A 71771-nucleotide genomic window follows, 5' to 3' on the forward strand; every position below is an offset into this window, starting at 1 on the left:
ACAATCTCCGCCTAGAAAATAAAATAATGAAATAAATACCTTGAACTAAAAATTTACAACAACTTTAAAAACGACCCAAACCCCTTAAACGTGTTTTAAGATCGTTTTTACGTATCAAACTTTCGTTATTTTTAATCACTAGTATAGTACAATTATTCTAGTGATTAAAAATCATTTAAAACCCTTAAAATACATATTTTCGAAATTACAGCACTTATAAAAATTTATAAATCTTCTGAAAAATTTTTAATACATATAAAATTATATGCTAACCAAATCTCATGATTTATATTTTATAAATATATTTCTAGTGATTAAAAACCCTAAAAACTATATCTTTCATAATAAAAACTAAAATAACTTAATATAATAAATCTGAAATTTATTATTTTAATATATGACAACCGAAATATATATTGCATATAAAACCATAATTTAAATCATAAACATGCTAATAAATAATAAAATAATATAAAAACTAATACTTTAATGGAATCTTAGAGAAGAATAAAAGAAAAACAACACAACAAGGAGGAAAGGAAGGGCGCGGGACGGCTGGCAGCACAAAAGAGGACGGCGGCAACACTTCTTTGGTTCTTGAAAAGATTTGTGACATTTCTTGTTAAACAAGAAACGTCACTTAGCGAAGAAGAAACAAGCTTTTGAGAGAAAATATGGAAAACACGCTCAAAGAGAAGAGAACAAGGGGCGCCGGGTAGAGAGAGAAAATATGAAAGTCACGTGGAAGGAGGAGAGAAAAATAAAGTGTGTAGGGTAAAATTTGGGTTTTTAGGATATTTAAATAGAGGCTTCTCCTTTTAGGCTTAGGAAAAGAGATTTTAATAATTAAAACTTTGATGACTAATAAGATGGGCTCATTAGGACTTTAGTCATCAAATAATCCTTTTCCTTTTTATCACTTTTGGGCTTTCGATTCCATTAAGCTTTCTTTTCAAACATGCTTTTAATAATTAAAACTCCTATTAAAACTTGCTTAATTAAAACATTACAAATTTTATTAAGCTATGAAATATATTTTTAGTTGACTTTTAAAATAGTCAACCCTTTTTAAAAGTCAAATCATTTTCCAAACTCATTTGGATTTAAATATAACTACATAAATACTTTAATAGATTTATGAAAATTCTTTAAAATTGTGGGGGATTACATGGCCTCTGCTGGGAGGATTCCATCTCTTAAATATCCGACCACTTCGTCCATCCAGGTGGATGTCCGATCCAGGACCAGCTATTCCTTTGCATTTATGCTGGGTTGGCGAAGTACCTCCCACATGATAGTCCGAGGAGTCGACCCTTCTGCTGAGCTGGCCATGCGAGCTAGGGCGTCGGCTTGTTGGTTTTCCGATCTCGGTATATGGCTGATGTGGAAATGAGAGAGCTTTGTGACGAATTCATGAGTTTTGGCTAAGTACATCCTCACGTTGTCTTCCTTGGCCTCGTACTCTCCTAAGACCTGACCCACTATGAGTTGGGAATCCGATCGGGCCTCAACGGCCGTAGCCCCTGCCATAATGCAGACTGGAAGCCCCAGGACGAGAGCCTCATACTCTGCTTCGTTGTTAGACCCCAGGAACTCGAACTTGATGGCGTGCTGCATCTTTTCTCCGACCGGGGGTTTGAGCACTAACCCTGCTCCGCACCCCGACTTGGTAGAGGAACCATCTACGAACAATTCCCATTCCTCTTTTTGGCCGACCGGGGGCCGAGTAGTGCACTCCGTTATGAAGTCAGCCAAGGCCTGGGCTTTTATGGCCCTCCTGGGCTCATATTCCAAACCGAAGTCAGCCAGCTGGTCAGCCCAATATGTCATCCGACTGGAGTGGTTTATGCTTTCGATTACCTTGCGAAGGGGTTGTCCGGTGAGGACTTTGATCTGGTGGGCCTGAAAGTAGGGCTTCAGTTTTCGACTAGCCATGACGAGGGCGAAGACCATCTTCTCCACCTCGCTATATTTTGCTTCTGCCCCTCGGAAGGCATGGCTAATGAAGTAGACCGGGTGTTGCGCCCCCTTCCCATTCGACTACCAGCACAATGCTTAGGACGTATTCTGATATTGCCAGCTAAATGAACAATGTTTCCCCCGGCAAGGGGGACATGAGCTTCGGAAGTGTGGAAAGATGTTGTTTGAGGGAAGTGAAGGCCTGCTCAGCCTCCTCATCCCATGTGAATTCTTTTCTTTTAAGGGCCTTGAAGAAGAACATGCTCTTGTCAGCCGACCGGGATAAGAATCTCCCAGGTGCAGCTAGGCAGCCGGTGAGGCGCTGCACTTCTCTGACATTTCGAGGGGATTTCATTTCGAGAACTGCATTAATCTTATCGGGGTTGGCCTCAATGCCCCTTTCATCCACTAGGAATCCGAGGCATTTACCCCCTTTGATCCCGAAGACGCATTTCTTAGGGTTGAGCATCATGCGATGCTTCCTTAATGTGCTCAGCGTCTCCCTCAGGTCGGCTGGGTGATCAGAGTGAGCTTTGCTTTTGACTATCATGTCGTCAACATACACCTTTATGTTCCAACCCAACTGATCACTAAAAATTTTGTTAACTGTCCGCTGATAAGTAGCCCCAACATTTTTCAGACCGAAGGGCATCATTTTGTAACAGTATACCCCTTGAGGAATGGTGAAGGCGGTATGTACTCGATCGTGCTCTGCCATCGGAATCTGATGATAGCCTGCATTGGCGTCCATGAAGCTTAAGAGGGCATGACCAGCCGTAGAATCGACCAGCCTATCAATTTTGGGTAGAGGGTGGTTATCTTTTGGACAGGCCTTGTTCAGGTCTGTGAAATCCACACACATGCGCCAAGCCCCGCTCGGCTTCTTGACCAGTACTACATTGGCTAGCCATTTTGAGTACTGGCATTCTTCTATGAACCCTGCTTCGAGTAGTTTTTTGACCTCGACCGCAGCGAATTTGCATCTTTCCGGGCCCTGATGTCTTAGTTTTTTCTTGACCGACTTGTACCCTTCCTTAATGTTGAGTTCATGGCACATAAATTTGGGGTCAAGACCAGGCATTTCTGAGGCCTCATAGGCGAACACATCTTGATATTCTCAGAGCACCTCCACCACTTGCGCTCTCGTTTCTGGGTTTAGGGCCTTGCCCACCCTGAGAGTCCGATCGGGTTCTATCCCGATCACTACTTCTTCATCCTCCTCAGTCGGCTGAGGTCGCTCGTACTGCTTGGTGTTCTCTGTGATGTATACCCCAAGATTTTTTGGTGAACCTTCTTCTCTTTTCCTCTTCTTCGAGTCCTCTTGGACGTCGATTTCAGCTCTGTTCTTCAAGCTGTTAACATAACATTCTCTTCCGGCTTGCTGATCCCCTTGTATTTTTCCAACTTTCCCTTCATCTGTTTCGAACTGCATAAGGAGTTGGCAGGTCGAAATAGCAGCCTTTGTTTTGTTTAGAGTGGGTCGCCCCATTATTATGTTGTATGGTAGGGGGATGTCGACCACTAGGAAGTCAATCGGTAGGCTTCTTCCTTTGCCTTTCTCACCCATCCGGGTGGGGAGCTTTATCAATCCGATAGGATGCACAGAGTTACCCCCGAAGCCTATGAGTGGCTGGTCGAGGGGTGTGACATCCTTCTCACTGTACTTCAGCTTCTTCAAGCATTCCAGAGTGATGATATCTGTTGATGACCCACTATCAACCAACACGTGCGTCACGCGGGAATTGACCACTTTGAGCTCGATGACCAGGGGGTCATCATGGGGTACGCTTACCGACCGATTGGACTCCCCGAATGTTATTATGGGGCAGTCCGACCGGCTCGACTTGACTTCCAACACTTGGTGTTTGAGGTTTTGGAGGTGGGCTTTCCTAGTTCGGCCGGTTAGGCCTCCTGAGGCGAAGCCACCTGCTATGACTCCAATGAAACCCTCCTTATCCCCACTATTAGTCTGACCGACCTTCTGCTTGCCCCTTTTCTTCGCTAGTGTGCTTGAGGTTGCGGTTCAGCTTCCCCTGGTCAGCCAGGTTATCCAGTCCTTTCTTCAGCTCTCTGCAATTTTTTGTGGTATGACCACATTCTCGGTGGTATTCGCACCACTGGCTCTTGTCCCGCCGATAGGCCGAGGTCCGGATGGGTGGGGGATTTGGCAGCATGGACTTATGCTTGATGTCCAAGTAGATTTCTCTTCGATTCTTGTTAAAATGAGGGTCATTTCCATGGTCCATAAATCTGTCTGACCTACCACCCGTTTTCTGTTGCTTGGGTTGATCTCTGTTGCTGCCATCTTCTTTTCTTTTCTTACTTCCTTCTTCCGAGTGACGACAGATGTCCGCCGCTTGGATAAATCTCTGAGCCTTTGCCATTGCCTCGTAAAAGGTTTTGACTTCGCTTTAAGCCAATGTCCATCTGAGCCGGCCAGGCTGCAACCCGGACATGAGGGCAGCGAATGCAACTGCATCCTGCAGGTCGGACACTTTAAGAGATTCTTCATTGAATCTTTTAATGTAGTCGTCTAGACTCTCATTCTTTTCTTGTTTGACCCCCATGAGGTGCAAGCTTGTCTTCTTTTGCCTCTTTTGGGCCACGAATTGATGGGTAAACATATCTTCAAGTACCGCGAAATCAGTGATGATTCCGGCCGGCAGCTCTTGAAACCAATTTAGCGCGAGCCCCTTTAGTGTGATGGGGAAGAACCGGCACCACGTAGCCTCACAGCTGGTCTGCACACTCATCTGGGCCTTGTAAGTGGCCATATGATCTTCCGGGTCGGTTAGACCCGCAAATTGCTCGATCAGGGGTGTTTTAACTTTTCCTTGGGTAGGGGTGTCAATGATCTCTCGACTGAACGGGGTCATGAACTTTAAGCTCCCATTGCCCAGTCTTGGAGACTTAGACTGCGCCGAGCCGCCTTGTCCTTCTCGCTGAGCTGCTTTGCGATCTAGAAACTGACGGGCGTCATACCCCTGACTACGGCGCTTCTCATTAAGAATGTGGCTAGCATACTCTAGATTGCGACCAGGATTTCCCCTCGGTGACTTGGAGACGTGAGTGTCTTCTCGTCGGAGGGCAGTTTCCCGATGAGCCGACCTCTCCCCGGGTGGAGGGCGCTCGTCTTGTCGGGAGGGTGCCCTTTGAGACCGACCGGGTTCCCTGGTTGCTGACCTTTGCCGGTTAGGCTGGCCATGGTTGGAGTGGGGATTTTGTTCTTCCCTATGAGATTGTCTCAGGACATTATCATCGCGTTGTTGAAGTTGAGTTGATTATGACTTGTCCCTGCTGGAGGGTAGTCAACATTTGCATGATGCTTTGTTGTAGGGTTTGTTGCAGCCGAGCTTCTATGAGTGATATATCAGTTGTGAACAAGGGTTGGGGGTCAACATGCTGTATTTCCCAAGAGGGGGATGGTTGCTGCTCCTGAGAGAGTTCCAGGTTAGGGTCCAGCGTATGAACTGAGGGGGAACGGGTTCGTGCTGATCTTCTATGTTGTGGTGAGGGTTCCCTCTCGGACCTTTGGGGTTGAGTAGATTGCTTGTTACGGGAGTTTTTGGATGGTGCCATAGCAGAATATCACTGGGGTCAAGTCCTGCTGAGTAGCAAATGAACTTTGCTGAGTGGTGGCGAAGTAACTTTCTGTACTATCCCCACAGACGGCGCCAAACTGTTTCTGTCTAGAAATTAAGGTTAATGATCTCTGCTGAGCAAGTCCTTTTGTCCGAGCGGAGCTGGTTATCTGTTCACCGGAATCCTGCAAAACACGTAAAACTACCCCGGGGGTTGTTCCGGGATCGCCCCTCCGACGCTCAAGTCAGTTGATGATTGAGGTAGAGAGAGAGTTTAGAGTGAGAAAATCAGGTTGGTTAGGTGAGAACTCGAGGAAGTTCAGAGGCCTTGCTCGAGGTTACCCGGGGGCTGGTGGGCCTTGGATAGCTCGAGGAAGTTCTTAGACCTCGCCCGAGGTTACTTGGGAGCCGATAAGTCCCAGGTAACTTGGGGAAACGGCCTCGCTCGAGGTTAACTAGGGGCCCCTGGTTCACTCGAGGGGTATGACACCGTAGCGCTTGACGGGTGTCGATCTCAGCGGCGGCGGTGGCCGAGATATCCCTCACCCGATCTGGGTGAGGTGCCTAGAAGTAGGTCTTCGGCCTCCATCTGGGCGTGGATTGACCGGCGAGTTAGAGCTCCGGTGAGGAGAGGTTTTCATAATGGTGCAGCCGCGCTCCGACACTGGATTCAGCTAGGTTCCTGTCAAGCCTTGTGGGAGCTAGGGGAGACTGGACCAAGAAGCTGGCGTTTATTGGGGTTTTTAATAGGCCCAATGATATGGCACCCAGAGGTGTCCCTGAGCCCGTCGGAATACCAACCGTCCTTTTCAGGCAATCTATATAAACGAGGGTAAGTACTTTATTTTGTCTCATTTGTCTCTGATCCTTTTGAGATGTCGCCTTTCTCTTTTGTAGGATCTCGAGAGCCCTAAAGGTGGGTTGCTTTTCTTCGAGTCGGGGACATATCTCGAGAGTACTTCTTTAAGGTACGATCTTCATTCTTTTGCTTCTTTTTACTTTCTTATGGACCTTTCGGGATGGAGCTCCTTGTTGGAGGATACTGGGAGCACCCCATCTAGCTCAGGGACTCCACCCCCCCATTAAATCCCCTATTTGATGGGTTTTTGATTGGATGGGTCCCCGTGGTATCCGCGACCTTCGAGTGCTCGGATCCTACTCAGGTCTTCGAGTGACGGTGCGTCCGTAGTTCCCGATGGAGTGAAGGAGCTAAAATTTGTTACCATTGCTCGACCCCGGGCCGTTAGGAGTTACTTAGATGACCTTCTCGATAACCAGGTTGTTCGAGTGATTGAGGGAACCAGTGAGGGAAACTCTCTCACCGCGAGCACGAGCGGCCGAGAAGAGGAGGCGGTGGACCTTCCTAGGGGCATAGCTCATTTCCACCTTCGAGGGCCGTTTATGGACTTTATATTGGAAAACCTCCGGTTCCTCGAGAGCTCTTTCTTCATCAAACATCCCTACGCCCTTTATATACCGAAACCCACTGAAACGGTTTGTACCCCGTCGACGGGTTGTATTGCGCTGTATAAGGCGCATCTCGAGCTAGGGCTGAGATTTCCCTTGGACCCTTTCATAGTCGAGGTGCTATCCTCCTATGGTCTGTCCCTTTGCCAGCTTATGCCCAACAGCGTGGGCTCGATGGTAGGGTTCCTGGCTATTTGCAATATGATGGACGTCAGGCCCTCCTTAACTCTCTAGAGGAACATGATGAAGCTTGTCGTCATGTCTGCTACCTCGAATGGGGAAGTTTGGTGGAGCTTCCAGGTTCCATATCCCTACAAGGTTGTTGGTGCTATGCCCACGAACCAACAGTTCTTTCGTACTGAGTTTATGTACGTATATCAAGCTGAACAATGGGACTTTCTTGTGGTCCCTTTACTCGAAAGCCCTAACTAATGGCTGAACAGATCTGTGCCTCGAATGACTGAGGACGAGGCCAGGGTAGCTATTTACTGTCAGTGCGTTACCGTAGTCGAGAGAGGTGACCGGAAGCAAGTTCCTCAGTTCTGGAATCCCGCTGCGGACGATCTGAGCAACGAGCATTTCCTGTCAGCGATGGGACTGAGCCTGACCTATCCCTAAGGTAGGGACTTTGCATGCTTAAGGCACTCGACCACTATTCTTAATCCTGGGTCAATGTAAGTCATCTTCCTGGCTTTTCTTATTTATGCGCTTGTTGATTTTAATACTAACTTTTTCTATCTTTCATCACTCGATTCGCATGGCGGTGATGAGCCATCGCCACACTGCTGGCTTTCGCAAGATTCGAGCGAGATTGAAGCAACAAACTGAGCTGACCGTCGAACAGGGTAAAGAAATCGAGGGGCTCAACAAAGGCTTCAAGAAGGAGAGGGAGCTTTGGGCCAAGGATAAGGCGGTTGTGGAGCAGAGGATCCGGGACCTGGCGAGCCAACGGGACAATGTCCTGTGCAATCGAGACCAGATCATCGAGGAGTGGAAGACCTCGAAGGCCGGTCTGGAATTTGCAGCGGACATGGGCTTGGAGGCATCCGAGGTAGCCGCTCGAGAGGCCGTGGAGAGGCTCCAAGATGCCTTCGGAAGGGTGTACCCCCAGGCTGACTGGTCTTCGGTCGAGGCGGAATATAATGCCTCTGTTAACGCTGCCTTTCAGGAGGGTGGTGATTCTTAGCCCGCACTCGAGGTGGATGATGCCATGGACATCGGCGATATTCTTGGGGAGGAACTCCATCAGGTCGAAGAGCCCTTAGCCTCTAGGGCGCCCATTGTTCAAGGAGAGGAAGCACATGAGGAGAGCTCGAATGATTGAGCTGACTCGAGTGACAGCTCTTCTGAGAGTGGGGATGTCGAGGCGGTGTCTGAGACCTCGGAGAGTGATGCCTCGAGCGGTTCTACCTAGCCTCTTGGATTTAACAACTCTTTTACTTTTTGTTTTATTTGTACTTAGTTGTGCCCTGCGTGGTATCTAGGTTGCTATTTTTTGGTAGAAATGAAGATTCATTTTTAGCCGAGCCCTGAGTGGCTTTTAGGATGTACTTTGCACTTAATGGAAATGAAGATTCATTTTTTGCTCATCTCCTTGTGTCTTGTTTTTATGCCGTTCGATGTTTTACTCCTGTCGAGACTTGAGAGCCTTTATGGTCAAACCAGGAGACCAACGAACTGTGCGAGCGTGGAGCGCGTGAGTCCTTCTTCTGGGCCTTGCCACGAGGGAGCCCATTAGGGGTGAGCAATTAATGCCTTTTTGGGGAATTGTACTTGGTTCTACCTATAAGTACGGACAATTAACCCTGCAGATTTCATAACTCTGTCTTCTTTTCTTCTCTCTCTAAAATTGATCTCTATCTCGTAACCTCGACCAACGATGTCTCAGCTTTTGATAACTGCCGAGGCCCTTCGAGCGGCCAAACGTCGAAAGCTGGCCAAGGCCGGCTTGAGCTCGTCCTCGACCTCGGGGGCGGCCACGGGGGCCCCTTTGGTGAAACTCGAGTCTGATCCCCCCGTCGAGGAGGGGAAGCAGCTTCCTTCTTTCTTGGCTCCTAAAACTGAGCCAAAGGAGGTTAAGGCCGAGGCCCCAGATTCGGTCAAAATCGAAGATCCTCCTGCCTTCAGCACCTGTCACCTCGAGTGATGTCGCAGTTGCGACGACCTCCAAGAGGAAGCCTTGGCCTGAAGAGGCTATGAGGTTAACCTTTTCTGCCCTCTCGAGGGCCGAAATGGCTGCGAGGTTTGACAAAGCCTCGGAGTATCTGGTGACAGAGCTGGACGAAAGGGCGAGCCTGACGCCCGATGGCCAGGAGGTCGAGGCTGTTAAGGCGACCATGATCGAGGTATGGTGACTTTCTTTACTTTACATAGAATGCTTTTTAGCTTTTGATGTTTACTAACACCTTCCTTGTACCGGCTGTCGATCGATTAGGGTGCTGGCCCTGGCTCGAAGGTCAAAGCCTGGGATAACTGTTGGGGCTGTCTCGGGGGAGATGTCCTGGGATGAGAGGTAGACCCTCGTCAATCGCCTATGCCTGGCCGAGATGCGACTCTCGGAGACCGAGGACTCGATGGCCAAGTCTCTTAAGGCCTTCGAGGAGAAGAAGGGGGAGCTGGAGCAGGCCGTCGAAGTGGCCATCTCGCAGAGGGACTCTGCCAGCAGAAGGGATAGGGCGGCTGCCAAGGACTGCAATAAGGTTGATGAGCGGGTCGAGAAGGCTCGAAAGAGTGCTGAGGAGGCCATTGCCAAGGCTCGGGAGTGCTGGGAGGCCGTGGTCTAGTACTGGAAGGACTCCGATGAGGCGAGGACCTTCCTCGAGGACGTCTCTCCGCAAGCCTTTGAGATAGGTCAGGTCGAGGCTCTCCGCAAGGTGCAATTAGTCCTCGAGAGGCTTTCCCCCAGTCAATCCTGGGTCGAGGTCGAAGAAAGTGTCAAGACACATTCCCAAGAGGAAGGGGTTGCTGAGGCAGGCAAGGCTGAGGACCAAGTTCCTCCCCCTACCAATCTCGAGGGGTGAACCGTGGCTCCTCGCATTTTCTTCACGGCTTCCGCAGCTCGAGGGGTAGATTGTTGCTCTTCGCCTCTTTTTCACGGCTTTCGCAGCTCGAGGGGAGGACCGTGGCTCTTCTTCTCTTCTTCACGCCCTTCCTTTTTCCTTATCTTTTTCTAGGCTTTTCGTATGTCTCCTAATAGGGTTAACTTTGGACCCTTTAGGCTTTCTTGTTTGATCTAAGCTTTTTCTTGAACTTGTACTGTAGCGACTTCGATAGCTTGTACTATGATTAATGGAATAAAACTTCGACTATTTGTTGCTTATTTTATTTGTTTGTCCCTTCGAGCTTTTATGCCTTACATTTTGCTTCGGAATTAATGTTGTGCCTGAGTAATCTCGAGGCCTTTTTAGTTTATACTCACTGTATAATAGCTGAGTGAGCTCGAAGCACTTTATATAACAAGTAATTCACAAAAGGCAAGTTGTTAAAACTAATGTCCAAAAAGACAAAAGACGAGTGACTTGCAATGTTTACAAAGATCGACATGATTTTCAGTACCTTAAAAAATGATTACATGGGTGTCCATATGGTATATATGCCTCCAAGCTCGAGGGATAAACCATCTAAACATAAAATTTTCGAAGGTTGTCCGCGTTCCAGGGCCGAGGCAGGGCACGCCCCTCTTAGTCTTCGAGGAGGTAGGTGCCTGGGCAGACTATCGAGGTCACGCGATATGGCCCTTCCCAGTTGGGCTGCGGTTTTCCAAAGCTAGGCTGTCGCCCCGTGGATTCAAACATCCGGAGGACCTAGTCATTGACCTGAAAGGGTCGCTGCTTGTCTCGTCGGTGGAACAACCAGGTGAGCTTGAGTTTATAGGAGATCGCCTTAAGGAGGGTTGTTCCTCGAATCTCAGGAAGGAGATCGAGGTCAATCTTCTTTTCTTCGATGTTGATGTCTTGATCAAAAAACGTGATCCGGGGTGATGAATGCCCAGCTCGACCGGTAGGACAGCCTCGCTTCCATATACTAAGTTGAAAGGTGAGTGGCCTGTTGCTTCTCGAACAGTTGTCCTGGTGGACCAAAGAATTCCAGGCAGGTCGTCGATCCACGAACGTTTTGCTCCTTCGAGCATCGTTTTGAGCCCTTTTAGGACTACCTTGTTGGCTCCTTCGGCCTGCCCGTTAGTCCGAGGTCGACTAACCGCGGAAAACTTGGTTTCTATCCCAAACCTCGAACAATAGTCGCGAGTAGGGCCACTATTGAATTGTTGGCCATTGTCTGATATGAGTATTCGAGGGACCCCAAACCGGGTGATCAAGTGCTGCCAGATGAATTGTTGAACTTGCTTGTCAGTGACGGAAGCCAGAGGTGCTGCCTCGACCCACTTGGTGAAGTAATCGACAACGACCAGTAGGAACCTCCGCTGCCCCGATGCTGGAGGGAAAGGTCCTAGGAGGTCCATTCCCCACATGTCGAACGGCAAGGGAGCTTGGATAGTAATCAAGGTGCTTCCAGCTTGATGGGGTAAGTTGGCGTGCATTTGACATTCCTTGCATTTTCGAACCATAGCTGAGGCATCTTCCCTCATGGTGGGCCAGTAGTACCTTGCTCGAAGTTCCTTAGCGGCAATGGTTCGCCCTCCTTGATGGCTTTCACATGACCCTCGATGAGTCTCTCGAAGGACACAGTCCCCTTCTTGGGGGATGAGGCAACAGAGGAGGGGATGAGTGAATGATTTCTTATACAACTACCCTTCGTGATAGGCGAACCAGCGCGCTTGCCTTCGAACCCGCTCTGCCTCGAGTTCATCTTCAGGGAGGACGCCATCTCGAATGAATGTTATGATTTTGTCCATCCACGTAGGATTTCTGTCGAGAGTGGTTACTCCCCTATTCATGTTGGGCGCTTTCAGGACTTCCCACATTATGGGTCGAGGCGATAGATCCTCTGCCGAACTCGCCAATCTTGACAAAGCATCCGCTTGTTGGTTCTCTGATCGAGGGATGTGAGTTATGGATAAGAGGGATAAGCCGGAAATATCTTCTTTTACCTTCCTTAGATACATCCTCATATTGTTTTCCTTCACCTCGAACGCCCCTGTTACTTGTCCAACGATTAATTGGGAGTCAGAGTGAGCATTAAGTTCTCGAGCGCCGGCCGTTTTGCAAAGCTGGATGCCTAGGAGCAGCGCTTCGTACTCGGCCTCGTTATTTGAGGCGGCAAAGTCGAACTTAACTGCATATTCAGTTCTGTTGGCCGGCGGATCGAGGATCAGGAGCCCAGCGCCACATCCCACTTTGGATGACGACCCATCAACGAAGAGGTTCCAGGATCCCTCTTCGATAGGCTCGGGCCGGGAGGTGCACTCTGCTATGAAATCAGCAAGGGCTTGAGCTTTTATGGCGCGTCGGGGCTCGAATTCTATGCCAAAGTCCAATTTTTGGTTGGCCCAATCCGTCACCCTGCTCGACTGATTCTTCCCCTCGATCACCTTTCGTATAGGCTGGCATGTGAGAACTTTATTAGTGTGAGCCTGGAAGTAAGGCTTAAGCTTCCGAGTTGCAAGAACCAGCGCAAAGATCATTTTCTCGATTGGGGGATATTTGGACTCTGTGCCTCGGAAGGCATGACTCACGAAGTATACAGGATGCTGATTCTTCTCATGTTCGGCCACGAGGACCGCACTAATAGCGTGCTTAGATACCGCGAGGTATACGAAGAGTGTTTCTCCTGGTAAAGGTGAAACTAACTTGGGAAGACTTGCTAGATGGTTTTTGAGTTGTTGAAATGCCTCTTCTGCTGAAGCATCCCATTCAAATGTTGACTGTTTTAGAGCTCGAAAGAAATGGAGGCTCTTGTCGGCGGATCGAGAAATACAACGCCCTAAAGCCGCCATGCAGCCGGTTAGGCATTGGACTTCTTTAACAGTTCGAGGGCTCTTCTTCTCGATGAGGGCCTAAATTTTGTCGGGGTTGGCCTCGATCTCTCTTTCGTCGACAAGGAAGCCAAGGCACTTTCCTCCCCTTACACCAAAGACACACTTCTTCGGATTCAGCTTCATGTTGTGGGTGCGTAGAGTGGAAAGTGTTTCCCTTAAGTCGGAGAAGTGATCTTCTTCTTTCTTGCTTTTGACGATCATGTCGTCGACATAGACCTCGACATTCTGTCCGATCTGCTTTTCGAACATTTTGTTTAAAAAATGCTGGTAGGTGGCCTCAGCATTCTTGAGGCTGAAAGGCATTAATTTTTAGCAATATACCCCTGAGCTTGTGGTGAAGGCGGTATGGACTTGGTCTTCTACGGCCATCGGGATCTGATGATACCCTGCATTTGCATCCATGAAGCTAAACAATGCATGGTTGCTGTCGAGTCAACCAGCCTGTCGATCTTGGGTTGAGGAAAATCATCCTTTTGACAGGCCTTGTTCAGGTCTGTGAAGTCGACGCACATCCTCCAGGCTCCGGTTTGCTTTCGACCAGGACCACATTGGCTAACCACTCGGTATATTGACACTCCCGAATGAAACCGGTGGCTAGCAACTTTTGCACTTCTTCGGAGGCCGCTGCACTCCTTTCGGCCCCTTGGTGCCTCAATTTTTGCTTGATCGACTTATATCCTTCTCGAATAATGAGCCGGTGAACCATAAGCTTAGGGTCGATTCCAGGCATCTCGTCGACAGTATAAGCGAAGACGTCTTGAAATTCCTTTATGACTTCGAGGATTCGGGTCCTAATCCCTTTAGGGACCTGCTTGCCTATCCGAACGGTGCGACCTTGCTCACTGTCGATGCACACCTCTTCATCTCGATCTGCAAGACGAGGCCTCTCGTATTGCTTTGGGTTATCGGCCATGTAGAGTCCCATCACGGGAAGGGGCTCCTCTGGCTCGGGGCACTTTCTTTTCCGGGAGATACCCCCGTCACTGCTTTTCAAACTGTTGACGTAGCATTCTCGGGCAGACTTCTGGTTGCCGAACAATCGAGCGACCATCCCGTCATGCCCCTTGAACTGCAGGAGCAATTGATAGGTCGAGATGGCGGCGTTTACTTTATTGAGTGTGGGCCGCCCTATGATCACATTATAAGGAAGGCTGGTATCGACCACTAGGTAGTCGATGATGACATTCCGACCTGCCCCCTTCTCCCCCATCTGCGTGGGCAACTTGATTGAACCGAGGGGCTGAACAAATTGTCCCCCGAATCCCACCAGCGGCTGGTCGATGGGGGAAAGGTCCTTCTCTTCGTATTTCAGTTTCCTTAGGCAGTCCATAGTGATGATATCCACAGAGCTCCCGCTGTCTATCAGAACTTGACCTACCCGCAGATTGGCTATCTTCATTTCGACCACCAAGGGATCGTCATGCGGGGTTTGTATGAGTCGATGACTGTCTTTGAAGGTCGTAGTCGGGCATACTGCAGAAGAGGTCGCGTCACTCCCGTGCTTCAAGGCATAGAGGTGTTTCTTGCGAGAGCGGCTGGTTAAGCCGCCCGAGGAGAATCCTCCCACAATGACGTTGACATATCCTGCAGTCTCATCACTTAGAGTCCGCTTATCTTGGCGGGGCTCGACTTTCTTCTCTTTTGGGTCTATCAAAAATCGGTTCCATTTTCCTTCGTCGGCTAGCTTGTCTAGCACTCTTTTTAGTTCTCGACAGTCACGTGTGGTGTGACCACAGTCGTGATGGAACTCACACCAGAGCCTTTTATCCCGCTTGTTGAAAGACATCCGGATGGGGTTAGGCTTTGGCATGGGATACTTTCCTTTGATATCTAGATAAATCTCTCTCTGGTTCAGGTTATACTGTGGGTTGTTCCTGTTGCTTTCCAATCGGGGCTTCTTATCTTTCTCTTTTCGAGGGACATCCCCGGGGTTATCCGCTCGAGGGGTGTATTCGTGCTTTCTCTTTCCGGAGATACGCTCCTCATGCGTTTTGCAAATATCGGAGGCCTGAATGAACTTTTGAGCAAGATTCATGGCTTCTGAGAACGATGAGGCCTCGGTTTCCGCGAGCTTCAACTTGAATCTGCTCGATGGGTATATCCCGGACATGAGAGCGGTGAATGCGACGCTGTCCTGTAGGTCAGAAACTTTTAGTGTATCTTCGTTAAATCTTTTGATGTAGTCGGCGAGGTCCTCTTCCCTTTGTTGTCTAATCGACATGAGATGAATGCTGGTCTTTCGATGTCTTCTCCCCGCGATGAAGTTCTGCTTGAAAGCTGCCTCGAGGGCAGTGAAGCACGATATGCTCCCAGGCGGGAGCTCGGTGAACCAGGTTAAGGCCAACCCCTTTAAATTGGTTGGGAGAACTTGCACCACGCCACCTCACTGCTTGTCTGAACACTCATCTGCGCTTTAAAGATCGCCAGGTGGTCGATGGGGTCCGTTGTTCCAACGTAATGATCAATGGGGGGAACTTTAACCTTTCGAGGGGTGAGAGCCCTCATGATGTTCTCCCCGAAGGGCGTCGAGAACTCTAGGTTGCCCATCTGGACTTCCGACTCATGGCTGGATTCGGAGCTTGATGCCCGCTATCTATGACCCCATCGATGTCGAGGCTCTTTCTCTTTTCGAGGCTCTCTCTTCTCTTGGGGCTCCTTCTCCCGAGGTTCCCTCTGTTCCCGGTTAGGGCTGGGAGGCGTATTCCTCGCCCTGGACTGCGCTCGCTTTTCGTTCAAGACTTCTCGAGCGTCCCGGTTACCGTTTCTCATGTAACGCTCGTTCATCACATGTCGCGCGTCCCCTTTGCTGGGGGCGGCCTGAGTTGCCCGTCGAGACGCCCGTGGTGAGTTTGGTGGATCGAGGGCTATGACCTGGGGTTGATCGAGGTCAACCACAAGTCCATGATTAGGAGACAGAGGAGGCCTGTTCGAGGTACTTTCTCCTCCTACTTGGAAGTTTAGTATCAGAGCTCGGAGGCCAAGCTCAAAATTGTCGCTGAGGCGGTCGGCTAGCTGCTGAAGGTCCTGTTGAGTGACCGGGTTAGGACTAGTATGCTTGAATCATGGGGGGACCCGCTGGTGTTGGAGCTGTCCTAACTCGAGGCACCCCAAGGTTAACCGCACTCGCAGCCTCTCGAGGGTTAATCTCTTCGAGGATGTTCTAGTTGCGGGCCGAGAGAACAGGAGCCTGCCGGGGGTTCTCCACTGTCTCGTCGGCCACCTCATGGGACGGTGCTCTCGAGTGATGAGAGGGGGCGGGAGCCCTTTGTCGCCTTCGGTTTCTCCGAGTGATGGCCATGACTTTTAGTTCGATGTCCTTACAAACGGCGCCAACCTGTTTCGGGTAAAAACTTATATTAGGTGGGATGGATCGAGATTAGGATTAATGAGGGCCGGATGCTCGGAGACTGCTGGGATACCTGCATAGGACAAGAGTTAGACTACCCTGGGGGTGGATCCGGGATCGCCCCTCCGACGATCAAGTTAGTTGATGTGTATTAATTGGGATTTGTGAAGTGGACTGTCTAGAATTCCTTACCTCAATAAATGGGGATCTGCCCAATATTTATAGGTGTTGAAATGTGTGAAGAATGTCTCTTCCATGCTGGCACAGAATTTAAGGCAGGTGGGTCCCACTAGAGGACTTCCACGCTTGCAGCAGGCCTTGGAGCCTTGGAGCATGTAGTGGCCCACGAGGTAACATTGGGCCTAAACAATTCATATACATGCATGCTACTCGATCATTCTGTTTATCCTTTCATTACCCACATGTTATTTTAGCTAATCTAAGACCTAAAGAACTAATCTAATATTAATCATGTAATTTGAACAACCTGTTGGATTTCCTTTAATTTTATCGCTAACACTAGTAGAATAAATGCTTATTGTTGCAGTCATTAAGTGGCCTATTGCGATAGTTTTGGCTGCTCAACAATTAAGCGGGCAGCAATAGGTAATTAATATATTGCAGCCGTTTTTAACTGCAGCGATATTTGAACATATTGCTGCGGTTTTTGGGAAAAACCGCGTCAATATTAGTAATTTATATCAGAATAATGCATCATATTGTTGCAATTTCTGGGAAAACCGCAGCAATATGATGTATTTAATAATAAAAAATACGCATATTGTTGTGGTTTCTTCCTAAATTCAAAGCAATCGACGTTGGGCAGATAAATTTTTTTTTTTTTTTTTTTTTTTTGCATTTTGCCATCAAATTTGAAAAACAAAAAGGCTGAAATAAAATAAAACACTTTTTATTGAAACTAATGACGAAAAATTATTATATAAAATTCAAAAACATAAAAAATACAAAAAGACAGATTATATTATTACAATATATTTAAGGCAGATTATAAAAAAACAAAATTATAGTACCAAAAAAACAGCAGATTTGAAAAGAAATTATAGCAATTATCTTAAAAATCACCCCACATAAGAACAAGAATGAAACTTCAAAAAGAATATAAGAAAAAATTTATACTACAACTATAATATGGTAATATCACAAAACACTAGATCTAAAAATATTATAACAACAAACAATTACCAAAATAACAACAATTACAAAAATAACAATGGAAAAAAAATGGAAAAAAACACAAAATTTTGAAAACCAAAAAAAACGAAAAAAAATGAAAACGAAACAGATACTGTTCATCGGAGGCCGAACTGCCGCATTTCGCCATGGTGAGGACGAAGGAGAGGGAGAAGAAACCGTTTAGTTGTCGGCGGGATGATGTCGAACAGCATGTGATACGAACGGCGTGTGAGACAAGCAATCTCGAGACGAACAAGCTAACGTGTGAGACGAACAAGTCGCCGGTTCTTTAATGACGTCGGCGGGAAGATGTCGTCGGATCGAAGGGCAGATGAGAGAGGCATGAATGAGAGGCGTGAATTGAACAGATGTCGTGAGGCGAGAGGCGAGAGGTGAGAGGTGAGAGGCGTGAGGCGTGAAAGAGAAGATGAGAGAGTGAAAAAACCCTAGCAAGTGTGTGAGAGCTGAGAGGCACTCAAATATAACCTACACTACTACAAAATAGGGCTATAGCAACGACCTAAATGTATTGGCAAAGATCCGTTAAATGTTGCCATAGACCTATAGCAACAGTTTATATGGCGTTGCCAATAGGTGGCACTGCTATAACTCTGTCGCAACAGTTTTGATGCCTTAGGCAACAACTTTATAATATTGTTGCCATAGTTATGATTAGCAACGCTTTTCTTTGGCAACAATTTTTAACTTTTGCCAACAGTTTTACTATACATAAGGCAACAATTATTATGTTATATTAACAATTACTTAGGATTTAAAGCAACAGTTTTAGTGTTAAGGCTAACACTTTTATTATCTATAGCAGCACTATCAACAGTCTATTACAACGTTTTGCAACACTTTTGTAGTCTATAGCAACATTTCTTGATACAGCTATTGCGACACTTTAACATGAGTCTATAACAACGTTTCTTGCTACACTATTGCGACATTTTTATGTGAGTCTATAGCAACGTTTTTTCGTACAACTATTGCGACAATTTAATATGAGCTTATAGCAACAATTTAATACGCATTTGTTCAGTAGCTCATTAAAATGAAAATATTATACCAATATATCCAACTACTACAAAAATGAAACATTTATTTCAAATTATGTTTTTCTTAATATTAAAATGAAATATCCATAACAATCATTCTAATAACAAATACCATTGTGATAATATATATATATCAATTCAAAAAACTAATGAATCTCCAAAAAGAACTAATAGTTCAAACAATCCAAAACCTATATACTACCTCCGTTTCTAAATAAATACAACATTTGCATAGTGTTTACTATTCACAGTTTAAACTTTAATTAGCTTTGGTGATTTAGGGTTTAGAAAAAACATAGTCATGTGGGATCTTGTTAGATTCGTCTTCATGTGAATTTTTTTAATATCAAATTTTTATAATTTTTACTTATTGATGATTGAAGATATTAATGGTTAAAATAATGCATTGACAAACGTAAAAACAAGAAGTGTTGCACTTATTTCGAAACGGAGGAAGTAGTATTTAATTTAGTTGTCCATAATCCGTCCAGAAGAATTTCAATTTATGCCCTTCCTACCATTCTTGTATCTACCTTTCTCCTTATATCTACCATCCTATAAATAGAAAAATAATAGTCAATATATATAATAGGAAAATTAATGCATGTAATCAAACACCAAAAGCTCACAAACATTAAACAACATGATTTCACAAGCATCAAACATCATACTTCTAAATCTACATATAACAAAATAAGTAAAAAAAAGTTCTATAAACCATACCTAAATGCATCCATGACTAATAAAGAGAGTGGTATCTCAATATTATTTATGCATCACTTGAAAGTGTAGATACCAATACTGTGGCAATCATTTCTGCGGTCAAGCTAGGGTCTTTTTTCCGTAGTCGCCCAAGTGAAGCAGCAATTGAATCAAGAGTGTCAGGTTCTTCAGGTTCCTTGCTCATATTTGGTAATTTTTAGGCTTGAGACTCAAATTCCTTTGATACTCTTTCCATTCCAGCAGTATGAGTGATCAAATCTCTTTGCACGTCTGCAATTACAACTTTTTTGATAGAATCAATGACCTCCTCTGGCAATGTTAAAGATGTACTTAATTCTTTATTTTTTTGCATCTTATGGGAAACATCTAGTCCATGTAATCGTTTTGAACCTGGTGCATTTCCCATCACTTCATCAAATGAATCCTTATGAGATTCACTATTCTGATCATCTTGTAATGCCTCCAGTTCCCGCATGGCTTGTTACATATATTAAAATACATTGTTAGTGAGCTTAAATTAAATAATCAAATCTATAATATACATAATCATAATACAAGAATAACAAAATACATACTATCTTTTTTTGCGTATCATCATAAGGTCGATCATAAACTTTTCCTTCTTTTCGATGACGTGTCTCTTCAAACATCTCTCTTTTTTATGGTGCCTTACCCTTTTCACGCAACTGAGATAACAATGAACAAAGCCGGATGAAATATGTACATTTCATTTCATGGTCAATGTAAATATATATTATGCTAAATATGGTATGTATCTCAAACCATCTTGTCATAACGCATGGCAAATGATACTGGACCAACTGTGTGCATATTGTCTAACTCTTCGCGATTTTCCAAATTTGGCAAACTTGTTTTCTAACAGCAAAAAAAAAAAAAATGTTAGACATGGAAATAATTCAAAATCATAAAAATATATTATGCTTTAACCTACCTTTGCTGCATTAGTCTCCCAATAAGCTAGAAGTGTTTTGAAATGTGCCTCAAGTGCTCTTCCTGGCGGATGTTTCAATCTCTCTTCATAGCTATCATATGCTTAATGATGTAGCTTTTTAAACCTACATTTGAATCTTCTCCAGGATTGATCAAGGGTTTCATATACCCACTCTTCAGATTCAGGTGGAAGGATATACTTGCTCAAAATAAAAAGTTGGTTATGTATTAATAAAAAAATAAATAAAATCTACATAACACATAAAAAAAATAACACTCACTTTCACATAATCCCATATTTTGTCCTTATTTGGAACTTTTTGCTAATTTGTGCAAGTTAAAGGGGCCCAATTGTAGTCATGAGCAATAGTTCCTAAGAATCGAGTAAGCTCATTCCTAGCCTTTTCTGGATCAATAGGTTGTCCTTTGTCATTATAATAGATAGCAACACGGTCTTCCAATTTGCGAGCATGGACATCAAACATATTAGTCGGCCCATGACCTTTCTTTATAGCACCTAAAAAAAATAAAAGACAAAAAGCACATCATTAAAGTTACAAAAATAAGCTAGAATGAATCCAAATTAGCCTAAAAATGTCCATTGATACTAAAGTTGACTATTTTCTCCCCTCGTCGTTTTATCTTCTGCCCTAACTTTTTTTGCTCTCCTTGGGAAATTCTATAAGTTCTAGTTGATTTAACTATGTTACGCATGAAACAAGAGTACATCAAAATTCCTTGGGAAAGGTTACATGATAATGACACAGCACACACAGTATAAATTCAAGGGCTAACAATTCGTGAGCTAACACTTCAACTACAAATTGTCAATTCCAATTACAATTGTCAACTCTACTGAAAAGTAATTGAATTTTTTTTTTTACAAAGTTTAAGAGCTAACACTTCAACTACAATTGTCAACTTCACTGAGCTGTAGAATATTTTGCCGGATAGATCATTATTAACAACCTCTCACAAGATAGAGGCCCCTTCTATTACACCATACTAGGTAACATCTCCATCAATAGGATTTTGATCCCTTGAGCTTGCAAAACTTGAAGTTAGAGTTGTTAATGTGACTCCGCTATTTTGAGTCTTTAATCGTGAATCACGTTGTTGTATTCAAGGTTTTAATGATGACAAATAATGTCATTGAGTCTAGGAAAATAAATTAAGTCTAGTAAACTGATTGACCAGTCCGCTCCTAGAATCCAGGAGACTAGAAACTGACTGACCAGTTAGCTCCTAGAATCCAGGATACTGGAAACTGTTTGACTAGTCAATCCTAGAATCCAGGAGATCTAACTAACTACCAAATATTCAGCCTCAACAACAAATTTCACGCGGAATATGGAATTAATGGTTGATTGTACGTGGATTTGAATGTGGAGTTAGTTGGAGAAGATTAAGGATGATGTGGCTACATCAACGGATAGATCATGGGACACTTCGAACTCCCATGTCTATGTAAGTGGAGCAAAAATAGGAGTTGTTGTGATCTTCTAGTTATAGCTCAATAATGAACCAAGATAGACAAATAACTTCCCAGATTTATTCGTAATATTTTATAAGGAAGTTTATTTTCGGTTTTAATACTCTTCAAAGCAATAATTCTTGTAATACTTTCTAGTGTTGGGTGAGTGAGATTTAGATAACAAAATCTTGTAATCAAGAGTGAGAAAGAGAAAGAGAAGACTTCGAGTGAAGTCAAGTGAGAAAAGTCACGTGTTTAGGGGAACAAGTACCTAGAGGAATAGAGAAGGTCCAATATTAGGTTGTACAAAAGAGAGTCTTTTGGCCTAGTATATTAAAGAGAGTTTTAGTCAAAATCCCTCGTGGTCAAGGTTTTTATTCCTATTGGGCCTAAGAAGTTTTCCTTGTAAAAATATCGTGTGCTTGTCTTATCTCTTTCTAATTTCGAGTTTGTTTAAATTTCGCAAAAAGTTTGAAAATCTCCCCAACTACAATTCACCCCCCTCTTGTAGTTAATCTGGTGTTTATACTAAACTAACAATTGGTATCAGAGCCCGGTTCTCCAAAATCAGTTAACATTAAGGAGCTAGTACCTGGTTGATATGAACACTACGGGAGAAAGGCTAGACAAAGGCGACTTGCCCAAGACCAAGGTATTTTTTAATGTTATTGAAGAAGAGTTATTAGAACTTAAAAAGAACCAACTTATTAAATTGCTCTTAAAAACTTTGGATGACTACAAGGCAATCTGAATTAGAGAAGAGAATGTAGAGAATGCCTTAGAAGTCACTAAAGAACCTTCAAACTGGTTTGAAACTTTAAACTCAAGTATTGAGGAACGGTCTTTTTGAAGTGTTTGATGAAAACCGATGTATTCAAGAAGCATATGAAAAGGTTAAAAATGAAAACTATTTCTTGAATATGGAATTGGCAGAATTGAAGTTAGCTGTTCCTAAAGGAACCAGTTCCCCTAGAAATACCAGAACAAATTTCGAGAAGTTGAAATCTGACTATGAATTTGTTTTAAATGAAAATCTGGTACTTCAAGGGAAATTGGAATCTTTAAGAACCAAATCTCCTGATCCAGTTAGCTTGATACAAAAATATAAAAATGAAGGAGGAAATGGACTAGGTTTCAATCATAAGAAGAAAACCAAAATGAAGAAATATTTTTGATTTGCCATGCAACCGAATATGTTCTTACTTTGGGAACAGTGTTCACTTAGTGTCTAACTGTTCCATAATAGAAGAACATATTGAAATGGACACTCGCTTAGTTAAGCAAGTGTGGAAAGTTAAAAGGAACTCAAGCCCGACAGAGGAACCCAAGTCAGACTGGGTTCCTACCACTAACTAATTGTTCTAGATATAGGCTAAAGTGAGGGGGAACAACCTGTGGTACCTCGATAGCGGTTGTTTAAAGCACATGACTGGAGACAAAACCAATTTTCTCTCACTTTCAGTCTATGAAGGAGGAACCGTGACATTTTGAGACAATCTTACAGGTAATATAGTAGTTGTAGGTAACGGTGGGAAATCTCAGTCATATTCCATAGATAATGTATTCTTGGTTGAGGGTTTGAAACATAATTGACTTAGTATTTCTCAGTTTTGTGACAAGGGGAACAATGTGAAGTTTACTAATGAATGTTGTGTAGTAAGTGATGTAGATACATGTAGCAAGATTCTAGAAGGAACTATGAAGGGAAACACTTATATTGTTGACCTAAACCTAGTTCCTAGGAACAATCTGACTTGTATAAGCGCGATAGATAATGATCCACTCCTTTGGCATAAAAGGTGTGGTCATGCAAGTATGACCTTGCTCCATAAGCTAAGCTAAGTGGTAAGTACTTAGTTGTTGGTCTTCCAACAAGCAAGGTCTCAAATTATGAAGGTTGTGGCACGTGTGCAAAAGAAAAACATGTTAGATCCTCGTTCAAACCAAAGAAGATGGTAAGTACACAAAGTCCACTTAAATTAATTCACATGGACTTATGTGGGCCTATTCGTACCCAAAGCAAATCAGGTAAGAGATATGTACTAGTTATGGTTGATGGTTTTTCAAGATACACTTGGGTTTTTTTTCTTCATAGTAAAGATGAAACTTTTGATGAATTTGTGATCTTTGCTAAAAGAATTCAAAGGGTAAGTGGTTTTAAATTGAAACATTTACGTTCTGACCATGGTTAGGAGTTCGAAAACTCCAAGTTTGATGATTTTGGCAGCAATGAAGGACTAGATCACAACTTCTCTGCTCCTAGGTACCGACAACAAAATGGCGTGGAAGAAAGGAAAAATTATACTCTGGAGGACATGGCTAGAACAATGCCAATAGCCAGCAATCTTGCAAATAACTTTTGGACAGAGGCAGTGAACATCGCTTGCTATATCATCAATAGGGTCATGCTGAGACATATTACCTTGAAGACCCCCTATAAGCTTCTCAAAGGAAGAAAACCCAACATCTCTTAGTTTAGAGTCTTTGGCTGTAGATGTTTTATGCACAACAATGGCAAAGATAATCTAGGAAAATTTGATGCTAGAAGTGATGAAGCAGTTTTTATAGGATGTGCTTTTAAAGAGTAAAACATACAAAGTCTACAACAAAAGAATAATGTGTGTTGAGGAAAGCATCCATATCATTTTTGATGAAACTAACTGATTAGTAACGCACTTTATGACTTTCTTTTGGCTTGTTTTGGCTCCCTTTTTTCCCCTTTTCTTCCCTCTTTCTCCTCACTTTTTCCTTCTATTTCATTCACTTGATCATACTTGATCATAGTGACATTTGCTAGATTTTCGATCTATTTTGATCGAATTTCTAGCACATATGCTTTCACCATGTTTGCTCGTGTTTTTATTGCAGGTATGACCCTTTTCGGGGCCGAGTAATGCGAGTCATGGCACAAGGGAACGAGCTAGAGGATGAGAGGGAGCATGAGGTGCGCTTGGTATGCCCCGCACACGATGGTGCGCCCGCACACGCTACTGGTGCGCCCGCACCATCGACCATTTTTGGAGCAGAAAACAGACGACATTGGTGCGCCCGCACCAAGCACAAGGTGCGCCCGCAGCTGTGTCTGGTGAACCCGCACCAAGCACAAGGTGCGCCCGCAGCTGTGTCTGGTGAGCCCGCACCAACTGCTGGTGCTCCCGCACCATCTACGGAGCCTTCTTACAAGGAGATAGAAGACTCAGGTGCGCCTGCACCTGAGGTCTGGTGCGCCCGCACCTCCTTTGGTGCGCCCGCACCATGTGTTCCGGAAAAGAAATTTCTATCATTAAACCCTTTTTCTCTTTTAGTTTTAGACTAACGCTTTCATTCTATCTTTCACACAATATTTTAGGGTTTTGTATTAGAGAGAAAACACTTTAGTTTACATTGGTAATTGAGATTAGTAATCATAGTTTGAGATTCCATTGATATTGAAGGTACTTTTCGTTCATCTTAATTAAAAGTTTTAGTTTTTATTTCATTCTTTCCGTCTTTGTTCTTGCTTTTGATTATTGTAAATCTTTATTCTCTTAGCCCCATAATTGCGATTTACATTAGTTTAATCATTACTTAATCATGTTTAGCCTTAGATTAGTCATAGATTTATTGTTTAATTGCTTTAACTCCATGATTAGTGAGTAGTTTCATTGATCTTGGTGTTTTGAAACCTTAGGATAGATATTGATCACATTTATGCTTTGGTATTTAGATTTCAAAAATTCTTTAGTCGAATTTTGACTCTTTTATCATCCCGAAGAATCAACTTAATTTCTAGGCCAAGATATTGGGTATAAATTAAAGGGATCCTTTATTAGGGGTTTCCCGAACTTATTGAATCTCTTAATCAATTGACTAAAGACCATTCGAGAGAGGATTTAGTTGATTGATTAAGTGATTATTCTTGAGGACCATTCGAGAGAGGACTCAAGTAATTTAGAGGGAAACTAAACCTTGCATAATCATCACCGTACATCACAATCGCATTAGCATTCATTGGCTATTCTTATTCATACTAGTAACCTTAACTCTAGCGTCTTTTATCTAATATTTAAACTCGTGTTATTTGCTTGTTCGTGCTATTAGTTAGATTTAATCGATACCAAAACTCTTTCAAACCCCCAAATAACCTTCAATTAGGTAGTCTAGACTTGATAGACTTTAACCAATCCCTGTTTCCCTGTGGATGGACCCTTGACTTGCCCTTACTATTCCCTTAGTAATTGCTTGTTAGGACTATAAATATTGTTTGGAAAGCGGTTCTTAGTGTCTTAACGACACACTAAAAACCTCTTATCAAAATGGCGCTGTTGCTTGGGACTTGAATCCGGGTCTCTCGGGTGAGAGCCGATGGTGCGCCCGCACCTACATGGGGTGCGCCCGCACCAGACCTAGCTGGCGACTTTTTTCGCGTTTCCTTAGTTTGTTTCGGGCCTTCACTCCTCTTCTCCTCATATTTTTGAAAACTCTCTCACACTCAATCACTTTCTCTCTCTTCCTCCTCTCTAGATCCGACCACCACAACACTTTTTCGGTGATTTTCGACGGCAAATCTCACCTGAATCTTCATCATCTTCCTCTCTACACCATTCAAGAGCACGAAAATTGGGGTTTTGCAAGGTTTTGAATTTCTAGGGTTTCGAATTTGGGGATTTTCATCTCCGTGTTGGTAACTCTCTTCTAATCCTTGATTTTTCATTAATCATCTAGTAATTTGGACTTCTAGTGTGTTGTCTTTTAGATTGCATGCTTGTTTTCCTTATTTTTTTTATTATTCATGAACTTTGATCATAATTGTGTTTGATATTGTGGTGAACAAGTGTATTTCATGTTGTTTGTGGTATTTTCAAGATATTCAGAATTTTTATGAACTATACATTGCATGAATTTCAAGGTGTTGTTGCTTCTTGTGCACTAATTGTGGTTGGTTTGGAAAATTTGGCTTGAAAGTCTCTTTGTGTGGTGATACTCTTGCTTGTTAGCAACTTGGTTGCTATTGTTTGTGGATTGGCTAGCTTGTAGATTTTAAGATTAGTTTTTGATTTTCCTTTTTGTGTGTTTCTTTGTGTGGTTTGATTTTTCTTTTTGTGTGTTTCTTTGTGTGGAGAGTCTGTTTTGTGGTGTGTCGTTGCAACTGATCATAACTTATCCTTCCCCTTTTACAAAACAAAAAATTTTACCACCATGGGAAGAAATAGTGGTGAAGGCTCCTCTAGGTCTAAGCGAGCAAAGACCGGGTCCTCTTCACAAGGACCCTCGTCTAGCTCACATCCCCCTCCCCTCTATGCTCTAAAGTTTCCCAATGCCGCTCATAAACAAATTTTTACACAACTTTCTGAGCGCACACTTCGTCCAACGAAGTTCTATGACTCCACTACCTGCTTCTACCTTAGAATCAACTCGATGATAAGGGAGATGGCAGATAATGTCGGGTTATCGGACTTCCTTAGTGTCCGCAAACCTACTTATGATCAACTTACTCTTGAATTTTTGAGTACGTTGAACATAAGTAGGGAGGCGAACACAGGTGCTCTAACTCTTCAGTTTCGTATGTTTAATCAAGCTAGAGCACTCTCGTTTGACGAATTTTGTGAGGCATTCGGGATGGATTCTCGAGCTCCCTGTGATGCCCCTTTGGGCACAATCTAGCAGGGATACAATGAGCAAGCATGGTGGGCTAAGATCACCAACGACACGACTCCGTTTCGGACGAACTCATCCAAAGCGTCGGAGATCATCCATCTTGCTCTCCGTTACTTCCATAGGATGTTGGTTTACACCATTTTTCCTAAACAGGAAGTCGGTCAGTTGAGAAAGGACGAGCTGTTGGTTCTTTGGTTGGCCACTGACGGGGCCCACCATAGAGCCCGAATTAACTTTGCGGCACTCTTCCTGAACAGACTCCAGGAGATTCGGGGGGGCACTACGGTATCTGGGGAGATCGTTTGTGGTGGGATGATCACCCGGATAGCGTCCTACCTCGAGTTGGATGATGACCTGGCTCGCTTGGAAGCTAGCGTGCCTACTGTTGGTCAGTCCAACAAATAGGATGGTGCGAGTCTACAGCAGATGAAATTTCTGCGCAATTACCAGAAGGACAACTGCATTTGGTTTATGGGGGGCTACCTTATTGTTCTATAGATCCTGACTTCATCTGGGACCTCCCCGCTAAGAGTGAAAACCGTTGGTGGGTTCCCCCTATCTTTGTCGCCCCACGGGATGTCCCTGATAGGACTGACACTCAGTCCATCCCTACGAAGAGCATTCCACGAGCTCCGAGAGGTTCGAGGCGAGACCACCACATTCCCGAGAATGAGGTGGCCAAAGCTTCCTCCTCTCAATCGTTCGATATGGGCTCCGTCATGGCGGCTATAGCCCAGATGCAGGCCTCCCAGGAGGCCAATCACCGTGCGGTTACTGCTAGTCTTGCCGGTATCCGCACCGACCTTGACCATGTGTCTAGGGTGGCTTAGCGCACTCACCTCGCCAATGTCCACTCCGGAAATGAGCCTCCCTTCCCTAACCATCCCCACTATGCTCCTTCTTTCGACCCTCAAGAAGGGCCGTTTGAGGAGCCTTGTTTTCGTCCTTATCCCCACTACCCGTCTTACTATCCTAATGGGTACCCTGGTGGGTATTTCCCTCCTTACCCCCCTCCCGATGGGGGTAATGGTGGGAACTATTAGGAGCTTTTCATAACCCCTCTCCGCCTCCCTCCTTTTGCAACTCCGAGCGCGGAGTTTCGCTTAAGCTTGGGGGATTTGCATGTATGCCTATATCTTTGGGAGTTTTGGGGTCATCGATGGTTAGAATTTAGGGGTCTCATTGGTTTTTGGTAACAGTCGGTGATTGTTCCTATCTGTTGGTTTTGACTTCCCCTACCCTTGCTGCCTTCTCTTTCACCTGTACAGCTTTGCTTTGGTAGTTTTGTTTTGCTTTGCATAAAAAAAAAAAAAAAAAACAGCCACAAAAACATTTTCCACTTTTATTCTTTTTTCTTCTTTTTTCTGCATTTAGGATAGCTTGGTTGCATGCATGATTTGTGGCTAAAAGTGTTCATAACTTGATTGGAAGACCTTCCTTATATTAGACTTGATGATTTTGGAAGCCCTGTTGTGACTTTAAGCGTCTCTTGAAAACGATAACTTTTGGTAGAGTCTCTTTGAAATTAGGCGAGTTGGATGAATGGATTGCCTTGCCCCTTGTGCGACAAATCCCGAATAAGGGCCAAGAACCTCGTAAGACTCACTCACAACCCTCACCATTGATCGCCTAACTTGTGACTTGCATTTTAGCTCCCCAATATTACATAAGAACGAGCCTCTAGAAGAATGATTTAGGGCGTTTCTTTCGCTAGTAATAGGAGCTACAAAACCAAAATCTTGAATACTTGCATAATATCCGCTTCTCAACCCATCTGAGCCTTTCTATCCTATTTTTGCTTAACCCACATAATGAGTCATAGCCAAACTTTCCCCAAAGTGGAGTGCATGTCTAATTTGTGTTGAGTTGAGTTGTTATGGTACTAAGTCTTGGTTGAAAGTGAGTTAATGTGCTTGTATGGTCACAAAAGTAGAAAAAAAAAATAATTTGTGAAAAAGAAGGAGAAAAGAAATAAAAGAAAGAAAGATCTTAGGACAAAGGAAATAAAAAAAAAAAAGATCTTATTGTTTGATTTGTTTTTTTATTGAAAATGAAAAGAAAGAAAGATCAAATTGATGAGAAATATGAAAAAGTTCACAAAGTCAAAAAGAAACAAGTGAAATTCAAGGTTATTTGTGAGATTTCTCAAATTGAGATTGGTGTTAGGACTAGCTTGGGGGAGTATTTACCCCTAGTTTGTACTCCACTTATCCTATTTGCACCACATTCCTAGAATATAATCCACACCCCTAACCTAGCCCCGTTACAACCTTAACAAAGTCCCTTTTGACTTCTAGATTGGACTTGGTCTATTTAGTAGTGGCGGGCGAGATTTTGTGCAAGTCATGATGAGGGTCATCAAAACGTGGTACAGGCGAGCAATTATGGTTGAGCATCCCTAGGGAGGAGTCAAACTTGGGTCTTGGAAGTGGAGAAGAGTGAGAAATCATTCTTGGAAAGCTTTCTTTCAAAAAGACTCGGTTGATCGGTGGATTGAGTCCTTAGCGTCACTCTTGTGCTTCCTAATCATCTTCCCTCTTGTGTTTGGTTGGTCTCCTAAATCTTGCTATGAACTCATTTAGCTTGCATGTCATGTTTGCAACCTTGCATTAAGAGCATATAGGTTAGTTTATTGCATGTCTCCCTTTTCTTTTTATTCTCCTTTTCTTCTTCTTTCCTTCATTCTCACTCTTGGTTTACTTAAGGACAAGCAAAACGCTAAGCTTGGGGGAGTTTGATAAGTGCGTTCCTAACGCACTTTATGACTTTCTTTTAGCTTGTTTTGGCTCCCTTTTTCCCCTTTTCTTCCCTCTTTCTCCTCACTTTTCCCTTCTATTTCATTCACTTGATCATACTTGATCCTAGTGACATTTTGCTAGATTTTCGATCTATTTTGATCGAATTTCTAGCACATATGCTTTCACCATGTTTGCTCGTGTTTTTATTGCAAGTATGACCCTTTTAGGGGCCGAGTAATGCGAGACATGGCACAAGGGAACGAGCTAGAGGATGAGAGGGAGCATGAGGTGCGCTTGGTATTCCCCGCACACGATGGTGCGCCCGCACACGCTATTGGTGCGCCCGCACCAGCGACCATTTTTGGAGCAGAAAACAGACGACATTGGTGCTCCCGCACCAAGCACAAGGTGCACCCGCACTTGTGTCTGGTGCGCCCGCACCATCTACGGATCCTTTTTACAAGGAGACACAAGACTCAGGTGCGCCTGCACCTGAGGTCTGGTGCGCCCGCACCTTTGCATGGTGCGCCCGCACCTCCTTTGGTGCGCCCGCACCATGCGTTCCGAAAAAGAAATTTCTATCATTAAACCCTTTTTCTCTTTTAGTTTTAGACTTACGCTTTCATTCTATCTTTCACACAATATTTTAGGATTTTGTATTAGAGAGAAAACACTTTAGTTTACATTGGTAATTGAGATTAGTGATCATAGTTTGTGATTCCATCGATATTGAAGGTACTTTTCGTTCATCTTAATTAAAAGTTTTAGTTTTTATTTCATTCTTTCCTTCTTTGTTCTCTCTTTTGATTATTCTAGATCTTTATTCTCTTAGTCCCATAATTGCGATTTACATTAGTTTAATCATTACTTAATCATGTTTAGCCTTAGATTAGTCATAGATATATTGTTTAATTACTTTAACTCCATGATTAGTGAGTAGTTTCATAATCTAGGGTTAGGGTAAAAGTATGAATTAGGGTTTTAAATATGTTGTTGATGTGATTGTGATGTTTAGAGAAGTTTATGCATTGATCTTGGTGTTTTGAAACCTTAGGATAGATATTGATCACATTTATACTTTGGTATTCAGATTTCAAAAATTCTTTAATCGAATTTTGACTCTTTTATCATCCCCAAGAATCAACTTAATTTCTAGGCCAAGATATTGGGTAGAAATTAAGGGGATCCTTTATTAGGGGTTTTCCGAACTTATTGAATCTCTTAATCAATTGACTAAAGACCATTCGAGAGAGGATTTAGTTGATTGATTAAGTGATTATTCTTGAGGACCATTCGAGAGAGGACTCAAGTAATTTAGAGGGAAACTAAACCTTGCATAATCACCACCGTACATCACAATCGCATTATTCATTGGCTATTCTTATTCATACAAGTAACCTTAACTCTAGTGTCTTTGATCTGATATTTAAACTCGTGCTATTTGCTTGTTCATGCTATTAGTTAGATTTAATCGATACCAAAACTCTTTCAAACCCCAAAATACCCTTCAATTAGGTAGTCTAGACTTGATAGACTTTAACCAATCCCTGTTTCCCTGTGGATCGACCCTTGACTTATCCTTACTATTCCCTTAGTAATTGCTTGTTAGGACTATAAATATTGTTTGGAAAGCGGTTCTTAGTGCCTTAACGACACACTAAAAACCTCTTATCACTAACTCTCTGCGGGAACCAGGTTATGGAAGTGATTATGAAATTGGATTGACTCGTTGTGAAGAGTCAGCCAACTTTGATGAGTAACTAACACCTGCAGGTACTGATAAGAAGCATGTTCTTGAAAACGAGATGATTGTTACTGATCCTATTCGTCAAGGGGAACAGGCAGATGAAGGAACTCCTGATGGAACTGGAAGAAGAATCACATCTAGAGAATGAATCAACTGAAGAACCTCAAGCAGAAGGAACGGGAACAAGAAAGTTTAAACCAAAACCTTGAAAGCACCAAAACTCCCATCCATTGGAGTTAATCATAAGTGATATTGAGAAGGGAAGTCAGACAAGATCTCAGCTCAAAATATTCTGTGCATTCCAAGCCTTTTTGTCCATGACAGAACCTCGAGACCATAATGAAGCCCTACTAGAGTCTGACTGGATAAATGCCATGCAAGAGGAACTGAATGAGTTCCAAATGAACAATGTCTGGCATCTTGAGACCAAGCCTAAGAACCAAAAGGTGATTGGGTTGAAATGGGTCTTCAGGAACAAGCTGGATGAGCATGGAAAAGTCATAAAGAACAAGGTCATACTTGTATCTAAAGGGTACAATCAACAAGAAGGTATAGATTTCGATGAAACCTTTTCTCTTGTTGCTAGGATAGAAGCTATTAGAATTTTGATTGCATTTGCTGCATATATGGGGTTTAGGTTGTATCAAATGGACGTTAAATGTGCTTTCTTTAATGGATATTTAATGGAAGCTGTCTATGTGGAACAACCTCCCGGATTTGAAAACCCTGATCTTCCAAACCAAGTCTATAAGCTAGATAAAGCTCTTTATGGGCTGAAACAAGCTCCTAGATCTTGGTATGAAAGACTCTCAAAATTCTTGCTTTCACATGATTTCATAAGAGGCAAAGTTAATAGGACTTTGGTCCTTCGATCTAAAGGAACATACATTCTAGTAGTACAAATTTATGTAGATGATATAATTTTTGGTGCTACTCACGAATCTATTTGCAAGGAATTTGCTGATCTAATGAGTAGTGAAATTGAGATGAGCATGATGGGAGAGTTGAACTTCTTTCTTGGTTAGCAAATCAAGCAAACTGAAAGAGGAACAATGATCCATCAGCAAAAATATGTGATGGAACTACTGAAAAAATATGGACTGGAACAAGCAAAGACCAACCATACTCCTATAGGAACACGAACAAGGTGGGATGAGGATCCAAGTGGTGAAATTGTAGATTAGAAACGATATAGAGGTATGATTGGATCCCTACTTTATTTAACTGCTAATAGACCTGGCATTTACTTTAGTGTTGGTTTATGTGCCAGATTTCAATCAAATCTAAGGAATCACACTTGACAACAGTCAAAAGAATTCTTAGGTATTTGAAAGGAAGTGATGATAAATCTTTGTTTCTTCTATCCTCGAAGTGACATATTTGATCTAGTTAGCTACTCTGATGCTGACTATGCTAGAGACTTGGTAAATCGAAAAAGCACTTCTGGAATTGCTCAGTTCCTAGGAACAAGCTTCGTTTCTTGGAGTTCAAAGAAACAAAATACTGTTGCACTTTCAACAGTTGAGGCTGAGTATGTAGCAGCAGCCGCTTGTTGCTCCCAGGTATTATGGATTAAACAACATGTACGTGACTTTGGCATAAAATATAAGTGTGTTCCTATATTCCGTGATAATACTAGTGCAATATGTATTTCCAAGGATCCAGTACATCATTCTAGGGTCAAGCATATTCATATTCGTCATCACTTTTTGAAGGACAATGTAGAAAAAGGATTAGTCAAAGTTAAATTTTATCCCACTGAAAATCAAATAGCTGATATCTTGACCAAACCACTTCCTAGAGATAGATTTGAAAAGATACGCTTGGAACTAGGGATGATAAGAATAATTTGAAAATGCCTTTATATTTATTTCCCTAAGTAATATTCATTACTAAGTGTGTCTTGCAATTTTCATAAATCTTATTCATACACCTTGGTTAAGGTTGAGAACTCACATTAGTCTCATAATATTCCCCTTAGTGTCCTGACTAGTACATTGAGAATAATACAGTACTTGTACAACTTAGTTAGAAGGTATCATAAGCATGAGTTCAAATATTCTTCATTATTTTTCTCTCTTTTATTTTATTTTTTATTTTATATTTTTTTATTATTTTTTTCTCGAATTTCCATTTTCTTATTTTCATACGTTGCATTGTTTCGAAAAATTAAAATGCATGCCCTTTTTAAAAAAATGAATGTCTAAGAAAAGCGCAAAGCACCACATTAAATGAACCCTCCTCTCACACGCATAAAATCCCTTCATAAACCTTTCCCTCTATCTCATCATACTCGCGCTATTATTCACTCTGCAAAACCATCACATCCGAAAACTTTTCTTCCTTTCTCTCTCTTCTCAAAACCCTAATCTCCATGGCACCCAAACGCTCAAGCACCGAAAGCGATAATGGTATCGAGGTGTCAAGCCAAGAATCCTCTACATGCAAAGAAGAGTCGGTGGAATTGGAACTCTCTTTCAAGAAATTGGAAGATGATATTGAGGAAGAAGACGAAGTAGAGAGAGAAATTCAAATTCCCACGAAAAGAGGTAAAAAATTAGAGTCCTCAAAATTTTTAATTGGTTTTTGTGTGGATTTGGTTGGGTGCAAGAAAGTAAAGTGAACGGAATTTCTAGATATAGTTAAGTTTCAAAAATGGTCGGGAATTTATGTATTGATGAGGGGCTGTATGAATCTGAAATGACTGAATTTTGTTCAAAATTTGTGAATTCGAATGGTTTATGTATCAATGTTGTTGGGGGAAATCTTGTTCAGTTTGATGAACAAAAATTGAGTGATTGGTTCCATGTACCTGCTGTTGGTTACAAGGAGTATGTGAAGGGGAAGGCTAAACTAAATGTGCGTGGGTGGGGCTAAAAATGAAAAAGTTTTGAAATTTTTTGGTGGTCATCCTTTGGATCTATCTATGGATCAAAAAGACTTAAGCCCTTTTCACAAATTTCTTTTACAACTTGTTTGGGAGTTCCTTTTTCCTCGCACCTCAAAAAGAATCCAAGCCAATCTCCTTAATCTTTCTCTCATGTACTGCCTCGCCAACAACATTCACATCAATCTCCCTGCCCTAATCATCACTGACCTTACTCATTGCATTACCCACAAAATTCGCATTGGTTATGGGAATCTCATTACCATAATTCTAAAAAAGTGCAAGATTAAACTTTCCTCCAAACCCTTTTTTACCCTATAACCCAAGAACTACCAAACCAAAGACACCCTCTCTCGCCTAAGTCTACAAGTTAATTGGGGTGTGTTGGGGTTTGAGGTTGAAGAGGTGAAGATCAAGGTGGAGAAGGAGGCTACACCTGCTAGCAAGAGGAAGAGAGAAGAGGATGAAGGATCTGGGGTTAAGCAGGCTGTGAGGAAGAGCTAGAGGCTACCTGAACCTAGGAGGAACCCAGTTAGTAGGATCATGATTGACCTGGAGGAGGAGCAAGGTCCTTCAGGAACAGCTTCTCAAGCTGTGGATTTCCCTCTTCTGTCTACTTCGGGTCTGCATGGGATACTCAAGGATATTCAAGCTTCACTTGCCCTACTAGGAACAAGGGTGCAAGCTTTGGAGGCTCGAATTGCACATCAAGATGTTCACCATGATTAGCTTCTTCATGCTATGAACAAGGGTGCCTCCAACATTTGTACCAAGATCGATACTGTGTTGCTGCCTCCTTTTCCTTTCATGAACTTCCCTGATCCCAGTCCCTTCTACTTTAGACTTTAAATATTTTGATTTTGGGTTGTATATTTGACGAACAATTGCATCGTATTTTCTTTTGTTTTTCTTTTTCTTGTGGAAATCACAAGCATTTCAATATATGCATCTTTCTTTTTCCAATTCTCATCATCGTCGCTTTTGCTTCTTGAACTCTGCTCCTGATATACTACTATTTTGTTGTGCTTGTTCCTGTGTCTTTCTCTTGGAATGTGTGGATGGCTAATATTCTGAGATAGCATGTTAGAGCTACTTGCCTTAATTTAAGATTGTTGACTCTACTAGTGCTGCAGGTTTCATGACTTAGTTTTGATGATGACAAAAGAGGTAAGATGTATTGGCACTTGAAAAACTTTCAGAAATTTCCTTAGTCTCTATTGTGTTTCTTGATGATCTTTGTCTTTGTTCCTAGGATTGTTGTCTCTTTTCCTAGTCACAGTTTAGTGTCTTAGAGTTTTTAAAAGTTTTGGAGTGTCTTAGAGTTTTCACATAATTTCTTGTTCGTTTCTTTTTCTTTTTCTTTTCTTAATCTTTGCCAATTATTTGTCATCATCAAAAAGGGGGAATATTGTTGTATTCAAGGTTTTAATGATGACAAATAATGTTATTGAGTCTAGAAAAATAAATAAGTCTAGGAAATTAATTATGTAACTTAGAATTTATTTTACATAAATTCATATTATCTTGAGAATAATTTATTTAATTATAACTTGTGCAGAAATGGTTATGAGTTTAACCTATTCAAGTTATTTAAACAAATTAGTTAATTTGTTCGAAATATTATGTGTTATAAATTGCTTTGAATTAACCAAATAACATGGAATATTATTTTGAATAAAATAATTTTCATGATATTTGTTAGAGTATGCGTTTGTTATTATTCTACAGGTTAAAAGAATTATTCTGTTGAAAACAAGTAATAACAAACCGAGCTAATGGAGGAAGCGCATCAGGCTGTAGTTCCTAGAAGCTAGGAGACTGGAAACTGACTGACCAGTCAGCTCCTAGAATCCAGGAAACAGGAAACTGTTTGACCAGTGAGTTCCTAGAATCCAGGAGATCTAACTAACTTCCAAATATTCAGCCTCAACAACAAACTTCACGTTGAATAGGTGTACGTGGATTTGAATGTGGAGTTAGTTAGAGAAGATCGTGGATAATGTGGATACATCAACGGATAGATCATGGGACGCTTCGTACGCCCATGTCTATGTAAGTGGAGCAAAATTAGGAGCTGTTGTGATCTTCTATATATAGCTCAACAATGAACCAAAATAGACGAATAACTTCCCAGATTTATTTGTAATATTTTATAAGGAAGTTTATTTTCGGCTTTAATACTCTTCAAAGCAATGATTCTTGTAATACTTTCGAGTGTTGGGTGAGTGAGATTTAGAGAACAAAATATTGTAATCAAGAGTGAGAAAGAGAAAGAGAAAGAGAAAGAAAAGACTTCGAGTGAAATCAAGTGAGAAAAGTCACGTGTTCAGGGAGAACAGGGTGACTAGAGAACAAGTTCCTAGAGGAACAGATAAGGTCCAATATTAGGTTGTACAAAAGAGAGTTTTTTGGCCTAGTATATTAAAGAGAGTTTGAGTCAAAATTCCTCGTGGTCAAGGTTTTTCTTCCTATTAGGCCTAGGAAGGTTTCCTTGTAAAAATCATGTGTGCTTGTCTCTTTCTAATTTCGTGTGCTTGTCTCTTTCTAATTTCAAGTTTGTTTTAATTTCACAAAAAGTTTGAAAATCTCCCCAATTACATTTCACCCCCCCTCTTGTAGTTGATCTAGTGTTTATACTAGACTAACACACGCTCCCTTGTGTTAAACCTATAACCATTGATAGAATACCTAGAATACCTCCTAGCCTTAGGGTTAGGAGCCTTGGCAAAACAAAAAACTTCGCCTTCAACTTGCTCACTTAAAACCCTTTCTTGAAACCAATCAATAAAATCATTCATATGGCTTTGTGCGCTAGTCCACTTACGCTTTCGATCTTGTTGACTATTCACCCAAATTTTGTGTTCTCTGTAAACAAAAGAAACATATATATAGATATATATACACATCAAAATTTAAAAAAGAAAGTAATTAATTCAAACTATATAAATATGGAACAATCTTACTTAATGTATTGTTCAATTGTTGCATTGTTGCAATTGAAGAGGATATATCTATGAGCTGGCTTCAAGCTTTGGAAGTCTAAAGAAAATCCTTTTCCTTTTCTTTTCCTTCCAATAGGATGTCCTCCCTTAGGGAAAATAGAAGATTCACCTTCTGCTTGATTCATTGCGAACTTTCTAGCACATCTTTTGTCCAATCTAGTACTCACACCTTCACGTAAATATCGAGAAATAAATGTCAAGCATTCCTCCATCATATATCCTTCAGCTATACTTCGTTTGGGAAAACTCCTATTTCGAACATAGAACTTCAACCTACCAAGGTACCTTTCAATAAAGTACATCCATCGATATTGTACAGGACCACCAAATTTGATTTCCTCCACTAAATGGATAGGTAAGTGCATGATAACATCAAATAAAGCTGGTGGGAATATAATTTCAAACTGACAAATTAACTCAACAACGTCAGTAGCTCTATTGAAACCATCAATATCTCTAAATAAATCATCCAACAAACCATCAATATCATCACATGCATTTAGATCATCACTTTTAGACCCAATTTATCTACGATTATTCTCGTAGATGAAGATGATTCCTTCTGCATTAACCACTCCCTAAATCCCTTTACGAACCCATCAACAGTCACATGATCATAAACAACATCTCCAGAATGACAAAAGCGCATAGAACATTTTTTACAAGGACAATAAATTTGTCCCTCAATAGCATCCTTTGTAAACTAATCATCAAGAAAATCATTCAAAGCTCCTTTAAAACCCTCTGATCCTCTAGGAAGATTCATCCAGTATTGATCCATCATTAATTTACCTGTGACAAGAATGAAAACTATATATATAAAGAAAGAACATATTAAAGTATACATTTTTTTGCCATGTATTTTCTTTTTTTGTTAATATATGATAAGATTAATAACTGACTAAGACCACTTAATTTCATCAAGGTGCGCAACAGGCAACTCAAGAAACAAATTCAAATAAAATATGTATGATGAAGGCTTCTTGTGGATTAAAAAGGGAGAAATTCAACTTATAGCAGTAGACTTAAATGAATACTACAAGCAAAATACTTTGTCATATTCAAAGACTCCAAGCAAAATATGTCAAAAATACTAGTCTACATACATGTTAGCACTTTACATTACTGTCACCCTCAAGGAAGTGATTACCAATTTGTGTTATGTGGCAAGGAACACACGACATGGACGAACCCCAACTTGTATAAATAATTTTTTCTTTCAAAATAAAAATTGTTCTTTTACAGCCTACAAATGGAGTATATACTATTGGTGATTTAATATGACAGAAAGGAGGACTTGGTGGTCGTAAAGCCTTCAACAACAGTAGATGAAGGTAATTTTGGAGTTAATCATTCATTTAATACGCTTATAGCCTTCTATCATGATGTTGTTCTGTAACACATTTCATTTCTACGTAAACAAAAATTGCCAGCAATTTAGCATCCTATTCTATGTTTTCAAAAACTCTCTAGTACAGAAATTGCCAGCAGTTTTGTGACTTTGTCAACAAACATACTTGTTAACTAAAAATAAAATGTGTTAGTGAAAGATGTAATACACGAACATCAGAAAATATTCCCCAACTAAGTTCAAATATGGCTATATACATTTTGGACATTACCAAACCCCGTCTAAAAAAAGCTGGTCTTGAGCCGCATGTCATACATGGTTTAATATTTTATGTCGTCACGTTTTATGCAATACCGCAAGAGGTAACTCATACAACAACAAACATTTGAAATCAGAAAAATGAAACAAAAAAATTGAGTATTTGAATTCAGAAAAATACACACATGAATTAAACTAACCCCGATTTCCCAATTAACAACCCTAATTTAGCCCTCAAAACCACACAAAGAAAATTCAATTATAATCGGCTACTAACTTAAAGCGCAAAATTGTGAAATTTAAGACCAAATTCCAAGAGATACATACCAACTCACGTTGTTCTTCTCGCCAATTCAGAACTAAATTTCGCTAATTTCGTCCCAATAAATAAGTTCAATTCGTCAATCTACAGTCAACATAAATTCTGTATTTAGAAAAGTCCAAATTTATATTCGCGAATCAAGGAAATTAGTAATTTTTTTCACCTGGAAGAGACTCACTGCAGCAAATACCCAATCACTCTACTGATGATGAAACAATAACAAAAAACTGAGGAGGAAACAGTGATGAAATGACCTGCACTATCTTCCTGTTGTTTCAAGAACGATGATGAAAAATAACAACAACGAGGATGGCGGAAGAGAAACAAGGCAGAGGCATGATTAAAAAGATATGTCTCAAAGCCCATAGGGTTTTGGGTGAGCATGTCGAGGAAAAAAATGGGGAGGGAAAACAAAAAACAGAAGCGCCGTATTGAAATTTTTAATAAACCTATTTTTGTTTTTATTTTAAAAAAATATTTTAGATACTTGACAAAAAAAACGTTGCTATATCTCATTAATATATTAAAAGAGTACAAACTGTTGCAATAAAATAGTCATAATATATAAGTGTTGCAATAGTTTTTCTACAACAACGGTTTCCAAAGTCAAAGTCTACTAAAATTAATAATTATCTAAGTGTTGCAATAACTATGATATAGCAACACGAGTAAAACTGTTGAATAAAAGGGCGTTGCTATGACCCTCTTTTGTAGTAGTGAAGCTAGCATCTTTAAATACTATTTAAGGATCTATTGCTGCGATTTCTATAAAGAACCGCAGTAATATATTAAAATAATATTTTTTTATATTATTTTAATATATTGCTGCGGTTTTTGCCAGAAATTGCAGTAATATGTTTGGTTAAATAGGTAAAAGAAATTCAAAAAAATTCCGTTGAAACTATATTGCTGCGGTTTTCGGTCGACGCCGCAACAATGTGGTAATTTTATATTTTTTTTCTTTTCTTTTTACGCGATATATTGCTGCATATGGGTAAAACCGCAGCAGTATCACCGCAACAATAAGCAGTTATTCTACTAGTGTAAATAACATATCATTAGAAAAGTAGTATTTTATGTGTTTCATAAACCAACCTATACTAATCTTTTTTAGGGTGCTTATAAAAAAGTGTGGTTATTCTTTTGCGTAAAACGTGTTGTGAATCGTATTAAGTAGAGCCAGTAATGGGCGACATGATTCTTGATTGTGTTCGTACCCTCATTCCCGAACTCAATTTTTGGTTCATTGACCATCTATGGAGTCAAGATTAGGAAATCTACATTCACTAGTAGAAAAATGAAGAAGGGTTGCGCTAAAAAAGGCATGTAGGGCTGCGCTTTTTGACAGCAGCCCTTTCAGTCGCAGCCCTTCACTTTTTAAGTAGGGCTGCGCTAGAAAAGCGCAGCCCTTAAGCTAGAAGGGTTGCGCTAGTTAGGAAAAAGCGCAGCCCTTCTAGCCTAGAAGGGCTGCGCTAGTTAGGAAAAAGCGCAGCCCTTCTGGGCTAGAAGGGCTGCGCTTTTTCCTAACTAGCGCAGCCCTTCCTACCAAAAAAAAAAATTAAAAAAAATTTTTTTTTTTGTCATTTTTTTACTCATAATCTCACATTTTCTGAAATTAAACAGAAGAGAAGAGAAACGAAACGAAAATACTAAACCCAAAACAATAAAAGAATGAAACGAAAATGAAAAAAAGGAACAAAAACTAATATAGAAAGAGAAGTATACAATAAGTATACAAGAACATTAATCAAAACAAAGATGAAAATACAAGAAATTATATACAAAGAGAAGTATACAAGAACATTAATCAAAATAAACAAAGAGAAGTATACAAGAATAACATTAATCAAAATAAACAAAGAGAAGTATACAAGATCATTAATCAAAACAAAGAGAAGTATACAAGAACATTAATCAAAACAAAGAGAAGTATACAAGAACATTAATCAAAACAAAGAGAAGTATACAAGAACATTATAGATCTGAAAATACAAGAACTACAACCTAATAATGTTTAAATACATAAAACAAAACCCAAATACATAATTTAAGGGGAAAAAAAATTTCGGAAAAACTTAAAATGGCTATTTGGAGGCTTAAACGACCTCGGATGGCTTAAAAAGCCTAAGCATCACAGCATAGCGGTGAGTTTGACTCGTTGGCTCGTTCTGCTTCCGAAAAGGTATCACAATAGGCAATCGGACTCCGTCGCCATGTTTAGTGCAAATCATTTCAAAGTTTTTGTCGCAAATGTTTATGGGAGTTTTTGAGAGAGAAGAGAGGATGAGAGAGAAAGAGGAAAGGAATAATGAGGGACGTGAGAGAGGAGAGAGAATGAGGGATAATATATTTGACGAATCCCCGCTCAATATTTCAAAGCCCGCGATTCCGAAACTTCAAATTTTTTCAGAAAGGGCTGAGCTTTTTTAAAAAAGCGCAGCCCTACTAAGCAGAAGGGCTACGCTTTTAAAAAAGCGCAGCCCTTCACTTAGTAGGGCTGCGCTTTTTTAAAAGCGCAGCCCTTCTTACCTACAGAAGGGCTGCGCTTATTTAAAAAAGCGCAGCCCTACTAAGCAGAAGGGCTGCGCTTTTTTTGAAAAAGCGCAACCCTTCTGCTTAGTAGGGCTGCGCTTTTTTAAATAAGCGCAGCCCTTCACTAGTAGGGCTGCGCTTTTACGAAAAGCGCAACCCTTCCTGCGCAGCCCTTTATGTTTTTTCCCCTAGTGATTGGATAAGTCCCTAAGATGTCCCTACAATTTTCCAATATCCAATTAGGTTTATGAGTCTTCCTTTAAAAACTATTGCAACTTCAAAAACGTTTTCAGTAAGACCTTAACAATGAGGTAGTTAAATTCTCGCTCATCCCATGTAGGCGAAATAAAAACATATCTACGATGTTACATTGAAATGGTGGTTAAATTATCATTTTTCGTCTCAAAAGTCACGTGTTAAATATCTTGTAACTACACAACATTAATTTTTAATTGAGGAATGACATGGAAATAAAACACTTGCATTAGAGCTTTAGAGGAGAGTGCCACGTCACACATAGACTTTTGTAGACATGGTTTTTAATATATTAGTATAGATATTGGTAATTATTGTCGTTGTCTTTGTTATGATTATAAATACCATTGTTATCAAATACTATTTCAAGCTATTTTTTTTTATAATAAGAAGGATGTTCTTTTGGCATTTGTACGTGTCCATTTGTATATTTGTTCTAATTAACAATTTTGATATCCAATGTTCGTTTTGATCTTGTGCATATAAAGAACATGACAATAATATACGATGTATAATTTTTTTAAACAATTTTGACAGTATAATATAAAGTTTATGTTACTAGTTTATATAAGACATGAGTAGCATAGGATAACCTAATGGTGTTGGCATCACTTTTAAGTTCTCCCTACAAGGGATTTCAACTTATCTTTAAAAAAAAAAAATCATATAGAACATCACAACAATATAAGAAAAATATTTAACAATTTTGTTCAAGATTATATATTGTATATGATTTATTTACAAGTTTACTTATAATAAAAAAGAACAATTGATTGATATAACAAAGAAAATGTTATTAGTAAAATCCTAACATGTCACCGATATAATATTAAAATAACATCTATCTTTTATTTTTAGAATGTGTTCTTTGAATAGATTTTGTGTGCTTTTTTAATAAATGTTGTTTTTTTATTATCATGATATGTGCTTTTCAACACGACCTAAGTTTTTATTATAAAGGGGCCTTAGACATAGTCAATAAGTTATCTATACAAATATAATAAAAGGCGTTCCTATCAAAGGAAAAGTGCCACATGATACGCACTTACTGTAACGCCCCGACCTCTAATCATCGTTGTTAAGTTAATTAATCAATTATTAGCAGCGGAACCTAGATAATCGGTGCGTTACCGCCGTACTTTCCATAAGGAAAATGCAAGGCGGCATAAAATCATAAACTTAAACATTTCATAACATGAAGCATAATATAGATCCAACATTAGTCTTGATTAATAGAAACTTATTTACTAATCAGAGTTTTGACATAAACTTAAATTAAAACCATGAGAGTCTATATAATCTAGAGAATAATTAAATTCTCACTGCTACGCCATCCCGTTATCACCATCGGTACCTAAAACATAAAACAAAACGTCGTGAGCCGAGGTTCAGTAACATACTACTCTAACATTGTAAATTCATTTTACATCATTTTAGTTAAAAACAGGACGGAGAGAATAAGTAAAACATTTCACAAACATATCATATCATGTTACATTATCTTCTTTATCATGTTCATCATCATATATATTTTACTTTGGTAACTTGGCTAGTACAAGGGAAGGGATGTCTCCCCAGTACATAGTAACATCATAAACGGAAGGCATCCACCCGAAGACAAAAGCCCGCACTAAACGGAAGGTGGCGTTATTTGCCCAAAATGCGCGGTGCCACCCGAGGTGGTTAACCGGCCGGACGGTACGTGCACGACCCGGGATAACAGAATACTGCCAAGAACCGTCTTTCACTTGGATTTATCATGTTTCATTGGTTTTAAGCATAACATCATCATCGTGAATAATTATATTCTTTCATCATAACATCATCATCATCATTTCATAGCATCATATCATCATAACCATCATAAAACATTTCATTTCCCGCAATCCATATATAAAACATAAATTATATCATGATCATAAAACATATTTTGAAGGGGAATGCGGGTGTTAGCAGTAGATGTTACCTGAATTCCTGCTTAATAACCTTGATAGCCGGGGGAGGCTTGTAATATCCTTTATCTTCCTTAATCTATTCAAGAATAGTTTTATTAATGAACGTTTCGTTATTTAGCTTTTAAGCCTAAATATTAGTTAGCGCTTATTAAGGTCAAGCGGTCATTATAACGTCGTTAAGGTCTCCTTAAAGGTCATTATTTCTTAATCGTCAATAACTTCATAATTAAGGTGACTCTTTAACAGCTAATTAATGAAATAACTCATTTAGCTATATTTTTTAGAAATTATCGAAACATTAGAGTTATATTACTACATATTATATAACCTTTCGAAAACATTTCATTATTCTAGTTCATAGTTAGTAACTAATTAGTCGTCCATTAATAAATTGAATTTAAAGTTATAATAGATCCTAACATTATTTTAATATTATTTAGCCATTTAAAACTAACAAGTCAAGTAACTAATTATTATAAGTGAACTTAAGGATTAGTGAAGTACTCATAACTTAAACTTAATTATAAACAACAAGCTTAATGAATTATTTTTAATTAGTTTTAATTAACTCAAGCAACTTAGTCATTAGGAATCATAGCCCAAACCTAGTTTTAGTAAATAAGCTAGGTGGTTTAATGAAACTAACTAAATCAGTCCATTAAAGCTCAATATATTAAAGCAACAAGATTAACTTAAGTGACTTAGCTAAGTAAATCAGATTGTAAGCCCATTATTATGATTAACTTAATAAATAAATTAACATAACTTAATAAAATACTAAATCAGCTTTAGTTTAACTCAATTAGCCCATCTAATATTAAGTAGCTTAGCTAATACTATAAAAAGTCAGATTTGAGCCCAATTTATGTACATGCAACACTTGAATTGAGTTAGTTTAACTAATATAAATCTGTCCATAAATATAACTTAGTAAGTCCATGGAACAAGTTCAAACTACATCTAAGCCTATCAACAAGGATTTAGTTTTAAGTTACTTAGTTTAGGTTCTAATTGAACCATTCTTGGCCCAAAACTAATATAACTAACAAAAGGAATTTAGACTTGGGCTTGATTTTAAGAAATCATAAATTAAAAGGAGAAGAGCATCACCTCTACTACTAGGAGCAGGGAGACCACGAGTGGGGCGAGGGATCTGCGAGCTCTGGCGAGCAGCGTCTCCGGCGAACGGCGAAAGTGCAACGACGAGGTGGTGTCGGGCGATGCTGTGCGCGTGCAGTTGGCGCGACGAAGGAGAGCGACGAGAGAGAGCGCGAGGAGGAAAGAGAGTGCGCGAGGAGGAGAGAGAGAACGAAGCTGCTGGCGCGGATCTCCGGCGAGTTGCCCGGGTGGTCGAACGATGGCGAGGTGGGGACGCAACTGATTCGTGGCGCGAGACCGGCGTCGCGCGGCCAGCGGCGACCGGTGGTCGGTTGTGGGGGGCGAAACAGAGGAGAGAGAGAGAAGAAATTTGGGGTTTTTTTTATTGGGTTTCACTAATAGAAAAAGGACGATTTGCGTCGCCCCAATTGCGTCGCACTGAAACGGAAACGACGCAATAACGAAATTTGCGTCGCATGCAAGGAGGAGTGCGACGCACAACATGGATACGTGAGCACCAGTACGAGCTATATGCGTCGCACGTGCCTCTGGTGCGTTGCAAAAGCTTAATGTGCGTCGGATCCTGAGGCCTATCCGATGCACATCGTTGAAAAATTTGGAAACTATTGAGGCCCTATCTGCGTCGCACATTGTTAAAGTGCGTTGCTAATTACTGATATGCGTCGGACCCTAAGCCCATCTGACGCACATCAGTTGGGCCATCCGTATTTTCGAGCCCTAACATAATTTATTTACCCTTTCCCTCTTAACCTAAAACTCCAGCCTCTTAACCTAAAACTCCAGCCTCTTAACGCCGCTTCTTCTTCCTCCCTTTCTCTCTCTGCTCTCTCTCCTTCTCTTTCTCCTTCACTCGTCGACATTCACCCATCTGTTCGTTCCCTCTGTCTCTTTGCGAGTGAAAAGAAACCTAATCTCACTCCTCATTTCACTCTTTCGAAAAAACCCTTAACCGCAAAATTTTCGAGCCCTAACATGATTTGGTGATTTGAGATCTGACGAAATAAGCAGTAAATCTTCATAAAGCGTTCGTAGAGCCGCAAAATTTTCAAAAGGATATGAAGATTTGAAGGAAAAAGCGAGATAAAGGTTTTAGCAAGGTAAATATGAGTCCTTTGACCTCTCATCTCCTCTCTCTCAGTTCTTTTTCCGGACCCTCTCGATCCTTCGACCATGGCGAAGCAACACGCTCCATCGTTGGTCAACAGGAAACGCGCTGACATCCATGGCGCAGCAAAATACGAATGGTTAGGGTTCTGATATCAATTTTTTTCTTGATTTTCGTAACAATAATAAATCTTCTACTAATTTCGTATCGTCTTTATCATATTCGATGAATTATATCAGTTTAGTTTTCATCTTGAATTGGGATTTTGATTTTTTTATCTTTTTCATTTCAGCAATATCGTATTGTGCTCGAGTATGAGTCAGTAGCAGCAATCGATAGCCAAACAGGAAGAAGATACAGTTTTTTATTTCAGCAATTTTCATATTGTCTGTAATTATTTTTTTTTTTTGATTTTCTGTAATTTTCTCTTTTTATTTTCTGTAAATCCTGTATTTTTTTAGTTTTTTTCTTGTAAACAGATGATTTGATTCATTTGCAATAGAACTTCTGTTTTGGACACAATGCAGATTTATTTTTGCAATAGAAAGCAAATTTTTTTTAATAAAAAAGGTATGATGTGCGTCGCATATAATGAAGGATGCGACGCACATTGTTTTTTTTAACAAAAAAATACCTGATTTGCGTCGCACGTAGTGATTCATGCGACGCAAATCAGTTAAAAATGGCTGGGGAATGATTCACTTGCGTCGTACCGTATAGAGGTGCGATGCAAATGGCTTAACTATCTGCGTCGTTTTCGCAAACGACGCAAATCATTTCTGAGTCATTTGCGTCGAGGGCTTTGGCGTCGCACCAGAGTCCGACGCAAATAGGCGCCTCACATCCGACGCAAATTGCCTTTTCTGTACTAGTGTTTCTTTTAGTTACAATTTTTCCGGCGATTATTGACTAAATTTCTGATTAGAGAGAGAAGAGATGATGAAGGTTGTTGTTGATGGTTTCTTGCTGTTGTATCCATGACTATTTATAGGGAAGTTTGGAGTTAAAGATCAGTGGTTGGGAGGAAGATGGTGAAGTAAATAATCTGAATTTGTTAACTTGAAGAAGCAATGGTGATGGTTTGGTGACAGATCTTGACTGAAGAAGAAGAAGAAAGTGAAGGCATGGGTGCCACAGGGCCATGAAATGGTGAGGAAGAAGGCAAATTAATGGGGGATTTGACCATGGCTTCCTCTTTTTCTCTTTCCATTCTTATTTCCCAACCATTCTTATTTCCCAACCAAAAATTAGAAAAAATTTTCCACACTAACACCTTTAGACGTGGCTTAGTAACATTTTTGGTGAAATGTTATTTTGTACTTTAAGTGAATTTCAACTACATTAGCCTTCTTGTTTAACTCATGAAATCGTAAATTATAAATTATCGTCATAATTTAAGTTGGTAAATTTTTATGTTAAAAATTCTATAATCATTTTATTATACGTTGCTTAACTAGTGGAACGAATAAAGTAAAATATGTTCTAACTACATTATTATGTTAATTATATGTTTAATATTTTTAGGATATTACATTCTTACCCCCTTAGAAAAAGTTTCGTCCTCGAAACTTACATAGCATTGTCAAAAGGATAAAATCATGCATTAAAAAACTTGAACATTCATACATAAGATTTCAGAAGCACATAATTAAACACATCAAAGTCATCTATTCAAACAAGTGAGGGTATCTTGTTCTCATATGATCCTCTACTTCCCAAGTGGCTTCGGATGACGTGTGATTAGCCCATAGAATCTTAACCATAGGAATTACTTTGCTTTGAAGTCGTTTTTCCCTACGATTAAGAATTTCAATCGGTTTCTCTTCATAAGTCAAATCCTTCCTTAGTTGCAAAGGCTCGTGTCTGATCACATGGCTAGGGTCTGGTATATACTTCCGCAACATCGACACGTGGAAAACATTATGAACTTTATCCAAGTCTGTCGCAACGCCAAGCGATAAGCTACTTCGTTGACTCGATCCAAAATCTCATATGGACCAATGTACCTCGGACTTAGCTTACCAGTTTAACCAAATCTCATAATACCCTTAGTAGGCGAAATTTTCAAAAAAACATGATCACCTACTTCGAATTCCAATGGTCTCCTTCAGCGGTCCGCATAATTCTTTTGTCTGTTCTGTGCAGCTTTCATCCTGGCTTGAATTAATCGTACTTTTTCCGTTGTTTCCTGTATCAAGTCAGGTCCAAGCATTCGAGCTTCATCGATGTCACTCCACACAGGGGTGTTCTACATCTTCTTCCATACAGTGCTTCATATGGTGCCATTTGGATGCTAGCTTGATAGCTGTTGTTGTAAGAAAACTCAACCAATGGCAAGTATTTCTCCCAACTTCCTTGAAAATCCAGAATACATGCTCTCAACATATCTTCGAGAGTCTGAATGGTCCTTTCTGTTTGACCATCTGTTGCTGGATGAAAGCGGTACTAAAATCCAGTCTCGTACCAAGTGCCTTTTGTAATTCCTTCCAAAACTTTGCTTGGAATCTCGAATCACGATCTGACACAATAGAACTTGGCTACTCCATGCAATCTGACAATTGTGCTCATATATAACTCACTAGCTTATCCAAACTCCAATTATTTCTAATGGCTAAGAAATGTGCGGATTTTGTCAGTCTATCCACAATGACCCATAAGAGTTCATTCCTCGATAATGTGGCAACCCCATGATAAAATCCATAGAAATTGAATCCCATTTCCATGCAGGAACATCTAATGGTTGCAACAATCCTGCAGGTCTCTGATGTTCGATCTTTATCCTTTGACAAGTCAGACATCTTGACACAAATTCTGCAACTTCTTGCTTCATATTGCTCCACCAGAAGGTCTGCTTTAAATCCTTGTACAACTTGTTTCCTCCAGGGTGAACAGAAAAAGGACTGTTGTGAGCTTCTTCCAGAATTCTCTTTTTCAATGCCTCCTTATCTGGAACACATGTTCTACCCTGAAATCTCAACGTGCCATCATCTTGGATCACAAATCCGGTGATTTTCCCTTCTTCACATCACTCTTTATCTTTTGCAACTCCAAGTCTCCATCTTGCGCTCTTTTATTTCTTCCAACAAAGTCGGCCTCAACTCAATGCGTACAACTGTGCTTCTATTTTCGGTTGCATGATCTCCACTTTCATCTTCATCAAATCATCATTGATTTCTTTGGCAAGGTTAAGGTTGTGTTTAGGTAGGATTTGCGGCTTAGAGCATCAGCTACGACATTAGCTTTGCCTGGGTGATATAGGATCTCGACATCATAATCCTTTAGGAGTTCAAGCCATCTACGCGCCTCAAGTTCAATTCCTTTTGGGTAAAAATGTATTTAAGGCTTTTGTGGTCGGTGAAGATCTTACACGGAACACCATAGAGATAGTGTCTCCATATTTTGAGAGCAAACACAACTGCGGCTAGTTCAAGGTCATGAGTTGGGTAGTTTTGTTCATGAGGCTTGAGTTGACGGGAAGCATATGCTATAACTTTATCATTCTGCATCAACACACACCCTAATCCATGCTTAGAGGCATCGCTATACACAACAAATCCATCAGTTCCAGAAGGGAGAGTAAGAACAGGAGCAGTGGTGAGACGCTTCTTCAACTCTTGAAAAGCTGCTTCACATTCATCACTCCATACAAACTTAACGTCTTCTTTACCAATCGAGTTATAGGCATGGCTATCTTGGAGAAATCTTGGACAAATCTTCTATAATATCCAGCTAAACCCATAAAACTCCGAACTTCAGGAACATTAGTGGGTCTAGGCCATTCCATGATAGCTCTTATCTTTTGTGGATCAACCGAGACTCCAGTATCTGAAATGATGTGCCCTAGAAAGGCAACTTCTTTCAACCAGAACTCACATTTCTTCAACTTTGCATACAACTTCCTTTCTCTCAACACTTCTAACACCTTCCTCAAATGTTCTTCATGCTCATCAAGTTTCTTGAAAACACCAAGATATCATCGATGAATACAACCACAAACTTATCGAGGTATGATTTAAATACTCGGTTCATCAGATCCATGAAGACAGCAGGGGCATTGGTTAACCCAAATGGCATTACTGTGAATTCATAATGACCATATCGGGTCCTGAAAGCAGTTTTTGAAATATCTTCTGGCTTTATGGGAGTTGATGATATCCATTCTTAAATCAATCTTGGAGAAGATAGTTGCACCTCGAAGTTGGTCAAAAGATCATCAATACGAGGCAATGGATATTTATTCTTGATGGTGATCTTGTTCAACTCTCGATAATCAATGCATAACCTCATGCTTCCATCTTTCTTCTTGACAAATAGAACTGGTGCACCCCATGGCGACACACTAGGTCGAATATACCCTTCTCGAGTAATTCATCTAGTTGCTTTTTCAGTTCTTGTAACTCAGCAGGTGCCATTCGATAAGGTGCCTTGGAGATAGGAGCAGATCCAGGAACGAGGTCAATGCTGAAATCTATTTCTCTTTCTGGTGGCATGCCAGGTATCTCTTCCGGAAATACATCAGGGTACTCACAAACTATGGGAATATCGGATAACGAGGGTTCAGGTTTGGTTAGGTCTACCACACTACATAGGTATCCATAATGACCCTTTGAAAGTAACTTGAAGGCTTTCAAGGATGAGATGATTTCAGATTTGGGTTGGACTTTTCTTCTTCGATAAGAAACCTTACACCCATCTGGCTTCCTGAGGGTTATTTCATGGTTAAGGCAATTTATGTCCGCTTTGTACTTGACAACCAATTCATTCCCAATATCACATCAAAGTCGGTTAATTCAAATTGAAGAGGTCTACTTGAAATTCACATCCTCCTATAAGAATAGGGCAATTTCTATACATGACATCACATAAGATGGATTCACCATTAGGGATGGTGACAGACATGGCAGAGAATTCAGAGCATGGTTTTGCATTCAAGCTTCTAGAAAATGCAGTAGATATAAACGAATGGGAAGCTCCAGAATCGAAAAGGACATAAGCAGGTACAGAGTTGACAGGAAAAGTACCAGTAATGACAGTATCATCTGCCTCGCTTCTTCACGCTGCATCATAAAGACTCTTCCAGCCTGCGGGGGTCCACGTGGAGGGTTCTTATTTGCGTTGCCTGCATTTCCACCATAGCCAGAGTTCTGGCCGTTTCTTTGACCACGATTCACAACATTTCCACTTCGCCAATCTGGAATTGGAAATTTTTAATCATGATGACCTGGTTTACCACATCGATAACACTGATCACTTCCCCTACGACATTCATTGTCATGTGGCCTTGTCTTCCGCATTTGTTGCATCGAGGAATTTGCTTCTGATCGTTTCCGGAATATCCCGTGTTCGGATTTTTGTTGAAGTTGTTGTTGTTTGAGTGACTATCATCAGGTTTAGCTTTTCTTTTTCCACCCTCATACACTTCCTTTCGCAGCTTCATTTTTCTTTCAACATTGATACGTCGGTCATATAGCTCTTGATAAGACTTACTCATATTTGCAGCAAGCCTTTCTTGAAGATCCAGATTCAAACCTCCTTCAAATTGATTCATCCTTTGACGATCCGTAGACACCAGATCAGGAGCAAATCGAGCTAACTCATTGAACTTCACAGCATATTCCAGAATGACATACCCCTTTGCTCAGATGGATAAACTCAGATTCCATCTGGAGTTGCAGAGACTGAGGGTAAAATGGTTTCTCATAGCCTCCTTTAGAACCTTCCATCCAAATCCAGGTTGTTTTGCATTCTCTAACAGTCTTCCACCACAGATCAGCTTTCCCTTTTAAGTAGAATACAACAAAGTTAACTTTCCACTTGTCTGGACATTGGGTGGCATCAAAGAGTTTCTCCATGCCATTCAACTATTCCTTGAACTCGGTGGGGTCAGGTTTTCCATCATAAGTAGGCGGCTTGTGAGCAGAAAACCTTTTGAACATATTGGAGCATTCTTCCTGCTCCGTCTTGGCCCTTGGTCGGTTTCCTTGTAAGAATTCCATCATCAGCTTCATTATATCCACCTGATTTCCGTTAGCATTTTCAGGTGTTTCTTTGAAAACAGGGTCACTTCGCAGGGTATCTAACCTTTGCCTCATTTCTTCAACTGTGACTTCAGGCCCATGAGTTCCACTTCCTCCATTAGTAGGTCCACTTTCACTTGTTGCCATGTTCTAAAACATCACATATTGCATGTGCAGTATGTTAAGCGAGGCATGACTATCATCGTAAAAATAATATAAAAATATTCCCTTCCCCGATCCTAACACTCACACTCATTTTTAAACACTTATTAACTACACCATTTAGTATTCATTATATTATATAAACCCTATAACTTATGGTGATGACTCTCGTTTTACTAGATTACTTTATCATTTATTTACTAATTTAAGTAAAACCTTTGAGATTTCACTTGAGGCATCGAGAACCGTTGCTCTAATACGCACTTACTGTAACGCCCCGACCTCTAATCATCGTTGTTAAGTTAATTAATCGATTATTAGCAGTGGAACCTAGATAGTCGGTGCGTTACCGCCGTACTTTCCATAAGGAAAATACAAGGCGATCTAAAATCATAAACTTAAACATTTCATAAAATGAAGCATAATATAGATCCAACATTAGTCTTGATTAATAGAAACTTAGTTACTAATCAGAGTTTTGACATAAACTTAAATTAAAACCATGAGAGTCTATATCATCTAGAGATTAATTAAATCCTCACTGCTACGCCATCCCGTTATCACCATCGGTACCTAAAACATAAAACAAAATGTCGTGAGCCGAGGCTCAGTAACATACTACTCTAACACCGTAAATTCATTTCACGTCATTTTAGTTAAAAACAGGAAGGAGAGAATAAGTAAAATATTTCACAAACATATCATATCAGGTTACATTATCTTCTTTATCATGTTCATCATCATATATATTTTACTTTGGTAACTTGGCTAGTACAACGGAAGGGACGTCTCCCCAGTACATAGTAACATCATAAACGGAAGGCAACCACCCGAGGACAAAAGCCTTCACTAAACGGAAGGTGGCGTTATTTGCCCAAAATGCGCGGTGCCACCCGAGCACGAAAGCCCTCACTAAACGGAAGGTGGTTAACCGTCCGGAAGGTACGTGCACGATCCGGGATAACAGAATACTGCCAAGAACCGTCTTTCACTTGGATTTATCATGTTTCATTGGTTTTAAGCATAAGATCATCATCGTGAATAATTATATTCTTTCATCATAACATCATCATCATCATTTCATAGCATCATATCATCATAACCATCATAAAACATTTCATTTCCCGCAATCCATATATAAAACATAATATTAATCATGATCATAAAACATATTTCGAAGGGGAATGCGGGTTTTAGCAGTAGACGTTACTTGAATTCCTGCTTAATAACCTTGATAGCCAGGGGAGGCTTGTAATATCCTTTATCTTCCTTAATCTATTCAAGAATAGTTTTATTAATGAACGTTTCGTTATTTAGCTTTTAAGCCTAAATATTAGTTAACGCTTATTAAGGTCATAGCGGTCATTATAACGTCGTAAAGGTCTCCTTAAAGGTCATTATTTCTTAATCGTTAATAACTTTATAATTAAGGTGACTCTTTAACAGCTAATTAATGAAATAACTCATTTAGCTATATTTTTTAGAAATTATCGAAACATTAGAGTTATATTACTACATATTATATAACCTTTCGAAAACATTTCATTATTCTAGTTCATAGTTAGTAACTAATTAGTCGTCCATTAATAAATTGAGTTTAAAGTTATAATAGATCCATTAACATTATTTTAATATTATTTAGTCATTTAAAACTAACAAGTCAAGTAACTAATTATTATAAGTGAACTTAAGGATTAGTGAAGTACTCATAACTTAAACTTAATTATAAACAACAAGCTTAATGAATTATTTTTAATTAGTTTTAATTAACTCAAGCAACTTAATCATTAGGAATCATAGCCCAAACATAGTTTTAGTAAATAAGCTAGGTGGTTTAATGAAACTAACTAAATCAGTCCATTAAAGCTCAATATATTAAAGCAACAAGATTAACTTAAGTGACTTAGCTAAGTAAATCAGATTGTAAGCCCATTATTATGATTAACTAAATTAATAAATTAACATAACTTAATAAAATACTAAATCAGCTTTAGTTTAACTCAATTAGCCCATCTAATATTAAGTAGCTTAGCTAATACTATAAAAAAGTCTGATTTGAGCCCAATTTATGTACATGCAACACTTGAATTGAGTTGGTTTAACTAATATAAATCTTTCCATAAATATAACTTAGTAAGTCCAAGGAACAAGTTCAAACTACATCTAAGCCCATCAACAAGGATTTAGTTTTAAGTTACTTAGTTTAGGTTCTAATTGAACCATTCTTGGCCCAAAACTAATATAACTAACAAAAGGAATTTAGACTTGGGCTTGATTTTAAGAAATCATAAATTAAAAGGAGAAGAGCATCACCTCTACTACTAGGAGCAGGGAGACCACGAGTGGGGCGAGGGAGCTGCGAGCTCTAGCGAGTAGCGTCTCCGGCGAACGGTGACAGTGCGACGGCAAGGTGGTGGCGGGCGATGCTGTGCGCATGTTGTTGGCGCGACGAGAGAGAGCGCAAGGAGGAGAGAGAGAACGAAGCTGCTGGGGCGGATCTCCGGCGAGTTGCGCGGGTGGTCGAACGATGGCGAGGTGGGGACGCAACTGATTCGTGGCGCGAGACCGGCGGCGACCGGTGGTCGGTTGTGGGGGGCGAAACAGAGGAGAGAGAGAGAAGAAATTTGGGGGGTTTTTTTTTTATTGGGTTTCTTTTAGTTACAATTTTTCCAGCGATTATTGACTAAATTTCTGATTAGAGAGAGAAGAGATGATGAAGGTTGTTGTTGATGGTTTCTTGGTGTTGTATCCATGACTATTTATAGGGAAGTTTGGAGTTAAAAATTAGTGGTTGGGAGGAAGATGGTGAAGTAAATAATCTGAATTTGTTAACTTGAAGAAGCAATGGTGATGGGTTGGTGACAGATCTTGACTGAAGAAGAAGAAGAAAGTGAAGGCATGGGTGCCACATGGCCATGAAATGGTGAGGAAGAAGGCAAATTAATGGGGGATTTGACCATGGCTTCCTCTTTTTCTTTTTCCATTCTTATTTCCCAACAAAAAATTAGAAAATTTTCCACACTAACACCTTTAGACGTGGCTTAGTAACATTTTTGGTGAAATGTTGACATTTTGTACTTTAAGTGAATTTCAACTACATTAGCCTTCTTGTTTAACTCATGAAATCGTAAATTATAAATTATCGTCATAATTTAAGTTGGTAAATTTTTATGTTAAAAATTCTATAATCATTTTATTATACGTTGCTTAATTAGTGGAACGAATAAAGTAAAATATGTTCTAACTACATTATTATGTTAATTATATGCTTAAGATTTTTAGGATATTACATCTACACATGTTTATAATCTCAATCAAAAATATTAACATTGTGTAGTTATTAAGACTTGAATACATGACTTTTGAAATGAAATGTGGGAATTTAACCACTAATCCATTACAACTTCAATGCTTAATATTGCAAAGTAAAGCATAATAAATCTTATAATTATATTGTATATAATTGTAAAAACACTTAGACAAACTTTTTGATCTTTAAACCTTTTATTAAGTAATAACATTTTCTTATCCAAATTCCATTGAAATTGTTATTTTCGTCTCCAATTCCTCAATTTTTTTTGTAAAACAACTTGTCATGCCATAATGCCATTTTTCAATTTCACACTAGACAAAATATTACGAAACGCTAATAGAATCAATTATGAAATTTATGAAGACTTCTCAATTTCTGCATACCTTCTCCCCTCCAAAGAAAAAACCCCCAAATCCTATCTCAAAAAACCCTTTGGGAAGGCCGCAGCCTAGCCTCACGGCTGGTGTAATGCGTGTCTCCCCTCCCTCCGCGTGTTTTTCTTTTGTTTGTTTCTTTGTGTTTTCGCCTGATCTATTTCCTCATCCCATGTCATAATGCCATTTTCCAATTTCACACTAGACAAAATATTACGAAACACTAATAGAATCAATTATGAAATTTATGAAGACTTCTCAAATTCTGCATACCTTCTCCCCTCCAAAGAAAAAAACCCCAAATCCTATCTCAAAAAACCCTTTGGGGAGGCCGCAGCCTAGCCTCACGGCTGGTGTAATGCGTATCTCCCCTCCCTCCGCGTGTTTTTCTTTTGTTCGTTTCTTTGTGTTTTCGCCCGATCTATTTCCTCATCCCCATAGTTTCTTTGCCCTCATCTTTTTTTTGCTCTGGTTAGATTATGATTGTGGTTTTTTCCCTCCCATCTATTCTGATTAGCGAAGGTGAGGCAAAGTGTTTGATTATGGTGGCCTTGAAGTAATGATCTTCCTTTTCAATAAAGGTTTTGTCTTCTCGTCTGGTAGAAGTTTGTTCTTTCTTTTGTTTTTGCTCTATTTCATGGTTGTTTCAGGGGAAGGTGTGATTTGGAAGATGAAAGATCTGATCTACAGCAAGGGTGTTGATGTTCAAAAAGTTACAACATGTTCAGTGAAGATTCAGTTAAAGATGCGTAGACATCGATTCAAATGGGCTCAAATAGATTTTCAGTTATCTTCTTTGGATGATGTATTACTTGTTGTTTTCATATCTACTTCTATATCTCATTTATCAATCAATGTAGATGCCGGATGGCTTATCAATGAATGATAATTTTCTTCCTATAAAAAAAAAAGGAAATTTATGAATAAACTGACTTGGGGCATCGTTCGGGCCAAAATACTAGTTTTCACCTAAAATATGTGTTCTTTTATTTTTAATAGTATGTTCATTTACTATGTGTTCTTTTTCAAAAGAAATAAATATGCTATTATTATTAATTTTATTATTATTATTAAAAGTTGTGATAGTAATAAAATATTAGTTTAGTAAAACTAGTAATGAAATACAAAGTAATAATAGTATTAGTAATAATATGTATTATAAAAGATAAGTTCAAATCAGATTAGACCAGAACAGATCAGAAAAGATAAGTTCAGATCAGATTAGATAAAATAAGTTAACATCATATCATTACAAATAGGGAAAATTCCTCAGGTACCCCTGAGGTTTGGTTTAATTCTCAAATTACTCCTCACATTTAGGAAATTCCTCAGTTACGCATGAGGTTTGTGTTTGGGTCTAAAATACCCTTACTATGGACGGAACCTTATTGCCGTTAGATTTGTCCCTCTCTCCCCCCAATTTTATCTTTATCCTCCCACCATCATTCATTGATGAACCTCCAAGCTTTCTCTCTCCTCCCAACATCCTCCATTTGTGACATTCTAAACCTCATAATTTTCATTCTCTCCTCCCACCATCCTCCATTATTATATTTCTTGAATTTTCGAGTAGTTCATTAAATTAACAAAATAATATCAGATTTAGTTTGTTAAATTTATTCAAAAACTTGCCCACAATTTTTGGATTTTTTAAGCTTAATTAATCTCCTTAATCTACAAACAATTGTTGCACAAAAATCAGTTGATAGCCACGATGTCAGAAAGAATTCAGTAAATCCATGCAACTAAAAGATGGTGCAGATAGGCACCAAAGGGCGGGGAGAACTGCATTGGCTGTCTGGCAAGCTGGGCAGCGAGGATGGGGCAGCTGACGACGGGTGACGCGAGCTGGGCAGCAGCTCAGGCAATCAGGGCGAGAGAGAAAGAACAAGGAGGAAGCAAACGGGGAGAGAGAGAAAGAAGAAGACTTCAAGCAGGGCTCTAACTGCAGCGGGATACTGACGGTGCTCCGGGGGTGCTGTTGTTCTGGCGGTGCACCGACGAGGGTGCGTAGGTGGTGTGATAGTTTTCTGGTGGCGTTTGTGGCACAAAGTCAGAGAAGAAGAGGAGATGAGTGGTGAAGAAGATGAGAGGAGAGATGAAGAAGATGAGGATGGATAGGAGAGAGGGAAAAAATAACAGTGTTAACTTGCCATCATGAGTAAGGGTATTTTAGACCCAAACACAAATCTCGGGAGTATCTAGAAATTCGCCAAATGTGATGGTTAATTTGGGAATTATGTCAAACCTCAGGGATACTTGAGCAATTTTCCCTTACAAATAAGGTAATCTAAACATAGCTTAATACTCACTTCACTTTGAGGGTGAAACAAAGCAGAAGTACAAAACAAAAGTATGAGAGAAAGAGAAACTAAAAAGTCAAGTTAAAATATTTAGAAGTCAATAATGGGAAAATAGGAGAAAGTAGATAAGACATTAAACAACAATAAATTAAGGCAATAATATGTATATAAAAAACAGACCGAAAAGAATGCGTTGATTAAAAAAAAAAAAGGAGTCGAATGTAAGCTCCCGAATCAGAGGTAAGACGACAAAGAATGGCGCAAATGATAATGTACACACACTTACTACTAATGCCATCCTATTCCTCTCGCGCCACCACCTGCGTCGCTCCTCGACTCATCGTTTCTCAAAACTATCGATGCGGCTTGCTTCGCCTCCCATATCATCTGTCTGCCCAATATATTCGTCATCCCCTCTTCAGAAGCGCGCCTCCGTCGAATACTTCTTTCGCCACCACGAAAAGCATAGGATCATCTTTCGAAGATATTGCCAATGATACATCGCCCACTCGTCTTGCTCAGAGAGATCAGCCCAATCAAGTTAGTTTTACTACTCTCTTATTTTCTTGGTTTTTTTTTTTGTCAAACTAGCTAAGACTGTCAAAGTTTTGGGGCTGGTATTTAAAGCCCCGAGATCAAATTCTGTTTACATAATTTACCCTTATCACTCTCTACACCAAATATCTTTTGTTAGTTCTTTTTTTTGTTTAATTTTAACTACCTTACATAATCAATTTTTTTTTTTTTCAAATAACCACATTATATACATTTGTTTTAAATAACTATTCTTATCCTAAATTGCCACCATTTGACAGATTCCAATCGTCGATTTTTACACGGAATATTCAATTTTTTTCTCATGAAATCCGTTATTGGTGGTAATCTAAACATAAGAAATTCAGGTGGATATAAATTAGAATCGTTTGATGCAAATTTTGGTGGGTGTGAAAGCTATCTGATTACTAGAGTTCCAGTCTATAAACTATCATTTACATCTGAGTGCTCGCTGTTTATTTTTTGACGTTCGTTGTTTCTTTTAGTTGCCATGTACAATAAGTTGTTGGAGAATCTTTCGCTTCAAATAAATCTTAAATTCGTAATACTGATAAAATATGGGGTTCTCCGTTCTTGTAGAACATGAAATTGAAGTTCAAATTTTCTCCGATTTATGTCCCCTTCTTCCTGTGATGTAGTGGTGGATCAAGGAATCAGGCCACGTGTGACTTGGGTTCGGACTAATTTTAATATAAATTTCAAATTTAATTTTTCTATTTGGAATTGCAATTTTTTAAAGAAAAGAAAAAAATAAACTTTCAACCATTGTACTTAGCTAGGCTTTCATTTTTTATTACATCATTATAAAAAAAATGTGATACTTAATTTCTTGTAGTAATGAAAGACTATCAATTTTTGAACAAACTGCAGAGTTATATAAACTACAAATCTGAGTATCAACTATTAAGACTTTTTTTCATTGAATTAACTTATCAATTAAGTGTTATACACTTATAACAAAATATGAAACTTTATCGACTAGCTAGCACAAACATGATGTAGACAAAGATAATGTCTTCATGGTATTTACCTCTTTATTGAGTAGCATGGAGGGAAAAAAAGGGTCACTAACTTTGTTTCCTCCCTCTTTCTTGGAATTGTTTGACTGGTGTGTTTTTTCTTCCCCTTTTTTGTCAAGTTCTAATTGTGTGTCATCCTATTATGAACCTATGATTATAGTATCATACAACGTCTGCAGTTCTTTGTGCCTTTCCGTCTATTTTTATCTCTTGCTTGAAGCTGACAAATTTCTCTTTAGCTACTTTGGCTGGTGATTGCCCTTTTGCATTTGTACACACTGTTTAGTTTTCAACATTTGTCTTCTCTCTACTTTGTGGAGTATCAAATTCTTTTTTGGGTTCCAAGCACGGTCAACCTGGCTTCCTGCTCGTGTTATTTGTTGTGGATATGGCTGTAGTATCTGCATTACTTGTTCTTATGTTCTCCTCCTTTGCCTTTTACACGCCTTTTACATAGTCTGATAGAATTTGTGACAGGCGCATGCGGAAGGTTAATGGACCAATTTTGTAATTTATGAATTTTCATTGATTGGAATAATTTGTTACAAACTTTGGGGGAGATACATATGATCTGTGATATGCAAGGTTCCATAAGAGAACTCTCGCTTATGAAAGGAAGTACATAATATGACTCCACACCCCTACGCACAATGCTAACACATATTGATAGGAGTGGTATATCTTAATCTAGAATATTCTACACTCATCTTTGCTAGATTATTCTAGATTCTTCATTCCTAGATTTTTCTATAATATGTCTTAATTACAATAGATGTTTGTTTAGATAACTCTAAAATTCATCTTGATTTTTACACTAAATTTTTCTAGATTACTATTTCTAACATAGTCATCCCGGTCAAAAGAATGAACTAGCCGGGTCCTTGGCGGGTTATACTAGTAAAATCTCATGGGCCTCTACTAGCTACAAAAAATTGTCATGTGCTACTTTTTGAATTCTCCAGATTTCTTTCAACTTACCAAATGAATCATCAATACCCTTTTCTTCCAAACTTGTCATGATGTTACTATGGTTCATGATTCTTGTTTAGGATGTTTAGTAGTAAGATTATGTTTGATGTAGGAAGTAGAAGAGAGTATTCAAATTTTGAAGAAAGCTGCAAAAACAAGGAAGGTTGACAAAGACAAAATTCTATCAGCTCTTTCTGTTATTGAAAAGGCAAAACTGGACCCTTCGAATTTTCTTGAAACGCTCGGAGGAAATAGATCACCCGGGAGGACCTGGATGCTTATATTTACTGCTGAGGTTTGTAGTCCTCTCTGTTTTCTATTGACTGCTTGGACTTCTCAACGCAACTCCCCCTTTTATCTCATTATGTGCTAATTATGTCCTACTTACAGATTTTTTAACATTCATCTGTAGAAAAACTTGAAGGGCGGACGATATTTTCCTATAACTGCAGTCCAGAGATTTGATGCAGAGGTATGTGACAAACTTTGTCCCCCAAAATAAAAGTTAAGGGGAAATAATGAATTTTTCTTTTTCTTTCTTTCATTAATTCTCTCTTTTCTTTTATTTTCTTTTCTTTTTAATAAAAATAGTTGTTTTTACTGTTTGATCAAGCTACGAGTAGTTTTTACAATGTGGAGAGGGTTCGATAATCAGAAAACAGTATGGGACTCCTCTTTTTTTTGTTTTTTTGTTATTTTCTTCAAAATGATGAGATTGGAAGTAAGAGTTTAGTAGCTTGACCTCCCCAATTGTTTTTGCCTTAAGTAATGGAAGCACACTATAATTGTATTCACTGTATTCGAAATTTATCACTCTGACTTGAATGGACAGGGAAAGAGGATTGAAAATGGTGTGTATCTTGGACAGCTAGGGAGTTTGAGTTTTGAAGGCAGATTTTTATGGAAGAAGAGAATACTGGCATTTGTTTTTGAGTGCATTCGTATAAAAATCGGATCTTTCAATCCTTTACAGGTAAGCCTAGGAACTCAAGACAATAGCGAGCCAGACACAAAAAATCCTTTCTTCATATGGTTTTATGTTGATGAAGAGATAGCCGTAGCCCGTGGAAGAAGTGGAGGAACAGCATTTTGGTGCCGTTGTCGCCGAGTTACTAGTCCTTAGATCTCCCTGAAGCTTCGCACCAAAGCTTTTGAAATTCCATGATTTTGTTAATGATACTCTTCAACTTAAATTATTCCATGCTAGAAAGAGCTCATCGTACAGCTAGTATGCAATTGTATAGTTTATATCATGTAACTTGGCTTGGTGCACAAGGGTATATTTTTAATGTGTAAAGTTGAATAGTAATCGGAGAATAAGATTGCCTTGCTTAGTTGGAGGTCTTCCCCCTCCATCCTTGTGGGCAGGGGCGGATCCAGGATTTCGAATTTGGTGGGGCACCAAATTACAAAAGAAAAATCATAATATCATATTTTAAAACAATGCAATACTTTAATTTTCACAACCTTAATAAATAATATTAAGTATTCAATACTATCTCCATTTTTAGTATATTTAACACATTGACTTTCACATTCATCAACAGATGCAACTTTTATTTCAATTTGTTACTAAACTTTATAAGAAGCTGATATAAATTTATTCAATGTAAATAGAAATCAAAACAAAATTTTAAATAGTAAAATTTATTTTTAAGTATTTGTAATTAAATCTTGGTCATAATTAATATATTTGAGTAATATCGAATGTCAAATTGTTGCATTTATTTGTAAATGAAAGAAAAAGTAATCGTTATATCACAAACAAAAAAAATGGTTAAAATTAGAGTTAGAATTCAGGGAGATGGATACTATTTAAAATATGAAATGAAGATCGAAAATGGAAAAGAAAAAAAATGCTAAAATAAAGAAGAGAAAGAGTAAGAACTAAGAAGTAAAAAAGGAAAAAAAAAAAAAAAAAAAGCAAATAAGAAAGAAAAGAAAGAAGACAATGCAAGTTACAGGGAGTCAAACCTGGGGGGGCGGCAACAGCCTTTACTATACTACATGTTACTAAGAGAACCACTGGACCAAGTTGCATTATATGTTATTTTATGCGCGCGATTTACTTTTAATGTATTGTAAAAATCTGCTTGAGCTTTAAAAGTAAAAAGAATCCGATTTTTTTTTTGGTGGGGCACGTGCCACCCAGGACCCTTAATAGGTCCGCCCCTGCTTGTGGGTGGGGATTGATTCTTGCCCCATGTATAGTGAAATCTTCAATTTCGTGTACTTATAAGGGAATATTATCTTAAAAAAAAAAGGTTTTTTCACTAAATACACCTGACAAAATAATTTATTCACCAAATACCCCAACTTTTTTCAAAATTCACCAGATACTCCTAACTTTTAAAAATATTCACCAGATACCCCGAATTTGTAAAAAAATGACAAATAATGACTAACGGCGGTTAACTCCGTTAGTCATTAGTGTTAATTAACCCTAATTAACCCTAAAAAACTTTAATTAACCTAAAAACCTAACTAACCCTAACCCCCTTCTCTCTCCCCTAAACCACCACCCCAAACCCTAGCCCCACCGGCTACCAGCTCCCCCCTCCCCCTCCCTCAGTCGCAGCCGCCGCCCCTCCCCCTCCCTCGCTCGCAGCCGCCCCGTTAGTCGAATTGTTGATTGGTGAGATTGGGTGGTCGCTGGGTTTGGTTGTGTTGGGTTCGCTGGAGCTTCGACTCCTACTCCATCTTCAACACTGGCATTCGGAGCTCCGACTCCTACTCCATCTTCATCTGTTCATCACAAACAACAACATCTTGTTAATTTGTTTTCATTTTTCTAGGTTTTCTCTTGAACCCGTCATCACCATCACCATCATTTTTCTGGGGTTTTTTTTTTATTGATTAATTTCAGATCTAGGTTTTCATTATTTTTTGGGTTGATTAATTTCAATCTGGTTTTCATTATTTTCTGGGTTTTTACTTTTGGTTTTGTAAATCTGTTTATATTGTGGTTGATTTAGTGGTGTTGTGTTGGTTTTCTGGTGGTTGATTTGATAGTGGTAGTGAAGGTGGTGGGTGATGGTGGGGTGGTCTTTGGGCGGAGATTGGCTGGGTTTTTGTGGGTTAAATTTGGGCGAATTTGGTGGCTGCGGGGGAGGGTAAAGGATGGGGTTGGTGACGGTGGCTGCGGAGGAAGGTAGGGGTGGGTTGGTGTCGGTGGTTGCAGAGGAGGGGGCTGGTGGGGTTGTGTCGGTGGCTGCGGGGAGGGGGCTGGGTGGGGTGGTGGTACTGGGGTTGGTTTGGTGGGGTGGTGGGGTGGTGGGGTTGTGGGTGGTGGGGTGGTGGGGTGGTGGTTAGTGGGATGGTGGGGTGGTGGGTTAGTGGGCCGGGGTTGTTAGGGGGGTGGGGGGCTGGTGGGTTAAGGGAGAGAGAGGGTTAGGATTAGGGTAAATTAGGTTGACTTAGGTTAATTAGGTATACTTAGGGTTAATTAGGTTGACTTAGGGCTAATTAGGTTGACTTAGGGCAAAGTTGTAAATAAACACTAGCGGAGACTAACGTCCGTCAATTTTGGGGTATCTGGTGAATATTTTTAGAAGTTAGGGGTATCTGGTGAATTTTAAAAAAAGTTGGGGTATTTGGTGAATAAACTTTTTTGTCAGGGTATTTGGTGAAAAACCCGTAAAAAAAAGGAAATAGAAGTTGAGTAACGTCCCTACTTGATTTAGCAACTTCTAATATTGTTACATTCTCCGTTGATACTACTGTCGTAATGCAAATATATAACGAGAGTATGTGTTAATTCTCTTTCTTATTTCAGAAATTTTTAATGGAAAAATTGACGAGAACAGTTTTAACTATGGGTCTTCCGCCATTTTTAGCCCCAACTAAGGATTATTTTTTAACAGTCCCAACTATGCACCATTTTTGCCAAAATTGTTCCTACCAGGTTGTGACCCACCCACCCCAACACCACCTGACCGAGCCCATCCTGGAGCGGCCTTTGTAATTGTTTTGTCTTTCTCATGCTCCTTTTCAGCAGCTTCCAGTTTCTCCTTCAGGGTTGCCTCATGCTGAGTTGCCAAATTGAACGCCTCACCTGACAACAACTCTTCAGAGAGACGATTTTGAAAAGACTCTGAACATGCGATTCATGGGTTGTTGACTGTAAAGAAAAGTCCACAACAACCTTATTGGCCTGCTCTAAAGCATATTTGGCCTTTTCCTTTACATTATCCGACTGTATCTAGCTTGAACATGCGAATTGTGGCCTTTTCACTAAGATTATTTCTTATCATTTTGTTTATCTAACTGTTATTATTATGAGAGAAAAATGGAGAGAGAATGAGGGTGGGGTGGTGTTATGTCCTAATTTTTGCCTAAGCTGGAAAATGCAGGTGGGTTGATTGCCATTGTCATCTGGAACGCAGCTAGGAAACATCAGGTAGCAGCTACAGCAAGCACTTATGAAACTCAGAAGATAATTCAGCAAAAAAAGCATTGGATACTAATCAAGACCAAGTCAAAGAACGTAGTTATGCCTAAGAAATAGGGTGAAAGCAGCAGTTGAGCAGAAGGAGGAGATATCCCTCGATTTTCGGAGGTCATGGCACCATATTAGGAGTTAGTTGCACAACAGTCGAATATAAAGCAACGTTCAAATAATGTACGAGTATATATATGGAAGTAGGGTTATCTCAGGAGGGGCAGTTCTTGACATCATTTACATTCAAACACTTTCCTTTACTTTTACAATATTCATACTTAGTACAAGCTGTAAGCTGCATGCTATAAGTTGTAATTCTCATACATAGTGGATTGGTGGACTCAATTCCACCCGCGGTTTTTACCCTTCTTCTTGGGGTTTTCCGCGTCACCATTTCTTGGTGCCTTGTGTCTTTTCTGCATTTGTTCACTTTCGTAGCTAGCATCCATTATTGTTTATAGTTGCATCTTCATTAGCTGTAGATCCTCAGCTAAAATCTGCCTGCTCAGAATTTGGCATAAACAGTTTGGCGCCCACCGTGGGGCTCTACAGCTAAAACTCTCATAAAAATCTCAAAAAGAAAATACCTTCATTCCCCTCTAGAAAAAGATGGCTGATGATACCGCCGAAATGATGAAGGCTGCTTTGCTGAAGGCTCAGGAAGACCTTCGCCGCAATCAATCTGAAAGTCAGCAGACTATTGATAGTCTCAGGAAGGAGCCGGAGTCTGTCAAGAGCAGCAAGACGCCCAAGTCCCGTGGCCATGGTATGACTCCCCGTAATCTCAATCTCGAGGATTCTGGCGCCAGCGAAGGCACAGACGAAGAAGCCAGGTCTGACGAAGAAGAAGAGGAAGCAGATCCTGCCGCTAAGAAAATGGCGCTCCAGGAATCTCAGAACAGAAAGATACTTCGCATGCTAGCAAAGTTACCTGGAGCACGAACTCCTATGGCTGAAGAATCTCCCAATGGCTATGCGCAGTCCCCCTTCGTGGATGAAATTGCAAGGGCTAGGATTCATAAGATGATCAATGTGACCCAGCCTCACAAGCTGTACGATGGAGCTGCGGATCCCTATGATCATGTGGCGCAATACAAGCAAAAGATGTGGACTCTATCCATTCCTGAGCACCTCCTGGAAGCTACCATGTGCAAATCTTTTGGAGCCACCTTATCCGGACCAGCCTTGCAGTGGCTGATCAGCCTAAAACCAGGTAGCATCCAAAACTTCGTTGCTTTGATTAACAAATTCTACATGCAATTTGCCAGCAGCAGGATTCTGGAGAAGCACAAAGGCAACCTGTATCGCATTATTCAGAAGCCAAGTGAAGCTGTGAGGCAGTACCTGGACCGGTTCAATAAGGAAATGATCTCAGTCAAGAACTTAGATATTCCCACCGCTATCGAAGCGTTCAGGAGGGGCCTAACATATAAATCTAAATTATATTATGAATTAACCAGGTACCCCTGTAGCACGTTGGAGGAAGTTAGCGCCAGAGCTATGGTTGAAATCCGCGTCGAAGAAGACGAGGTGTCCAGGTATGGGAGCGAGCCTAGCTATGATCAAAAGGCCCAGAATCAGAAGAAAAGTGACTGGCACCACCATCCATATCAAAAGCGCGAAACCAATAATGTAGCCAGCAAGGCCACAGGCAAATCTGCTAACAATGACTACCCATCTATTGCTTCGTACTGCTTTAATGTGGATGCAGGAGGCATAGTAAATGCGCTTGAAAAGCTGGGGACAACAGCTAGATGGCCGCGCAAGAGCGACAGACCGGACATCGAGAAAGACACCACTAAATGGTGCAGCTACCATGGTGACCATGGCCATCGGACAGAAGACTGCAACGCCCTCAAAAAAGAAGTACCCTGGCTGCTTAAAAAAGGCTATCTCGAGCATCTGATGGGTAAGAAGGGACAGCGAGAGGACAAAGCTGGTCCCAGCCAGCAACAACCTCATCCACCACCTGAACCTCTACACGATAAGGTAATTAATTCTATCTCTGGTGGCTCATAAATATGTGGACTAACATACTCTACAGCTAAAAGATTCGCCCGAGAAGGCTCCAAAGCTGCGCCAAAGCCATATAGAAGCGCAGAAGAGAAAAAGCTCAAAAGCATGACCATTAGTTTCGACGAGGAGGATGGAGATGAAGAAGCTGACAATCATGATGTCCTCGTCGTGTCACTCACGGTTAGCAATTGCCTCATGAAGCGAGTCTTAATAGACAACGATAGCTCAGCTAATATTATTTTCAAAAGTGCCCTCGAGAGCATAGGGCTGCAGGAAGCTGACATCCTGAGGAAAGAAACTGTCTTGTTCGGATTCTATGGTGAGCCAGCTACAACGCTCGGAGAGATCGTGCTGCCTACCTATGCAAAAGGAGTCAACTTGCAAACTAGATTCAATGTGGTAGATTGTCCCGCTGCGTATAATATCATCATGGGGACACCATGGATCCATAAAATGCGAGCCGTGCCTTCAACTTATCATCAGACTATCAAGTTCCCTACCAAATGGGGAGTGCAAGAAATCAGGGGCGATTGCAAGCTGGCAAGAGAGTGTTATAGCATATCTCTCAAAGCAAAGAAAGAATCTATCTAGCAATTACAGCAAGGTCCAGCGCCAGCCAAGCCAACAGAGCAAGATGTAGATGAAGTAGCGCTGGACCCAGCAAAGCCGGAGCAGACCGTGCAAATTAGGGCATCCCTGCCAGCTGAAGAAAAGCAGATCATTGAGTTCCTGAAGAAGAATATAAGCTGTTTCGCATGAAGCCATGAAGATATGGTAGGCATTGAGCCTGACATCATTACCCATAAGCTGAACGTTGACCCCAATTCAAAACCCGTTAAGCAGAAAAAAAGGAAGTTCGCTCCGGAAAGAAATTTGATAGTTAATGAGGAAGTAGAGAAGCTGCTGAAAGCTGGGAAGATCCGAGAAGTCAAGTACCCAGATTGCCTGGCTAATGCGGGGGTCGTAGGCAAGAAAAATGGCAAGTGGCGAGTGTGTATTGATTTTACTGATCTCAACAAGGCGTGCCCTAAAGATCCTTTTCCACTGCCGCATATTGATGCATTGGTAGACGCTACAGCTGGACATGAAAGACTAACATTTCTAAATGCATATTCTGGCTATAATCAGATACTCATGGATTCTCCAGATCAAGAAAAAACGACCTTCATGACTGAAAGAGGTATTTATTGCTATAAGTTTATGCCCTTCGGGCTGAAGAATGCAGGTGCTACCTACTAGCGGCTAGTTAACAAAATGTTCGAGAAGCAGCTGGGAGATACGATGGAAGTCTATATAGACGGCATGCTGGTCAAACCAAAGAAAGCTGAAGACCATGCGGCTCATTTGCAAGAAACCTTCGAAGTTCTGAAAAAGTATGGGATGAAGCTCAACCCTAGTAAGTATTCCTTTGGGGTCCCTGCTGGAAAATTTCTGGGGTATATAGTCACCCAGCGAGGCATAGAAACTAATCCTAGCCAGGTGCAAGCATTGATCAACATCCAATCACCCCAGAATCTGAAAGAAGTCCAGAAGCTGACTGGGAGAGTAGTTGCGCTGAATAGGTTCATATCCAGGTCCTCTGATAAGTGCCACCTATTCTACAACGTGATGAAAAAGAATAAAGGATTCAACTGGACAGCCGAGCATGAAACCGCGCTGCAGGATCTAAAGGCTTATCTAGCTCAACCTCTCTTGCTCTCGAAGCCAGCTGTAGGAGAGACACTCCAGCTATATCTAGCTGTCAGCAGCAAAGCGGTAAGTGCAGTGCTATCTAGAGAAGCAGAAAGTCAACAACTACCAGTCTATTACGTAAGTAAATCCTTGCTGGACGCTGAAACCAGGTACACATCACTTGAAAAACTAGTACTAGCTTTGTACATGTCATCACGTAAGTTAAGGCATTACTTTGAATCTTATCCTATTCATGTCATGACTAATTATCCTATCAAAGTTGTATTAAGAAAACCATAATGCTCAGGGAGAATGGCCAAGTGGGCTATATCCCTAAGTGCGCATGACATTAAGTATCTGCCTAGGACAGCTATAAAATCCCAAGCTCTTGCTGACTTTGTGGCAGACTCTAGTCCTGACCTAGCAGCTGCAGCTGAAGAGGAAGTGTGCCACATTAATAAAGTAGGTAAGTCCGGATCCTGGCAGCTGTATGTCCATGGATCCTCGAATTTCAGAGGAGCTGGCCTAGGTGTAGTACTAAAGTCGCCACAAGGGGACATGATAGTACGCGCTATCTGTTGTGATTTTAAAGCCACTAACAATGAGGCTGAGTATGAAGCCTTAATTGCGGGCATGATATTAGCATGTGACCTAAAAGCTAACAGTTTATATGTGTTTAGTGATTCGCTGTTGATAGTAAGCCATGTAAAAGGAGAATACGCAGCCAAAGATTCAAAAATGGCCTCGTACCTGGATTTTATAAAAGAAAAAGCTAAGCTATTTGAAGAATTCTGCATAAAGCAAATTCCAAGGGACCAGAACACAAAGGCTGACGCCCTAGCTAACTTGGGATCAGCACTCAGAAAATGCGACTTCAAGTCAATACCAATAGCTCATCTAGCTGAACCAGCCATCAGTAAAAGGTAAACGTGGTGTAACCAGATAGCAACTACGAAGAAAGCACCAGTTGGACCCAGCCAATAATCGAGTACTTGGAAAGGGGCATCCTGCCAGAAGATAAGCTGGAAGCTAGGAAGTTGCGAATGAAAGCTACCAGGTATCATGTCCTTTCAGGTACCCTATTCAAAAGAGCCTGCGCTAGTTATGACCTGTTGCAAAGATGCTTGGACAAAGATCACTGGGAGCCCATACTCAAGGAATTCCATGAAGGCGAGTGCGGATCCCATGCAGTAGGAAGAAGTTTGTCAAACAAGATTCTAGCATATGGATATTATTGGCCAACCATGCGCCAAGATGCAAAAAGGTACGTGCACAAATGCGAGAGCTGCCAAAAGCATGCAGGTATGTCCCACCAGCCAGTTGAGGTATTGCATCCCACCTTGACACCCTGCCCTTTCATGAGGTGGGGCATGGACATTGTGGGAAAAGTACCTATCGTTCCAGGGCAAAAAGTCTTCATGCTAGCACTTACGGACTACTTCTCCAAGTGGATCGAAGTTGGGGCATTCCAGCAGGTAAGGGACAAAGAAGTGATATCCTTTTTGCACACTAACATTATTTGCAGGTTCGGAGTACCTAGCGAGATAAATTGTGATAACGGGTCACAATTCATAAGTGATAAAACAAGGCAGTTTTGTCATGAATGGAACATCAACCTGGTGACCTCAACACCTAGGTACTCACAAGCTAATGGGCAAGCTGAGTCCAGCAATAAGGTAATTATCAACGGTATCAAGAGACGTCTAAAAGCTAAAAATGGAAAATGGGCAGAGGAGCTGCCTAAAGTGCTCTGGGCAAACTAAACAACACCAAGAGGTGCCACAAGAAGGACTCCCTTCTCACTTGTGTATGGATGCGAGGCAGTGTTACCTGCAGAAGTAGCCATCCCTACAGCTAGGTATGGCTTGCTGACTCCATAAGCTAATGATGAAGAACTCAGCTATGACCTTGACACCATTGAGGAACTAAGAGATAATGCACTAATAAGGATGGCTGCGCAACAACAAGTGGTAGCCCGCAGCTTTAACCAGAACGTCAAAGCCAAAGTATTCAAGGTAGGAGACTGGGTTCTCAGGAAGGTATTTCAAAATACTCAGGAGCTGAATGTAGGTAACCTAGGGATAAGCTGGGAAGGTCCTTACCTGATTGATCAAGTAGTTGGAAAAGGTGCTTATCACCTAGCCACTAAGGATGGAAAGGCAGTACCTAGAAGCTGGAACGCTTCTCATCTCAAGCTATATCATTTCTAACCTAGGGCATAAGCAAGGTTACCATCCGGCCATAGACGCCAGATTCCCAAATAACGCAACCATTGTTTTGAACAAGGCATTGGTCCACCAGGTTGAAGCATATGCTTCCGACCTGATCTCGAAAT

The 71771-nt window shown here is 40.4% G+C and overlaps 4 protein-coding genes and 1 long non-coding RNA gene across 8 annotated transcripts; 2 read left to right on the forward strand and 3 right to left on the reverse strand.

Moving 5' to 3' along the window:
- Positions 1 to 11751: 11751 nt before the first annotated feature.
- Positions 11752 to 12900, reverse strand: LOC104893734 (uncharacterized). Its single transcript, XM_010679867.1, has one exon. The coding sequence runs from the start codon at positions 12898 to 12900 to the stop codon at positions 11752 to 11754; it is 1149 nt and encodes a 382-aa protein (XP_010678169.1).
- Positions 12901 to 13429: 529 nt separating this feature from the next.
- On the reverse strand, positions 13430 to 15163 carry LOC104893735 (uncharacterized). The gene has a single exon (XM_010679868.1). It carries the CDS (start codon positions 15161 to 15163, stop codon positions 13430 to 13432), a length of 1734 nt encoding a protein of 577 aa, XP_010678170.1.
- A 3524-nt stretch (positions 15164 to 18687) lies between these two features.
- Positions 18688 to 40065, reverse strand: LOC109134968 (uncharacterized). Of its 3 annotated transcripts, XR_007274302.2 has the most exons (10): positions 39794 to 40065; positions 39636 to 39714; positions 37661 to 38491; positions 37522 to 37562; positions 20216 to 20731; positions 20047 to 20139; positions 19839 to 19949; positions 19654 to 19740; positions 19264 to 19533; positions 18724 to 19095 (listed from the first exon to the last, which is right to left on the reverse strand). It is a non-coding gene; the product is annotated as an uncharacterized LOC109134968 (long non-coding RNA). The 3 variants fall into 3 exon arrangements; XR_008969507.1 differs by having other exon boundaries at positions 18688 to 19095; positions 19264 to 19740; XR_008969508.1 differs by lacking the exons at positions 18724 to 19095; positions 19264 to 19533; positions 19654 to 19740; ... (1 more) ...; positions 20047 to 20139; positions 20216 to 20731 and having other exon boundaries at positions 37007 to 37562; positions 39794 to 40055.
- Positions 40066 to 58950: 18885 nt separating this feature from the next.
- LOC104893692 (uncharacterized) lies at positions 58951 to 62801 on the forward strand. 2 transcript variants are annotated; one of them, XM_010679825.4, is made up of 4 exons: positions 58951 to 59305; positions 61421 to 61603; positions 61721 to 61780; positions 62282 to 62801. In XM_010679825.4, exons 1-4 carry the CDS (start codon positions 59021 to 59023, stop codon positions 62429 to 62431), a joined length of 678 nt encoding a protein of 225 aa, XP_010678127.1. In that variant the 5' UTR covers positions 58951 to 59020; the 3' UTR covers positions 62432 to 62801. The 2 variants fall into 2 exon arrangements, with proteins under 2 accessions (XP_010678127.1, XP_010678126.1); XM_010679824.4 differs by having other exon boundaries at positions 58952 to 59305; positions 62141 to 62801.
- Positions 62802 to 66358: 3557 nt separating this feature from the next.
- Positions 66359 to 67768, forward strand: LOC104893736 (uncharacterized). Its single transcript, XM_010679869.1, has one exon. It carries the CDS (start codon positions 66359 to 66361, stop codon positions 67766 to 67768), a length of 1410 nt encoding a protein of 469 aa, XP_010678171.1.
- The last annotated feature ends 4003 nt before the right edge of the window (positions 67769 to 71771 follow it).

Source organism: Beta vulgaris, chromosome 5 (genome assembly GCF_026745355.1).
Source record: "Beta vulgaris subsp. vulgaris cultivar EL10 chromosome 5, EL10.2, whole genome shotgun sequence".
Classification (NCBI taxonomy): Eukaryota; Viridiplantae; Streptophyta; class Magnoliopsida; order Caryophyllales; family Amaranthaceae; genus Beta; species Beta vulgaris.

What these genes read in the sequence shown, in the direction of transcription:
- LOC104893734 (XM_010679867.1), bottom strand. Translation starts at nt 12,900, where the DNA reads ATGGCGGCTTTAGGGCGTTGTATTTCTCGATCCGCCGACAAGAGCCTC.
- LOC104893735 (XM_010679868.1), bottom strand. Translation starts at nt 15,163, where the DNA reads ATGTCGATTAGACAACAAAGGGAAGAGGACCTCGCCGACTACATCAAA.
- LOC104893692 (XM_010679824.4), top strand. Translation starts at nt 59,021, where the DNA reads ATGGCGCAAATGATAATGTACACACACTTACTACTAATGCCATCCTAT. An exon ending in TGCTTATATTTACTGCTGAG is followed by an intron (nt 61,604 to 61,720) that starts GTTTGTAGTCCT and finishes ATTCATCTGTAG; the next exon opens with AAAAACTTGAAGGGCGGACG. An exon ending in TCCAGAGATTTGATGCAGAG is followed by an intron (nt 61,781 to 62,140) that starts GTATGTGACAAA and finishes TTGAATGGACAG; the next exon opens with GGAAAGAGGATTGAAAATGG.
- LOC104893736 (XM_010679869.1), top strand. Translation starts at nt 66,359, where the DNA reads ATGGCTGATGATACCGCCGAAATGATGAAGGCTGCTTTGCTGAAGGCT.